Source organism: Helicoverpa armigera, chromosome 4 (assembly GCF_030705265.1).
Source record: "Helicoverpa armigera isolate CAAS_96S chromosome 4, ASM3070526v1, whole genome shotgun sequence".
NCBI lineage: Eukaryota > Metazoa > Arthropoda > Insecta > Lepidoptera > Noctuidae > Helicoverpa > Helicoverpa armigera.
In genome coordinates, this window is record NC_087123.1 from 339222 (window position 1) to 400471 (window position 61250).

General features: G+C 38.1%; 1 long non-coding RNA gene and 1 other non-coding gene across 3 annotated transcripts; one reads left to right on the plus strand and one right to left on the minus strand.

Moving 5' to 3' along the window:
* Positions 1 to 13341: 13341 nt before the first annotated feature.
* On the plus strand, positions 13342 to 58715 carry LOC135116873 (uncharacterized). 2 transcript variants are annotated; one of them, XR_010276438.1, is made up of 4 exons: positions 13342 to 13731; positions 30112 to 30237; positions 57664 to 57869; positions 58611 to 58715. It is a non-coding gene; the product is annotated as an uncharacterized LOC135116873 (long non-coding RNA). The 2 variants fall into 2 exon arrangements; XR_010276437.1 differs by lacking the exon at positions 58611 to 58715 and having other exon boundaries at positions 57664 to 58201.
* Trnam-cau (transfer RNA methionine (anticodon CAU)) lies at positions 16514 to 16585 on the minus strand. Its single transcript has one exon. It is a non-coding gene; the product is annotated as a tRNA-Met (tRNA).
* Positions 58716 to 61250: the final 2535 nt, after the last annotated feature.

Here is a 61250-nt window from a genome sequence, read left to right on the forward strand (position 1 = left end):
CAAAAAAAAAAAAAACAAAGCAAACCATGTAAATCCAGAATGATCCCTAACCTGCGCAAAACCAAAAACGTTATAGCTGAGAATGGAGTCTGTTTCCCGATCGAGCGTAGTAATAAAACGGGAATATATGGTATCGTAGAACACGGTGGACACATAAACGGTACAGTCGCGAACACTGCATATTGTGCACTACATCATCGTGACGCGCAAATACTGCTGACAGCTAGGGACGGAACAAAGCATATCGATAACATATGAGAAGTTATTGACGCTAAAGTTTACAATGGTAAAAGTGTTACTAATCCTAAAAAAATCCACTACTTTTTTATGGTCTAGATAATACAATGTAGGTGCTTAATCGGTTATATAATGTACAAACCGGTGCCAAAATTATGATAAAAAAATCGCATGTGTTGCTGTAAAAAGTACTGGCATTAATACATATTTTTAAATGCAAATTGTAGTGACATACGTAAAATAAATTGTAACTGCAGAATATAAAATAAATCAATATAAATATTCTCATAAAAAATATCTGAAACATTTTAGTCATTTTCAATTTAACACTCCATTTTGCGGCCAATGATTTATCAATATCAAACAATTAAAACAGGCTGGATTCTATTTATAAGTCCATCCCTAACACGCGAGGTCCGCGATCCGGATTTATCGAGTGTCGACACAACGGCGCAGCACTAGGGGGCCTCACGCGTCGTGATACGTCGCTTGTACCTCGTAATTTAAAATCTCTGATTTATAGTCCAACAGTAGCATTAAATTTGTAATCATATATTGATTTACAGCGGCGATAAGGCGCGCCTGCTGTCTTCGCAGAACACTCCACTTCTATCGTTGGGCCCTTTGTACGCAATTCGTTTTGTGCAGAAATTGCTTTTCAAACGTGGGCAGGACATATTGCACTGTGACGTGCTATCATCTTCTGATGATGTTGTATAATCGAATTTGTTTACGACTAGATAAATGTTATTGAGAGGTGTCGATATTTGAATTTCATTGCGTTATTGGATGACTGAATTTACTGTCAACGATGGGACGATTATTTTTTATGGCTTCAATTTGTGTGAAACTTGTTATTACTTGTTTGTTTCTGAAGCATAATTTCTTAATTTTATTGTGCCCACAAAAACTGTATGTTCAAACAATACAAGTGCCTACGGCTGGAACAATAGACGAGGTATAAATATAAAATTAGTGGCATGTCCGCGTGTGATTCGGTTTGGTCGACACTTCCTGTGCATTGTCGACGTCTCCCACAGCACGCTGACTTGCTCCGACAACCACTGATTAATATGCGCAGAAATGACAAGTCATACTCATACAGGCAGGGACTAAAATGATGTGGCTTCGAGAGGAATCCTTTCTGGACTCATTGTCATTGCCACTCTACAACTTTGCCTGATCCAGCTGAAATAGAGTTTTTTTAATTCAGTTAATAGAAACATATTGGAATGTATTTTTCCAAGTATTTACTTAAAGCATTACTTGTTTTGTAAACAACCCTTTCACCCAGTATTACCGATTTCTTAACTGCTCTGGTCTCATTGCGGCCATACGGTCTCACTCGGCTCATAGAAGCAGTAATAGTAATCTGCCTACAGTCCCTTCTGCGAGTGTCAGTGCGAGGGTCGGTCAGCTCCGGGATGTGGGTGTCAGTGTGACGCGCCAACACTATGATTTGCTCCTCGCTCCGCTTGCGCCCAACAAACGATCGACGCCGGCTGATTGATGCTAATCTTCTCCATCGAAAACCGCGTGTAATGCCCAAATTAAACGTTTTAAACTTTAATTTAACAACTTTTGTCATTTCGTTAGGGCTATTGTTGGAAGTCATTTGCTTTTGATTGATTTTTGGGTACATTATTTACTGGCACTACGTGACAAATTGTCTCGTATGTATGAATGTAAACAGAAGACTAAGATCGACCTTATTGAGTTATGGCTTTACTGTAAGGAGGCACTGGCCATAAAGCCTAACCTATATAGGTACTAGATTTTCGTAGTCAAATACTAGGCAAGCTTGCACTAGGGCTTGCACTAGTAATATAAGCGAGCAATTAGCAGACACGTATGTAGGCAGTAAAGAGGCTTGCGACAGCGACGTGTACGCGACTATTTCAATGCTGCGTTTATCGTCCGTAAAGTTGCGGACAAACGAAACTGCGCACACGGGGCCAACGCAGATAACTGCTTCTCGGAACAAATGAAAGTATTATCAGTCGGAGTGCGCCGCTAAAGGCGTGAAGTCGTAACCTCTAATAATAAAACATTATATATTCGCGACCACGTGCCACGAATAATGACAAAATGTGCCGCGTAAAGGGAAAACAAAAGTAGGTCTTTTTAGTTGGTCTCTCGTGTATGGTTTTATAAGTTATCGGCACCTCTGTGAGTGTGGCGCGATTGTTCGCGCGTTTAATGTGGTCGCGCAGAGTCGTGCGCGCCCACTAGTATCGATGCATACGCAACAACTTGCCTGCGATTTATTGCATCTTAATACGGACGTGCTGTGCAATGCCTAAATTATCGTAGACGTCGTCAAACGCTTTTGTTTGTGTTTACTCTTGCTCTGTCTGTGTCTGCATGTCTACTTTCAGATGATTCACATCATAATACCAACATGATAGAAAATGCTTTGATGACCGCTGAGTCAATACTTACCAAAGCATTAACTGATTCATTAAAAAAACTTTTTTTACAAAAAAATTAAACCGACTTCCAAAAACACTAAAAAGCAAAAAAAAAAAAAACCTAATTTGAGGTGCATCGGCCTAGAAGTCGGTGACACGAATAGTTGTCACTATCCATATTAGTGGAAAGTTCTCATCAATACAAAGAATATAAGTAATAATATTTCACACTAGCTGGTGCCCGCGACTTCGTCTGCGCAGGTTTAGTATTTCGAACAATATGTTTACAAATTGTAGCCTATGTGTTATTCTGATGTATAAGCTATATTATTGTAAAGTTTCATTAAAATCCATTCAGTAGTTTTTGCGTGAAAGAGTAACAAACATCCATACATCCATACATACAAACTTTCGCGTTTATAATATTAGTAGGATATTCAGTTGTCGAGTTCCCTCGACTTTCTCTGGTCTCCATCATCAGGTCAAATCCAAACCTTCACTTTTGCAAAGGTCTCGTCAATACAAATAATATGAGCCCAAACACGAGGGGCTTTACACATTCTGTTGTCGAGTTCCCTCGACCCTCTCTGGTCTCCAGCATCAGATCAACTCCAAACTTTCACTGTTGAATAGTGTTTTCAGGCATACACCTGAGTGTTAAGTTTTTACACTATGTATGCCTACAACTTTCGAAGGTTGCCCTCATTTTCTCAGGGTTTCCATCATCAGATCCTGACCTGATGACTATGGGACCAACTGGCACCAATTCCGCGTCGAACAAAAAAAGAATCACGTAAATCGATCTATAAACCTCGGAGTAATCGATGTACATAGAAAAAAAAAAACATACCGGCCGAATTGAGAACCTCCTCCTTTTTGGGAAGTCGGTTAAAAATAGACACCTGCAGTTTTACCATTTCCCATTAATCCTTATGATAAAACAACGTCGTAAGATGCACTTGGATTGCCTATCTTTCTTATTAAACTTAGCTGTTTTACTAGTAAGATTAGTAAAATAAAGTTCACACCAAATCTAAAGTACTACAGGTTCCAGAAGCAGTTTTGGGTACGCTCCTACTAAACGCTAGAACTATATTTCCCACCAACAAAAAATATCCAAAAATTGGAAATTAAATAAACCTTTAAATTATCACCTATTACAATTGAATTAAGCTTTACCCATACTTACCTACCTTTTATTTTGATCACCACCATGACGATGACCAAAGAGGTGACAATTATACATCAAAAGCTATTTCCTCAATCATACGACTGTACCCGTGTAACGTAATTACTCGGACTAATTTGTGCGCGCGCTGCGTAACGTGCGCACACGCAGCCAGTGCGTTAGCTGTGTCGCTCTAGTGTGAAGTATTTTTTTACACGCTTTTTTTTAATAAGTATTCATCATATTGAAAAGGTTTGGTTGATTGCTAATTGATTTTTAATGACATAAATTTAACCAAATCATTGCTATCATATTTGTATTCAATTTCTGAAAGATAAGTTAATTTCCATACCTATTTTTCATTATTACATATACATTTTACTAACAAGCTTCCGTGCACGAACTTACCGGACAAAGACTTAGTTCGTGTGATAAGCGATTTTAAACAAACCTCGGCTTTAAATATTGCCACGGAATACATAGATTAGACACATCAAACTTTCCGCCGGCACTTTCCCCAGTTTCCTTGAAAGCTGATTCAGCAGCATCACGTAATTGCGTGGCTCCAAATAAAAGGCTCGTCAAGTGCCGTCTGCCGATGGTTCATAAAGCGCCCATTGCGTCGTGTGAGCTTCGAGAGTTCTTACTAGTAAGTTTTCTAGTGGACACTGGAATCCCTCATTGGGATACGGACGAAGATTTAGGTTTTACTGGATGTGGCCTGAGCTCATTTGCGGATTTTATTTGCAAGTCATGATTGCTCATCCAAAAAGGGGAATTTCGGGGACTTTCGGGTGTCATACAATCAAATGATTTTGTTTATTGCACTGGGCAGGGGCGCGTACCTTTATGATCACATCACAACAAACAGCTAATATAAATAAATAAATAATATAAGTTTACGTAACAATCTTAGCATATACCAGTTCAGTTAGCCCAGCTATTTTTCATATCATCTAATGACAGAAGTAATATACTTTATAGCAATCATTTATTTAAGAATCTATACCGTAGAATTTGCGTGATTTTCTTTCTATTCCAGTCATCAGAGAATCTTCGTTACCAAATGAAACTCACCCGTTGGGAAAATCTAAGGGACGTAAGTGGAGGCACTTAAACGGCAGTAAACGGCTTCAGCCGGTGATGTGTCGGCCGATACGGCTGATACGGCTGTTGGTACAACACTAGCTGATCCCCGCCCTAGCGTTAATGGGGGACACTGGGTTCAAACAGTTTTTATTTGGCTGACCTTCGATATTCTTTTGTTCGCTGTGATGATAAGGTGGATTAACGTAGGATTACCCTGTTCTTATGGAAACTTTGTGATCTTTGTTTGGTCCTGTCTTATCTGTTGAATGTTCATGCATACGTATGTCGTAGGTTCTATCGTGGGAAATGTAACATTGCACACAAATTTATACCATGTCATTTGGTGAAATAAAAAATGAATACCCAATGAAACCCCACCATCATCAGGTTATCACTATATCTACCTAAGTATATTTCTTTTTTTCTATACAGACACCAACCTACACTTGACCACAACCAAAATCATCTTCAAAATCATCTTAATAAGCAATCTTTCCATCCACATACAAGCCATGTCACCTCCCCCACATTTCAACAAAACTCAAACACATCATAGTCATCTAACGTTTAATAAACAGCTACTTTATATCGATAAGACGCAATGTTAGTTGATGTCAATAGTTCGAGTTGATCAATCTAAACGGTGTGACTGTTTGACCAGCACTCCTGTTTGCTGAGGGGAGCAAATCTTTATGAGCCGATGAGATGAACTTAATACGATCGGGAAACTGACTGTGAGATTGCGGGAAGGTTGTGTATAATGAGGAGTGCTGAATCAAATAATCTTAAAATCACAAAAAGCTCTTCTAAATCTAAACTGCATTCTAAAAAACACTTAACCCCTTCAAGAAGACACCATAAAAGCCAGGAAAGTGCAAATAAAAGGAGAGTCCTGACGTAAGAGGAGGAGATAAGGAAGCCAGTAAGTCCGGGGCGTGTTATCAATCTATATTGTCGTAACACTTGACCGTGCCCCTGTGAGGGGCGGCGATGGGGTATGTATGAACTTTCTTATTGAGGTACCTATGTATGGTGGCCCGTGCGAAGAAAATAATTGTATGTGGGAAAGGAAAATTCTTTAGGAACACTTAAACTATTGCTGCTGATGCCTTCTGAAGTGTGCTCTGATTACAACATTTGCATCACCCGTACTTAATGCTATATTATAGACAGTAAGTTTGTTTGGTATGACCTAATAATTGCATAACCTTACATAAGAACAGTATATCTGTATTTTTTACGAGATTTAAAAATACTATTGTTTTGCGTTATTTATTGACAATTAACTTTTTGTTGCTCTTAATTATATTTGATTTTTCAATCGTAAAATTCTTATTTGAGAAGATTTCTATCAGCATATTTACGATGCAAATCCTAATTATTTTTATCAGTAGGTACAAGTACAGACAAACAAGACCCTTTGAGGGCCACCGCGGCACGAGACCATGACGACCAAAGGTTTAATTTATGACCAACACATCTAAACAATATGTTATTGTTTTTTTACAATAACTAAAAAAGTTATCTTCCTATCAGATTCCTTCAAGATTCACATAATTGAGGGTATAAATAAAACAGTTTCAGCGCACATTAAAATTCATGGACCGAAACCCGTCAGAGGGACAAAAAATAATTTATACCTATTTATGAAATATTATTTTTGTAAGGTCATATGTAATGCAAAAAACTGTTAATAGACATAATTGTTGTAATGACAAGTTTTGTGTAAACTGTGGGATTAGTGCCAAACAATGAATACTGATAACTTTTTATCCCGTGGCTAACAAAGAACAAATAAAATTCGCAAAAAATCTTTTACGTCACCTGGGATATTTAGTTATTTTCTGAAATTATTTTTTTACTATATAAATTATTATTTTTTAAATATTATAATTTAACCTCACATGCATTAATTCGACGTTTTCGCGAGCTAGATCCTTGGAGGTAGTCATTTATAAACTACGAAACTGAACTTTTTGTTTGAATTAAAATGAAATAGTCAAACTGCTAAAATATACGAGTAACAGTCAAGGTGAGACTTACACGTGGAAGCCTAACTGCTTATAAATGCTCAGTTTTTATACAAAACTAGAACTTTCAATGTCGCTGCATTCAAACTATTACGCAAACTGTATACTTAACTAACATTGATTATGAAATGATAATCAAAAATCTTGATATTTTTTTATTTACTTTAATTGTCCCATGTTATCTCACTACTGGGCAAAGGCTTCTATAGTCTATATGACCCATGCCCGCTCTACCACCATTCCCTGTAAAATAAAATAAATTATGAAACTATATGCGTCAGAAAATATAAAGTACCCAAAAATGATTCTGTTTTCTATAATACGTATTTCGATTTGTTTCAAATAATGGCAGTAATTAGCACCTATTTTCCAACTTACCCGCGCAATTTTCCCGTAACGCAACAAAAACGTTAATTCAGAAATCAAAGCAGGACGATCCGACTTCCTACCGTAGTACATAAATTAAAGACGGCTAACAAGGGAAGGAAGGGGCCGCCAGCCGCCGGGTTCCGCCGGACACGGGCCGGACGCGGGCCGGGCCGGCCGTCCGGCGAACACTGACCGCCCCCCATATGGCCTTCCGTCCGTACATCAGATAATGTGTCTTTTGATGTAAGACTTCACTCTAAAAGAGTTGTCAACCTTGCAATGGATGGGGGTGGCCGCTATTCTATTTAGGTAAGTTGGGGGTTTTTCAGTAGTTTCGATTTTCCCTGTGTATTTTGGACTATTATGTACATTGGCATTTATATTGCTGTTGTAAGCACGAGAAGTATTGCGAAATAGTTCATGGTCTGGAATCTGAGACTACTTCAAATTACTCGTAAAATGCGGTAGAATGATAAGCGAAAAACTGTTTACCTTTTCGGTACACAAGCGTGAAGTTTTATGAGCTATGTCTTACTTTACTTACAGTTATATTTTTCATTCAGTCTCTTAATAGTCAATTTTAGTATTAGCTCTTAAATTATCCACTCGAAAATCGCACAATAAATATGCTTTATCCGACACAATAAAAATACTGAAAAATTTTGTTATTAATACCATCGATGTCATGAAATTAATAATTGTAAACCAAATTACCAACTAATTCTATAGAACCACCTTGATCAGGTAAGTATATAAGACGGTATATGTCCAATATGTACCGGTACATACACGCATCGAGTCGCTGAAACTAATCGAGTTTTCAGTTCTAAGTTATTCTGTTTGAAACCCGCGAACAAGTTCCGAGCTATTTACAGCTCACGACACGATTTCTTTCAGTCGTGTTGATATCGGTTGCCATGGAGACTCAATGTGTGGCTCTGAGATTTTCCCGTGTAATGATTATCTTTAATTTTGATTGCGATGCGATAGTTAACTGACACATCTTGCTGCATTACAATATATCGAAATAATCTTCCATACGCTGGCATTTGTTTATCTTTATCAAATGTCAATTGCTGAATTTTGGATTTCTGTTGTTCACGTTATGAACTGCGTACCTAGTTAGGTTAGTCAAGAATAACTGAGGAGCACACTGTCCAGATTTAGATTCTAACATTCAAACATACATAAGACATTGTGTAAGAATATAAATACAGTTATTACGCCTCTCCATGCGAATGTTTTCAGAAGCAGGTCCGATTGTGTCCAATTCTTCAATCCATATTATGAACCATCCCTCTACGTAAAACAGACTGCATGTTTAAATTGCTTATTTAATTGAAAATCGTGCAGTCTAATACCCCCTCTACCAACATTCACGGAATGTAAACGTCTTTAACTAAATTCCTGTCTATATCATAACAGTGGTTATGTGTTATATCTGTAGGTACGTATAACTAGGTAGGTAGGTAGGTACGAGCGGATCCGGGCCAAGGATTTGTATCGCCCACCCGGTAAGTTCGGTAATTCTGATCGAGGCTCCGAGGTGACAACGTCGTATCGTGTTGGAATTACTAGTACCTAATGGGTGAAAATCAAATAAGGATAGCTACTAGGGTGAACACTGGAACATCTCTAATCAATTTGGCAGTAGGTACCTGCAACAGCTACTATAATAACGCAGGTATGCTGATCGAGTTTTCAGGGATAAAGCAAAGACGAATATCATTTTGCAAAAGAAATTGATGCAGTGGTATCAGATTAACATTTATCCGTAGTAATTATGATTAACGCTTTTCATTTTATTTAAGAAAATAACAGTTTTACGAAAACAGTACCTAAATTTAAATGTTTTGACAGATTTATGCTCCAGCTTCTTACTCTCTTGTGTAACGATGGACCGACTTCGACAAAATTGGCGTCATGGAAAAATCATTTTATCCGATCAACATCATATTAATGACTGCAGTTTCATGTGAATTTATAACTAAAAGCAAGTCGATAAAACAGAGTGTAGTGATGCGCGTAGCTCAGTATCGAGCATCGATAGTCATTGTCCGCTCACGGCCGCGTCTGCCCGCCGCGTCGATAAAAAGATTACACATTTGCGTATATGATTCGTGCGTGATGTGAATAATAATGTGCCCTCCCCTCGCACACTAATAGATTTTAATCGGCCGGCCAACGACTTGTGTATGCGATTTCATTAATTTTTTGGTTTCGATTCGGTGTGACCATTTTAGTGATGGTTTGTGTTCCCAGAGAAAGGATGTGGGAATAAGAATTATTGTGTCGGAGGGGTAGTCTGAACTTACATCTAGATACAGAGAGTCTCCATTTATTAATTCACATTATGCTATTTGTGATACGTAGTTAAATACCATTACGTACCTAAACTTCGTCTTGAATTCATCATCATACTATCACGTCTTAAAAATTATTTAGACAGACACGAAAAAAGGAGAAAAAACATTCGATAAATCCATTAACTATGCACTACATGTACTCTAGCATTCTGCTCCATTTGAATACAAGACATTCTCCTGGTCTTGCCTATCGCGTTAGAATACCAACATTTGCACAGCGGCCGTAATCCTCAAGTTCTCCCACTGATTACTCTACAGCTTTTCTTTTTTATCTAGTTTATTTTGAAATATTAATGGCGTCCGCGTTAAGAGCATTACTACCCTTTGTTATTGCACTGTGAGAATCTGCATGGCTCGTGTTTTGCATACGGGGGATTGTGCCAATGTATTCGTCAACACGTAAATAAATAATGATAAACAGACAGATTTAGTTGTGGAAATCCGATTGGTTATGGGCGTTATGGCACTTGATAGGGTAATTGACCTGCTCAATGTGGCACTGAGTTAAAATATCGTAGGTGATAAACACATTAGTATTCACACAGTGCGACGGTGCGCTGGAACATTTCGGCTGGTGCTTCGAAGAACTTGTTGATCGGAATGGGAAATTATTCAATAAGCAGTTACAATCCTCATGCTATCATTCTATTTTCATGAATCTTCCTCAGGCATGGACGACGACAGACATACGATACTTTCAATGACCATGAAATTGGACACACAATCAATTAAAGCAGAATTTGTGCATTGAATTGAATATGTAGGTGTTTACTAACTTAGTTCAAAGTTGACCTGGCAATTCAAGAGCAAAGTTTTCCAAACCAGTGGCATCAGCAGCAATCAACAAATATTAGCCGCCGCTGAATGAGCAAACACAACATTTTAATAAACCGGAGGTACAGCCGTACGCGGAACGGTTAAAAGATCAATAAAGAGACGATATGAGCCCGCCGAGATATCTACGCTCACAACAATATATCTAGCGATAGTGGAGCGATGTCTGCCCATAATATTCTTTGGGGTGCATCTCATTTGGCTTAAGAACCAGCCTTTGTCAACAAAGTTGGGGGCGGACGGAAAAATCGATAGTGGCCACGAACGCAGGCCTCCGATCATCGCCGGTTGTCTCCCGTAATTCGTGTCTCAATTTTAAATTTTGTATGTTTTGAATTTCGCAGACGATGTAATCGCTAGGACACAAGCCATCTGCCTGAGACATCGTGAATTGGATGCGCCACAAACTTGTTCAAGGTTACCACACATAAAAATTCAAACTTAGAACCTGGTGGTATTTAAGAACGAAGGTATCCACACGTCCTGACCTCTCTTACGCTATCTAAATTGCAAAGCAAACACCTAAAAGTTGCAGTTGCACCATAAAAGGTAAAAGTTCGTGAGAGCGATGTTTTGCACAGTTTAATGTTAACAGTAAACAATATCCAGATACTTTATAACGACATAGGAATTCTATTGTACGCCACAAGATGTGGGCTAATATGCAAATAAGTGAAACTACGAACACATGCAACTACTAAAACAAAATGCATGTAATTTACGGCATTTTCTGTGGCAACACCTGATTTAAGTGTCTATCCTTCACATATTTTTTACGATGCATTAAGTTGTTGTATAGAAACAAGACAAGTCTATACCTGTAGATTTAAGTTTCGATAACCGTTTAAAGTTCTGTAGTTTTCTCTTCAGAAACTAAAACTTATGCCTTCCCTAATCTAGTTTTAATCTTTTAGTAGTATTTAAACTACTCGACTGCCATAAACTAATTTAAAAGGTTTCGCTTAAGTTAAAATAGGTATTGTACCTACAGAACTTTTAGTGGGTTCATACTGTTTAGAGTAGAACGAAAGTAGTCCACCAGGCCATGTTCCATAGAAAATTTCAACCAAATTGACAATCCACAAAATATTGTGAGAACAGTCACGTGACCTAGACAAAATCGATAAAACAAATGAAACAGCCACTTAACAAAACAATAAAACAAACAAGCTATCACTTTCAATATAAACGATGAATTATGAATAAATAATTAAAATAATAATAAGGTATTGTCAGTAATGGCTGCTAATCACACAGAACTGACTGATGCATAGTGATACGTAAATTATCAATCATTATTCATTAAGCCATCAGACATGCTAATGTTGTATGCGTAATGCTCACTGTTCTACGTTGTTGGACAACACTAGTTTGTTGTTGGCTGTTGATGAGTGTTGATGACTTCATTCGTCTCAGAAACGGAGAAAATAAAGCAAATGAAAATATTGGAAGTAATATAATTAAAAAAAAAAGTGCTACTTAGGTAGGTATGTAGGTCAAGGTACGGTTAGTTTCCAAAAGATGTACTCAAACTCCATATTTTTATAATTAAGGGACTGCATATCAAACTCATATCATCAGCAGAGGTATGTAGTAGCATATCAAATGAATGTCTTATTAATATTTTAATAGAATTTACTACAACTAATCAGTTGATTTACATAACTTATTTAATTAGTGTGCCGATAGCATAAAATATAACTTGCACGTATCAAATTAAATGTAATTATAGTTACGGTTTTATTAATTATAATATATGCAAAGTTTTCACTAAACGGCGCGGATCATTTTTCATAGTCACACGTGTGAAACGGTGATTAAGATCGAGCTGCGTACGCGCATGCCAACTGTAAGTGGCTAAGACCCAAGCTATACTGCAAGCGGAAAATATTTTCTTTGAATTAATGCCACCATACCATAAGATGCAACATACGCACAGTTATGCTTGCCTCGAAATACTCAAACATTACTCAAGTTCCACTTAAAAGTATTTCTTTTGTAGATATTCACAGAAGTATGTCAGAGATAAAATGATATTTGAACAGTCTATTAGGCGTTTCAGTATTCGATCTTTAATTAAGTAGTATGGTGCCTACTCATAATGCATATTTTCAGGATTTAACATTGTCTGACAAGACTTGATTACTACGCTACTAAGTGAACAACAATCACTTTTATTTCATATTAACATTGCAGGTCATAAAAAATGGTCAACAGTAACTAATTCATTAATCAAACTGAATACTGCAACCTGCGACTCGCTGTTTGAGTGACCGCGTCTCAAGGCGCGTAATAAGCAGCGAAATGCTAATCCCCAGCATACACGTTTGTGTAATGAGGCTACTTGTGCGCTTAAATAAATATTGAGTGACCGCTCAACGCTGCTTAATCAATCTCTCACAAGTCACTTAAAAAATAATGTAAATAATTACACGTAATGGATTCTTACGTGTACACAAATAGAAAAAGCCTTTTCAATTACCATTCGAATAAGTATCTTCTCTAGTGTGAAGTTTTAGATGTTATCTTACGTATCAATTCAAGAATGTCTTAGTAAATTACTGCAACAATGTTAAAATGTTAAACATTGCCTTTTTACCGTATAATTAAACAGTAATAGGAAGCACGCGGTACAAATAGCGTGTAATATTTTTTCGCTACACAAACAACATCACAATTAAAGATTTTCCGACACAACAAAAAGCTCCATTTATACCACGTCCCGAATTTAAATCAGACACCCGCTTGGTTTATTACGTCGATATGTAAATTTTGTACAGCGTCACTACCCTTATAAAGACCCTGTTTGAATTGAAAATTTAGTTGAACGAGCGAGAGTAAGCCGACATTCAGCCAGTGCGGCCACGTCTTTCAGCGAACTCGCTGCTTCTCTAACGTTTCACGCAAATAAAACGGTTAAAAATACATAATCGCAACGTAAAACCTCCTTCTTAACACGTGTATTTGTTATTATGATAATCTGTGACCTGAACTGTCAAAAAAGGCGTGAACGTGTTTTAGTTTTTAATCTGTGACATTTGATCTGTCAAAAAGCGCGCGTAGATGCAGGACAACGATTGGTTCGCTTCTGCCCGGTCGTTATGACAGCAAACGATAAGTAACAAGTGACGTGTCACTTGATATTTCGATCTGTCAAAATGTGAAAGAGACAGAAGATGAAGTTGGAGGGGGACGGAGCGATCGCGTGCATGTTCCATTTCCATATCGTAAGTAAATAATTGTTGTTGTTAACTTTGATATCGAACTGTGCCTTACTGCGCGATTGACATGGAATGAGAAAACTTCTGGTTTTCATATCATAAATCTGTCTCGAAGTAATTTTATTATAATGACAAATGACATACAGTTTGTAGGTTATTTATTCACAAAATATTTACATTAATTGAAAATAAAATGACAAATTAGTTATTCAAAGTAAATGAGTTTTAATCTGCCTCCGACACACTTTCTCTGCTGAGATGGTGTCTATGCACCATGAAATGGTAGTATTTAGATTTGATGCGGTATTTTAATAAAGCGGAGGTATGTGTGTTTAGCGGGAGGCGATAACTCATAGAGAATGACCTCATCACGTCGCGGGAATGGCATTCGGTATGCGTCATGGAGTACGTGATACGACGTCGTCCCAGTTCGCGTTCCGATATCAATATTATATCCTAATATCGTACGTTTCTTTGGATTTTTAAACGATTTTGCTAGAAGAAGTACCTAAGTACACAGTGGGTGATATGATGGGTAAATAGTCCAAAACTGTTACGTATAACAATATCATCAACCTTTTCAATCTTAGTTCTCTATTGGTCTGTCTAATCTGAGCCTATGTCGCTTGACAGCTTGACGCTTTGAACTGGATTTATGTTCTTTACTTTTTTTAAATTAAGTAAAACTTACATTTAATAGCGCATACAAAACTATGAACGCCCCATTTCATCATCAAAGTTGGAAAAAGAATCGAGTTATTTGAGGAAGCAGCACCAAAATATCTTAATCTTCAAGATTTCATATAGTTCGGATCAAGATAGTTTGCAATCTTATGCGTTCCAGAGACGAGATTTAGACTCGACTGACAAATAAACAGTCCTTTTATTATTTAGATGTCTAGAGCCAATTAATACCAGTACTTCAGTATATTCAAAATTGTAAAGACATTAATAACCATCAAACAACAATAATTGAGCAATTATTCAACTGACTTTCTTTAATTTTGGTTTGAGTGAAATTTATTGGCAATCATTTAGCAGTGACCTACCTGTTCGAGCATATGAATGCAATAAATTGCAGCGTGTCTGTTAATTAAACAGCAATGTGAGAGACGTGGTGAAATGCTCTGTGTAAGAGAATTAAACAAGAGATTTATAAATTATTAATTGTCGGGAATTATGTTTGGGATCATTGAAAAACTTTGTGGTGTGGCAGACCACCCGGTGTATGAAATATCTCGCGCTAAGAAGCTAAGTAGTTTCTGTGATAGCGGTATAATAAGTTGAATTAATGCCAAATGTAATGGCTGTCAGGCGCAATGGCAGAGTCATCAGCTTGAATAACTTCTTTAAACTAAGAATGTTAGATGCTCAATACTAATAGCTAAACTAAAAATGTCCATTGAATTGGACGCCATTTCAAAATTGAAAACAATGCAGACAATACAAGTACAGCATTTGCAGAATTTAACTGACAATCGAATTGCCTATTGTGACGAATTGGGACGTGACACTCGACAGCCATGACGCGAGACTCAAGAACATTCCCAACTGATGTTCGTTAGGTCTCCAATCGATGACCACTCCAATATTGAATCCTGCAGAACCCTCACAGCTTCTCAGCCTCGGGGCACGATTACCATAACAAGACCCCTATTACGCACCTACGGCTATACGTTTACCACTATAACTTTACCGCTCACACCCCAAAAATTACGAACATTCTATTCCCAAACCTCATTTTCGCAGCTGCAGAATTAACTTTGCAAAGTCTTTTGTTACTGTCAAAACTAGAATTTGACAGTCGAACGGTTCGTTTGTCAATTGGTATTGATTAGTTACGTGAGAGTAGGCTGCCGGCGGCTAATTTGGGGGCTATAGTTAGGTATTTTTCGTAGCTAACTAGATAACAAGTGGTTTTAAATTGGAATCTACATAATAATGCGACGGAGGGTAGTGTAATGACGTTGCGAGGGTGCCGCGTCAGTCATCGGCTTGTCTTGTTCGCTCACGTTATGTGCAACTTATTTAGTAGATTGTTAGGTACATATTGCAGTTATAGCTGTGGTTATAAGTGCGATATAGGTACACCTTTCAGTCGTTTTCATTCAATTATTATTTAAGGAGAGTTTAGAATTTAAATTGCACATACTTAACTAAATACATTATGGTTTCTGATATATCAAAACCCTTAATGTGCATAAATATCAGAACATTAACAGTGCTTTAATCATAAGAAACGCTGTGTCTATTTTTATTTGGGTTCAAAATTAATAAGTGTCGGTCATTACCGCACTTAACGCGAAAAATAACAATCCATCATTCACTGTTTAAAATAGGTCTAAACATAACTCAAGGTTAATCTAAAATTAAATAACTTGTTATTCACGCCAACAGATGGCGCTGTACACAAATACAACTGTCCGTGTTTCAGTACAAAAACATTGTGCTCACAGTCCACTAACCGCCGGAAAAACTATGTTATTTACCTTGTTTTTAAAAATATAAAAGGGCAACAGAAAGCAGCACCGCAGGCGAACAATTAAAAAAACATTGGCGGTACGAGCGGAGGAAGAGCACGTGCTATAAATTATCAATATCCCATGATAAAACAAACGCGCTCGCAGTCCGCCGCTGTTTGTGTTTGTCCCTTTGTTTTTAAACCAAACTTTGTGATACCGCTTCACAGCGCCGTAATAGATGTAAAAACAACATAACAAGTCAACCATACTGTAGTTGAATATACAAAATAGTAAGAAAAAAATATATGGAAATACAAAAAGAATTCTAGCAGAGCGTGGTTTCGATCCACGGACCTCTGGGTTATGGGCCCAGCACGCTTCCACTGCGCCACTCTGCTTCTTGTGGAGGCGGCCGAAATAGCGGTATCGGTTCCACAAGACGTAGACGCGCGCATTATGATTGAATTTTTGTTGATGGTTGATACCAAATTCTTATCTGATTATGAATGATATTGATTTGTTTACTACTCAACAAAAGATTTTTTTATATCATAAAAATATGTTAAAAGTGGCAACTCTCACAAGTTAAAAGCCAAAAAATACAAGTGGCTCTTATAAAAACTTGAAGTGTTTTAAAACCACTTAAAAATATTTGAATTGGTAGTGATGTGTACTTCGGCATAGGGTTGGCAGAGTGGTATCATAGCCGTAGGGCCTTCTCACTTATTCCAGGGAAATGGACCTGAATGCGCATAAATTGTTACTATGGATGCTTCAATTTTGAAAAAAATTTAAGTGTACCCGTATATGTGTAGTGGTGTACAATGATTTAGTTATGTAGCATAAAATAAAAAAAATATGAAAATTATTGCTAACTGTGACAGACAGTTAGCAATAATTTTTCATATTTTTTTCATAACTATTTAACAACTCATCATCCTCCGAGCCTTTTTCCCAATCATGTTGGGGTCGGCTTCCAGTCTAACCGGATTCAGCTGAGTACCAGTGCTTTACAAGAAGCGACTGCCTATCTGACCTCCTCAACCCAGTTGCCCGGGCAACCCGATACCCTTTGGTTAGACTGGTGTCAGACTTACTGGCTTCTGACTACCCGTAACGACTGCCAAGGATGTTCAATCAATGACAGCCGGGACCTACAGTTTAACGTGCCATCCGAAACACAGCCAATGGTGTCGAAGATATACTTAGAAAGTACATACAAACTTAGAAAAGTTGCATTGGTACTTGCCTGACCTGGGATCGAACCCGCGCCCTCATACTTGAGAGGTTGGTCCTTTACCCACTAGGCCACCACGACTTCACTAACTATTTAACAACTAAATAGCTTTATACACTATTCATTGTATATTACCTATTTTTTGCGAAATTATTATTTTCTATAAAGCATATATTGCAAGCCATTCAACAATATATTTTCTCGCCCACTTTCCCAAACGATATTCTTAAGTACTTATTAGTACAAATGACTTGCCCCAGTGAGAGTATTAGCAAATATGGCATATCATTTCTCCTCGCTAGGGTAAGAGCAATAATAGTCGGCCACTATTCAGACCTCGGGGATCCTGTGGACGCCAATAAAATGCTACAAAGACGCCCCGCGGCGTCGCCTGCGCTGGTGCGTTCTTTATGGCATTAGAACAGTTAATCTGTAACGCTAGGGTGTCGACTTTATTGCTGCAATGCTGAGCTGCTAATCTTGTTGGGTGTCAGTCCTTTTTAGCGAGTGAGGTGACAGTGCTATTGGTATGGTTCGAAACAAATGCCTATTAATGATATTCTGACTTGCACCGAGATTACAGCAGCAGTTGCTGAAACTGCGCCTGAAATAATGGTATCTCTAAGATTAACTTGCCTGAATATAAAATACTAAACGTATATTTTACAGTTTAAATAAGGCATATAACAGAATTCAAAACCTGATCTTTTAAAACTTATTTTATTTTTCTATGAAATTACCTCCTAAATGGTAAGTAAGCAACATTAAAATTGACTCCTAAACTGTTCTGTTCAAATAAAGTTCTCATACTCTTTATTTCTCTATTTATTCACTCTCAACATTTTATTAAAAGTGACAAATTACCCACGGTTCTACTAAAAATGCAACCAGCCACTGCAAAGGGTTGCCACACTAAAGAGGGTGCATTCCTCTCGAGCCATAAACCAAAATTAAAACTTTTCGATACATTACTCTCGCACAATAAAACCATTCTGCTTCTGACTAAATACTCAACATTAAGGTGTCCTTAGTCAAATGACATTGCTTTTTGACACCCTAACTTAATACAAGCTTCATTAACACCGAAATCTAAACCTTATTCCGTCAAGATAAAGAATACTTTGCAAATTCTTGAGCTATCGTATAGGCTTATGTGTTGCTACTTAGAATAAAAAATCTTTATGAATGGGGTCGGCGTGTGACGATGTTGCCCTACTTTAATAAAATATTTCAGCAATTCCGCCAATTGTTTCATGTTTTTTCATATCAGTTTTGTAAGCGTTTAGTAACATTATTTTAATCGTTTTTTACGGAACTTTATTTATTTACGGAAAGCTAACTCGCTATTAATATGACCAACAGAGTTAATTCATGTTGCAAGCAAAATTTTCTATTTTTCGATTCAGATTCAGAATTCAGTTTATTTTGGAAAATAGCATAATTAAAGAAGCGAATATTCCTGAAATGTGTCCCAATGTGTCTCTTCTATAGCTGAACATAGACTGGTTACCCGAGCCGGTAGGTCTGGCTACAATCCGAAAGTAATATTCATCAAACAAAACACAGTATTTACTTCCCCATCACCCCAGCATCATTCATAAAATAATAGTGTTCGTCATCAAAAGGGACGTTTAACAAATGATACGACGAACTTCTATTGTTAAATCTTTTGTTGTTTTGTTCGTACTTCCTCGACCATCAACTTACAACGTCATAAATCCAGACCTCATCACCCAATTTTGTACTTATTTACGTAGAACTTAAGGTTGGTTGTTGATTGTGATAATCCCCATGAAGTCTATGTTTTATTTTCACATGATTTGTAATACGTACAGCTAATAAGTCACATGTGTATAATTATTATTTTATTGCTCGCGATTCGAATGCAAGTCATGATCGTTTATGTTTGGGTGCAGTGTCTCAGCTTTTTTCGTTTCGTTTTTACTTTTGATCGTCCCTCATTGTTTTATTAAGCGTAGGATGTATTATATTGTCAGTTGTGATTTGTGCTGACTGTTTTATGTCTCCGTTTAACTTTACACCTTATTGTAAAGCCATAAGTGATAGTTCTTTATGTACTGGTATAGTGCTCATTGTCATCGCGTCAACCTTTGCAATTGTAATTACTGGCGTCTCGTATATTTTGCAGAGATATGGATAATTCAAGCAGATTATTTATGCGTATGAGCTTTCCTTTCTTCTGCTGGCATATCTGATTTTGTTTATTTTTATTTAAAGTTGCAGTCGTTTTCATATAGATCTTAAAAATGTCTCGTACCAAAGATTAAGTCTATTTTTTTATTCAAGTTTTTTGCAAGGCAATACGTCCATTTACCCAAAACTAAGCACTTTTACACTTGCCATAACGCTGAAGGTATTGCAAGCACTGTGATCCCATATTAGGCATAATACCTATTATTTGATATTCTTTGATCATCAAGAATTTCAACTTTTTGGAAAACAGAACTATTCCTTTTGTTTTCTGGGAATTAGAACAGACCCACTGTAAACAAACCCAAAACAATCCCATAAACTAATTTGACGACACCAATTCTCTGACCACGCCTTCAATTAACGATGCACTTCCAATGGCAATGAGAGCGCAATGCTGCTCCCATAACTCAGCATAATGTTTTATCCAGCGTTTTGTTCTCCCAGGTCCCTGGTCTTTGATAGTGATCGACACGCGTCCATTGTGCTCTGGTCCCAGGATCCGAGGGTCTGAGGACACGTGCACTTCATTATTTTCGCGCCAAAATGTTCCAACAACGCTTTGTTAGGAGATTAGGCGGAGGGGAGGTGTGACTCGCTTTTTGTTTTGCCTCTGATTGTAACGATACGTTTTGTTAGAATGTTTAATTTTGTGTTCTCTGTGGTGGGATAGTAGTGCTATTATTAGCTCTTTATTTTCCGTAAGTTGGATTTTTTTTTTTCAAAGATATTGGCAGAGTGACCGGGTACAACCACGTAGGCACCTCTTCCGGTCTTGAGTGTAAAATGATTTCGTTTCAATGATAATGATTAAAAACGAATCTAAATCATTTCCTACTAAAAATATCTCTGCCCAAGTGAGTCCTAATTATTCATAATATCTTCCTTCTTACTGTTAACCGTAACATCAAAGTAGGCTAGTTTCCTAAAAAATAATAATTAGTCCGGCTTGTAGATTGTCCAAAATTAAGCGATACGTATTTTTTCTTTTTTAAATTGGATCAGAACTTATTAAGATATAGCGTATTAAAGTTGAGTGTGACGTCACAAATTGCTACAATTTTCAGGACTCTGTGACGTAACTGCCCCCCACTCCTAATTTTTGAAGCGTTGTGTCTTTGTCATTTTATGTTTGATTAAAATAAGAAAAAATACGTATCCGACAGACAGGAACCATAAACCATGAATAAGCCCCAAAATATAGGCAATTCATCACGTGCACAATGGCACAAATCATAAAACACTATAGACGGACGGCGCTCGGCACAATCACCCTACGCGTATCAATGGCGGGTTAGTTTATTCCGCTTTTTCGGCCCCTTCATTAATGGCCCCAATACGAAAATATTGAAACACACAACCGGTACTATTAGAGCGCCGGTGGGCGGTACCACGGCCATATTTATTATTTTTGTCACCATTGTACGCGTTGGGATTATAGCCAGTATTTAGATAAAATTGGGGATAAGGTCCGCTAATCTGGGCTTTCGCCCTATTGTGGTAATGTGCTATCGATTTATTTTTTAGCTTGTAGCAACACTGACCTGATATTAGGCAGAATTTTTAAGTTATCCAAAAACTGTGTTCCCGACCCGAGGAAATCCCCGATTTGAAAATATTCATTGTTTCTGAAGTCCGTGAAAACGAATACGGAAAGTTACGACTCCCACATCCATTAACTTAGGTATTAAAAAAAAAACTAGATTTACTTTTTGTTTATTGACCAAGAAGGCTATAGTGTCAGTCAAGATTACTTCTTTTTCTTAACCTAAGTCTCTTTATTTGTGGTTAACCCTTAAAAATATGTATAACTAGAAATACCCACGAACCCTAGCAACAACGTCAATACATAACATGTAAAGCACAGGACAAGCGTGGGCGTAATCTTATGTCTTTTACGATACATTTACTGCAGAAAGATAATCGTTCACACGGCATTATTACGTTATTGTCAATTCACGGCTTTATACGACTGTGTGAATAAATCAGACAGGCCATTTCCAGATCAAACTTACATCGATGAATTTCAAATATTCAGTGTTGTTTTTGATTTAACTGGTTGTAAAATTTGTTTTGTGTTCTTGGAGTTTTTGAGTGAGTTATATTTATAAAGGAGGATAAAAATAAGTCTAGTGTCTTGTACTAGTACTAAATTGGTATAAGGCGAACAAAAATTAACACCAAAATGTTTAAAAATGTGCCCCTAATATATCTTAAAATTTTCCTCTTCCCAGCAATTCATTTAAAACTTAATAACGTTTGACGATTCAATTGGCATCAGCAATTGGGGCCAATTTATATCCCGATATAATCTTAAAATAGTTGGTACTTTGGTACTTTGGCGAGGTCCCCAGTCACGTAGTACATTAGCACTACACTATGCAGTGTCGAATAACCCTTGAAATTCCGCCTCGGGTCAAAGCGACCCCTTCACTTCACAATATCAGATCAAGGAATGTCTTTGAGAAAATTTACAACGACGCTTTACATGGCGCAACTTTGAATAACTTATCCTCTTCCCGCTACACACTTCAGCGTGTATTGCAAGTACCAAAATGCAGTCTTCTTAAATAATGTGCAAAGTTACATGTTTACAAGCAATTTGTTTAGTGTGACATTTCGAGTTTTATTATTTCATCAGGTCACATGCCTATATGTTAATATATTTTGTTCACTCTGAAACTGGACAAAATACTTAGGTACTCTGTAAATGTGCCATTAGTGAAATCTTTGATTTCAAACAATACACATATACGACTGAATGTGAGTTGTTATAGAACAGAACATTGCATCACCGATATTTTATAGAAACCAATAACTTGCACTTGGGTTTTCCATTATATGGTTTGATATTAAAACGTATTTACTTCGACCTTCCACTTGAAAAGTAAAGAAAAGATGTTTTAAACATCTAAGATTATTATTTTCTCCAAACACAGAAAGCAAAAGCTCCAAATCGGATCAAATAATCAAATCGGCGAATCGAATCGTCCCAAAATTTCCAAACAAGTCTACAGTTATCTAAACGGTCTGCATCACGTCTTGGACATCAAAAACAAAACTGAGTACGGGAAAAAATCATTATTTGTTCGTATTGTTTTGGAAAAGGCCGCCCTACGAGTGGTGCCGGGCGGGCGGCAATCAATACGCCGGCACCCGGGCTGCATACTAAGTGAGCAGGTACTGCTGACTGCGTCTCCACGTGCACTTCCCACATCGATATTCCGGAGCCGTGTTTACACACTCATTTTTGGATTAAGGAGTGTAAAGGAATGGATATTGTAATGCTGAGGCTCATAGTTTCAAAGTGCTCGTTTCTGATATACGACTATGTAGATTCTGATTTGAGGATATTCAATTTGTTTAACAATTTGCCAATGTTTCCAGACAATCAATAGCAAAAAGAGACGGTCTATCTAAAACAGTGAGTTGAAACGAACCGATAACCCGTCCAAGACAAACAATGAGTCAAACAATGAAGCACTCATCTGGAGAGCCAATCCAATCATCGCAAACAGTAGCCGTCTGAGATAACAATACTCTTACAACCCTTGAGAATACGACCAAATCAACTTAGCGCTACATCCAGCGCCCTTGTTGACTTTTGACGTTTCACTATATTGGCTGTGTTATCTTAGTTTACTTAATCAGCGTTGTGCGCAACCGATTCGGTGTGTGGTCTCCGGGGGGCTCTAACCGGTTAACCGGTCCCTGCGCGGGGCTCGCCCGGCTCCGCCATAGAAGGGGTTTTCCTCCATAACGCTCTGAAAGGAAAATATTCCTTATCTTTTTAATTATGGCGCAGCGTCGACTGTTCCGCTAGATCATCTGTTTTAATTTTCTCTGTCCTTGGGGAGAATGATAATGTAATATGTGAATAGCCGGGTTAATGTCGTCGTTTATTATTGTTATATAGACGTATCGGAGATTATTGGCTGTTTTCTTATTAGCTAATAAGGTTACGTCAGCGTGTGTGTTGTTATATGAGATAATATAAACAAGCCTACGTGTGTTCTAGTCGTCATTATATTATGTAGTAAAGGAGTTGTTAGGCCTTGCAGCATCTCAATCATTCTCAATTTCAAAGAATCAAGATAAATCAACAAACAATAATGAAAGGACATTTCAACACGACATTAAAATGCCATAACTACTACAGTAGCGACTAGGATACCGCGTCACTTCACTGCAGACCAAGGAACCCTCAAATCTGGTGTCAAACTACATCCCATCTGTCACTGCAGCCGCCATAAAAACTTAATAAGCGATCCGTCACCATAAAATAACCATTAAAAAGCCGTCGGACGCTTTTAAAAATGCATCAAGAAATGAAATTGGTAGTTAATTACCAAGAGAATTCGCGGATCGGGTTTCAGTAGGGAGGGTGTTACTGTATCACGCAAAATCCGACGAAATATTATATTTCGCGACCCCACTATTTATGACTTTCTGTTTACGCAGAACTGTGACACATAATCGTGATACAACCAACACATTGTAGAACAGAGGAGAATATTATAATCACTAACGTCTGGAAAGTATAATGTCTATTTTGACGAAAAAGATTCCAGATACCTAAACAAATGTAAGTTTTTTGACCATAAAAATCCCTTACCACAACCCCGCCTCACTCTGACCATAAAATCCTCCAAAACTGTGAAATCAAACAAAAAGCAACACAGCACACAATGCGCACTCATCAAAACAACGTCAATACAATTCATCTTTACAACGTCAACCCTAAAACACTCCACGTTGATATGTATGCAAATATTTACTATCAGTGCACATAGCAGGTACGCATATACCCGACCCTGTTCACGAGTGAACGCTTCAGTGACTCCTAACGAATCATTCGCCCTCGTAGGCTCCGTAGGTATTAGGTACGTAGGATATGAACGAATCTCAATTTGAAATTTGCACGGGGTCTGCGAGGCCCGGCGTCCAATGCGGCGGCGGCGGGAGGGTTGCCAGCTAGTGTTAATTGCGTTTCTGACGGTTTATGATTTACGTTTGTACTTTTGTGATTGTTAATTGATTTTGAGGGGTAATTAATAGGGGTTTGTTTTAGGTGTTCATTATGTTTTGGTGAAGTTTGTGAAGTTCATTATGAGAAATCATGAAGTTTGTACTTGCATTGCTATTGCTTAAATTAAAAGACGCGTTGAAAACGTGACGTCCGAATATATTTTTTTAATTAACAATTATGTAAAAATGAAATTGTAGCCATGAAGCTTCATTATGAATGAACTTTATTAAGTTTTTCATGGAAAAAAAATGAGAACCACAAGAATCTCGTTTTACCATATCTTTGAAATAGGTACCTAGTTTACTCGTAATACAGGAGTCAAAAAAGTTCACGAATACATCAAAACCACAACAGAAACCAATTTCAAAAACCAACTTAATAAACTATCAACCATATAACAAAGTAAAGAGGGAAAAATAATAGAATACGCATCTCATTATCGGTCGCTTTAAACTAAGGGCCCAAATTATCCCTTTGCATTGACAAATAACAGGCTGGCAACTTCCTTGTTAACTCTCTATGTGTGGACCGTGGGGAAACTACACACTCACACATTACAACCACAAGGAAAACACAACCTTAACTTAAATGCTGTAGAGTTGAGTTTTCATCAGCTGTGAAATTGTCACATAGGTTCACTGGGATTTCAATAGTGAACTTTATCATAACAAGTTTAAAGTAGAATTTTGGTTGCACAATAAAGTTTGAAGGTCTTCCCAGTACAAATGTTTTGCGGTAGACCGTCATGACGCTTGCAAAGGCGTCAGCTTGTATGATAGGATTTGTGTATGGAAGTATGAACTAATCTCCCTCCGTGGCGTTTGATAACTCAATAACGTCGCATAATGAGGACGGCCTTTGATGGTCCCTCGTCCTCGTCCCCTCTAGGGGAGGTGACAAAATCCTAATTGTAGATAAAAAGATAAATTCGCCGTACTTTGTGTTGCAACGTGCATCGGCTGCTATTTGCATAAGCTTGTTTACCTATGTGTGTAGTTAATGGCTTTTGCCTCGTTTTCGTTAATACGATCTTGGTAAAAGGAAATTGGAATTGGTGTTAAAAGAGCAACATTTTTCGAGCCCCTGAATAATCTATACTTAATTAAACCTTCCATATTAAGGTTGAAATAATGCCAAAGAACGCATGTTACATAAAAGACATGAGAGACATTCAGAAAAATATGCACTTAGAAAATATTATGACATCAAATAATTAAGAGTGCAATTCAAAGTATAAAAAAAAATATCCGTTATCTTTAATCGTCTAATTCCAAATTAAAATCCAACTAAATATCCCCTGAACCGTGAACATCCAACACCTCAATCTGGCACCCCAGCACAATAGACAACTCTATAGAACGTTATCTTAATACAAAATCTCCATACGTCACAGCATCCATCTGTCCGTCTGTCTGTCCGCCACAGGGGTGTCAGAGCAACAAATTGCAAAATTAAAAGTCCCTTGACAATAAATGGTGAAATGTGGGGTAACTTAAAACTCTTCTGTTGAACATACATACGTAATTTCATACGAGAGTCTCGAGGGAAAACGCTGAAACGCCGCGGTGCTTGAATACCTTTGACATCGGTTTTTACTGTTCAGTTAACGATCTCGTATCAGAAGCTTTGGAAAATAGAATGGAAATATGCAAGTTTTTCCAATGGCCATAGTCGTTACAAATATAAAGACACAGAGACACACAAACTAATGTGAGCATGTCTATTCAGAACCCAGACAAACACGTGAGTTCATATTGAAAAGTGACTCAGAGGCAAGACCAGTTGCATCTAAATCCCTTTCACAGTCAATACAAAAACATTGAATGAAGCCACGACACTCAAGACAAGAAGAACAGTGTTTTATCAAGATAACATAATCCTAGTACATATTCAAACAGCACACGTTTCCTCACTCAGCCTCATCCCCATCAACTGATCGTTAATCACAAAATTCTTCGACAAAAAACCGCGACCGCTAAAGAACATCTAGAAGAGCCCTCGAAACAAGGGTCGATAGCTTACAGGCGTACTTGAGATCCGTTCCGGTAATAAAACACACGCTCGCATGTAAAAAAGTGTCGCGTCTAGCACGGAGCTGCGAGGTCTGTGTAGATAATTGAAGTGTAGTCTGTGGTAAATAGAGGAGTTCATTATGTATTCATATGTAAGAGGTTTGTGTTTTGATACTACTGTCGAAGAATAGGAAGTACTGTCTTCATAAAATGGCAATTTTAACCATGTTTATAAGAGTTTCATGTTTCAACGAAAAAATAGAAAACTGTCAATTTCTCATTTTCAAAACGGATAAGACAATAAATAACAAGGCAACGTAAATAGTAATTTACGTAAACAAATAAAAATAATTTACTACAGCATACTTAGCGAGTTATTTTTAAAACAATTTAATCTATTTACCGTGTATCCAAATTGTCAGTAATGCCTTTCATAAATTATTTAGTAAATGTAAATAAAGTAGAACAATTAGTAGGTACCCGCTAAAATGGTTAATGAAGTCACGGCATCCGAATGTGTTGAAATCTGATTGTATCGCTAAACACAATTAATTCAGAATTTTGTTATTTGTCGAAATTGTTAATGATATAGGCACAGCAAAAAATAACTTTTCATACAAAATTCTTGTAGAAAAATAAGTGTAGGTACATAGCGTTGGGTACGGTTTTCAACATTTTCGCAATTTGTAGAATGTAAACGACGTATTGCTATCAATATTTTGAAATCATCTTATATTAGCTATGCCTAATACAGATGGCAGTTAAGTGCCGAAAAATAAGTTGGAGCTTACTTTGAAACAAGAAAATTTAAATTTAAAAAACCAAACAAATCATCACATTACATTTCCACCAAAAACATGTAAGTACAATCCCGCATGATGATACACGTAAACGTTGGCTTAGCAATTCGTCCCCCGTGCACCATCGCGGACTCGAACCTAATGCCTTATTCATAGGGCGCGCGAATCGGCACTGCTTATCCTGACCTACTGCAATAAATAACATATTCTCCGACGAGGCATAAGGCTTAACAATTACCTGTGACATAATGGTAACACGAATTTGAAGAAAAGGGAAAACTTTTCTTGGGAAATTGAAGGCATTTTTTGCAGGTACTGTTTCAAGTAAACTGACAAATAAATCAAAAGATGCCTTACATTAGGTTATAGACCTAAGCAGATCTATTCTAAAAGAAGAAACCATCAACATGAAGAAAACTAGTCTTCAAAACCCAAGTCGAGACAACTGCAATTAGGTTTTCCATCAGGAATGATACCCCTAAAAATCTAGAGGATCCTGATACTCATAGATTAACAGCTAGACTATCGTCATTTGTTCACGGTCATATTCATAAGCTTGAAGGCTGTGGTTTGATTATACTAGACTTTAGGGTTTGAATTGTTTAAATGCTGACTGATCGGCGAGGTTTAAACGCCTCTTAAAAATGATCATCATATAATGAACACCTATATCAATTAAGGTTTCCCTCAGGTGACTGTCTGACGAGCCTTCCTCGCACCGAAGACTTTGCTACTACAGTACATTGTTCGCCCCACGCTCGGTGAAGTTCAAATCTAATGCGTTATTCATACGAGCTCGCAGTATCAACCGCTGTGCTGTACTCCTGACCTACTCCTGCACTCGAGCCCTTGAAAGGATTAAGAAGGGAAATGTAAGAAAATGCAGAATAGAAATAAATACATAATTCGCTCTTTGTGGGATATTAAATTCACAGAAAATTCAAATAAACTCAAGAGGTAATGGTAACTGTCGTATACTAAGCCAAATATAAACTGTTTGGGATGTCCTTAACTCATAACGAATTCCTGAAAATGTGTGATACTAATCACAGCGTACATACGCGACGCCAGCGACGTCAACTCATTACAAAATCCCGCCCCAACGAATCAGGCGTACAATAATTCAAAAAACGAATCTCCGCTAAAAACGTTGGTTTTATTGCGGGCGTGTTATCATACGTGTCCCGTCCGGGCCGGCCGCGCAAAAACACGCGGAACAACACGAATCGGGCTCATGTTAATATTTGAGGTATTTTTATTTGAAATTTCCATTTACACGCGGACGTCCCCCTCCCCCGGCGGCTCCCGGCCTCCGCCCCTCCCTCATACATATTCATCGGATGCACCCACCCTCCGTTACACTTTCTCCGTGCACAGTCGTTTACGTAGTAGCGATATTTGTGCGATCTGTGTACTGAAACCTCAGCAACTAGCGCCCGCTTCATAACCAAATGATTTATGTATTAATATTTTAGAGTTTCTTTGAGGTTGCGGTGAGGGAAATATTGGTAGCACAACCTTAAGTTATTGGATATTGATGTGCTATTAATTTTCATGGACGTTTGAGGGATGCATAGTGGGTTGTAATTCGATGTTTTATCAGATGTCATGGCGGAATGATGGCGTATCGTCGCGTCTTGTGTTATCTCCCCCGCGGGTGAGATAAACTCGGAGTCACTCGTGCGTGAACGCTAGTCTAAGGCATTTTTATGAAGAAAAACGCGACGTACTTTGTTGGATTTAAATCAGTCGAGAGAAAAGGGATTGATGGCTTAATTTTAGGAAAATCTGTTTTCTTAAATAACCAACGTTCTTGAAAATAAGAATCGATTTTAATTGTTAACTATTTGAAACATCATAGATTATTCTTGATGCTTCTTACTAACTAACTTCAAAATTAGTCCAAAAATTCGTACACTTAACCAAAAGGCTACAAGCCTTCAAAAAGCGTCAAAAACATATCCCTAAAAACTTCTCAAAACAAACGAACAGACACTTCGGGTACCTACACTGGCGTGCAAAACCAAGGGATCAATCTCAAAGCGGCGGCTGGCCCAATTCCGGCAGTTTTTCCACCAGGTGTATTACGTTAGTTGCCAACTCCGGATCGTAATAAATGTTCGTTCGCTCAAGTTTCGCTCAAAGGGAGATTGTAGTTTACTGAACTGAATGATTTTGATGTCTATAAGGGATGTTTGAGTTTTGTAAAATGTACTTTTCTGTGGTTTCACTGTTCATTTCCTCTGGTTCCATGTGAGACCAAATTTTACCTAAATCCATACAAAATAATTGCGATTAGTGCAACTTTTTTTATAATTATATCATTTCCTGAATATATTTTCAGAGTTTTCAGAAATATTTAAAGCGCGTTTTTCCAAAATCAATCAGCAGCAATCCCAGAGTGCAGGGTGTGTGATTCTCTTGAGAGAGATATAATTGAAGATCTATTGTTTACATTTCTTTATTCGTACCAACTTCTACATAATGCTTCATATAAATGAAGGTGTACCGTGAAGTTTGAGCCCATATACCAATATACGCCATAATAAAGACCACCAAGTTACGTCCGTATCACTGACATTCTTAGAAAGCCAATCCTTCAGCAAATTCCTGAAACCGAGCCTGTTATTTACAGCTACTTGCGGCGGAAGTGCGTAACACGCGCACCGGCACTGACGTCACGCTGCCCGAGGACACCGGAAGTGGACCGTGGCGCCGCACGCCGGAACCGGATGTCGGCGCACGATATCGCCTTACCGGGGTAATGACCGATGATATTATAGGCTATTTTGTTTAGGTTTAATAAATATCTAGACCATAAGAACTCGCCTTCACTAATAATCCCATAAATGCATTTGTATGAGCCGTAGATAATACTATAGCAAACCATCATCCTTCAGTTTATTCTTCAGGAAAACCATCCAACTAATTCTACTTCATGTTATCCTCTTTTTTATGAAATGACCTTTCTCAACACATTCGTCTTATTTCAGACTACAAATTATAGCCCAAAAGATAATCGAAAAAGTCAAGCAGTTAATTTGCGAAGCATAGGTCATAACTATGTCGAAGAAGATTCATGTAACACACGCCATGAGCGGCGCTCACAATTACTTAATCTCCTAAATATAAATAAACAGCCTCCTTATGTATTGGAGCCGACAAAACAGCAATATATTGTAACATATCGAGCTCAAGTCGATCACGTCGCGACGATAACCTAGCTTAATGTCTAACTCAACAAGCATCCAGCATCCTACAGATATTTCATACACAAAAAATAACAAAAATAAAGAAAAATAAAGCGCTGCAAACTTGTCATAAATATCCACCTCCGAAATCCCCTTTGTCGAGGATGTAATAAAAACCGCCGATATCTCGACAAGACAAGGAAAATCCCCCGGACTCGCCCAAGTAACGCACAAAATGAAAGCAAAACTTAGTGTAATTAATTGTGAGTACGTACTCAACGCTTTTGTAATAAATCGTTTCATCCGCGAATAAATTCTGTCCAGAGACGCGTCTGTTCGGCTGAACTTCAGCAGTGCTTGCGTCTCGCTCGCACGCGCTCCCCATTTGCATAATATCACGTCACCTGTCCCTTTCGGAAATTTACAAATGATTTCCCAGTTTCCCGCTTTTCGTTAATCACGTGTCTCGAAGCCGCGTGATGTACAATGTAAATTAAGCTCTATAATCGTATTGGTAAAGATGAGTTTGGTGCGGTATGTAATGGAGTTGTGGCGGGGTGTTCAACCGTTAGGTAAAGTTTGTCGAAATAATTTCTCAGAGATATCGGGTGCGAGGCAGTGCGCGCGAATAGCCGACGAGTTGTCGACTCAGGCTCAGATAAGAGGTAATAATTCTTAATCTCAGTGTAGAGGAAAGTTTGGGTCGCGGTCGGAACCGAGACATTGTTTTAGAACAACGATAATTTTCATAGTCTACGAGTTGAAAGAAGTTACGAATCGCAGACATAAATAATATTAGGAGAGAAACTGCTACAGTTCGTGAACTAAGTCGATGGACCTATAGATTATCATTGTTTGTTATTACAAAACAACAACTTGTCAGGTTTATTACAAGGTACTGGGAAGTTTTAAAATATAACTCACAGAACTTAGAACTTTGCAACAGTTGCCAATGTTATTTTGTTACACCTTTTCGTTTAGTTTTCGATCAATGCTTTTTAAGACAATAGATTTTCTTAAAGGTATTGGTACAACCATACTTAAGAGCTTTACAAAGACAACTTCAATCCGTCCATTACGCCGTAAAGCGTCACCCTTCAAGCAGTACCTCCTGTGGTACTCAGCAGCAACCCCTGTCTGCCAACCAGTGGTGACTGTCGAGAGTCTCTCTCCTCAGTCTGCATAGGATTGAGCGTGAGTGTTGAGCGTTGACTCATACTGTTTACTTTTCACGACAGATTACCGGGCTGTTTTTACTTATTTTGTATTTATTTATTTATTATGTACTTTTTATGGTAATCAGTCTCTGAAACTTTTGATAAATACTAAAAAGGTGTTTGATAATAGAAAAAGAGTCAATTTTCCTGGAACCCCGTCAATTAACCCGAAATTTTGAAATCAAATACACATATAAAAACAGTCTCATTGGCAGAAAGGGATACTGCTCGCGTGAGGATTTGGGTTCGACTTCCAGATCGATAGTAGGTTTTCAGTATAAGAGTTACATAGGTGTAGTACATACATTATTCATTATCTAGAATATGCTTAGGTGTAACTGATGTACAAAATTATTTTTTAGTGCAAATAATAATGATGCTTTAGCCTAAACAGCCTACGTGGATGATTTAAAGCAAAAATAACAATAATTTGAACTGAAAACTTGTCCCACATAGATCAAAAACAGCGTTATATTTCAACACAAACGCTCCGTCTAAAAACAACAGTGCACACAAACAAACTAAACGTTAGTAACGGTGGCAAAACAATTCATGTTTACTCACATAACATCACTATTTCTACGACTATCATAACTATGTTCTGTATTAAATACCAGCTATTTCATTTTCCCACAGTTTAACGTAATTCTTAAAAGAACTACTTTGAAGGAAAACTCTCAAGTATAATGCTGTAATCTAAATGTTTCAATACATATCTTCATGACAATAAAAATTCTACGAATTACGATTCCGACAAATTGAGAACCTCCTCCTTCTTGGAAGACGGTTAAAATATCTCTCATCATCATCATCATCCTCCGAGCCTTTTCCCAATCATGTTGGGGTCGGCTTCCAGTCTAACCGGATTCAGCTGAGTACCAGTGCTTTACAAGAAGCGACTGCCTATCTGACCTCCTCAACCCAGTAACCCGGGCATCCCGATACCCCTTAGTTAGACTGGTGTTAGACTTTCTGGCTTCTGACTACCCGTAACGACTGCCAAGGATGTTCACTGACAGCCGGGACCTACAGTTTAACGTGCCATCCGAAACACAGTCAATGGTCAATGTCTAAGATATACTTAGAAAGTACATACAAACTTAGAAAAGTTGCATTGGTACTTGCCTGGGATCGAACCCGTGCCCTCATACTTGAGGTTGGTCCTTTACCCACTAGGCCATCACGACTTTTTTTTGGTTAAAATATCTCTCAATCAGTTCATTAGATTCAACCTAAACTGTAAAGTAACTTTGGACGTAGCACTTTGAAAAAATCAAGCAAGCCAGTTCTCATACACACAAAATTGCAAGGCCACAAATACCAGTGACATATAACATTAAAACATACTGTTCCCCATCTCCTAAACTCTGCAACAAACAGTTGACTAACCAGCTCGCCACAACATACGCAACTCACACACTTACCCGCCAGACTTAATTACTGTATTTATGGTTACAAGTGGGAACAATTAGCGCTACCAGCAACGTTCTGTTACATACGTAATGCTGAATGAAGACTGTGATATGTGGAGGTTTACTTCTTGAATTACTTCAAGTCTACTTGTACTTGCTTATTCAAGTTGAATACTTAAAAAAGTAAGTGAGTCATAATGTCAAATCATGTCATGTGGGTGTAGTCCTTTTAAGTATAGGTTTTCTTAAATTCTGCAAATCGTTAATTGATCTTGCTGCGAATGCAAATCAATTATACACATCTTCAAATACAAACGTACCAATTCAACAAACCGACTTCAAAATCCCAAACCCCACGAAGTCACCATTAACTGCCACAGTGTGAACATTAACCATGTACTTACATGTATAGTACCGTCACTTGTATAGTAAAGTCACCTGTATAGTACACCTATCTGTATAGTTGTGTATAGGCACGTTGAAATCTGTCGAGGACGTTGATCAGATAGAGATGGATAAGTAAGCGAGAGGACGCTCTCCTGGGACCGTGTCTACACAACCGGGAGAATTGTGGAGTCTATAGAGTCGCTGTTGGAACTAAGTTCTTTTTTGTTATTTTTGTGCTCAGAAATAAAGTAGTAAGTGTTATTGCTGTTCTTGTTTACTAAACAACTTTGGTTAGACGATATTTAGATATTTAGAACCGTTGCAGGTATTTTGAACTCCTTATTTGGTGCGAGCATTTCCTTTCCAACTCAAAATACTTGCGCTATTTTCCCTAACTTTAGCGAAACCTAACTTTATCTTAAGAAATACTATTTCTAACTCTCTTAGGCTGATTGTGTACAACAGTGGTCACCTGTGGCAATACAACTCAAAACCTTTTACATAAATACTTTAATGTGGAAATCTGTGTCTCATTTGATTTACAGAAAGACAGCTTTTATCAACCCTGCCCTGAGATGTTTTTTTCTAAACAATTTTTCCGCAATGCCACTCCACGCTACCTGAAATCCAAGAGACAACATCAAAGCCTCGCTACTAAATTAGACGTTTTGCAGATACTAAAAGATATTTAGCTGGGCCGTCCCTCTTACCTCCCCCTCTTACCCCGTGCCGCACCCCGGCCCCCTCCTCACAGTAAACTATTTAAAAGGGTTGTTTACACCCTGAGATATCTGGCCTTATGTACCAACATCTGAAGTACGACCTAAGGTTGATTCAATATACCTACTGTTTATAAATGTTCCAAGATTTTGAGTATTCCTTCGGTATAAATTTTAAGCATTGAAAGGTAAGGTTTGAAAAACAATATGTTGGTTATTTACGTTGTAGATTTAGTTAATTCAGAGGCTAAAAATAACCGGACCTAAGTCTAACAGTACTAAGTATAGTTGAATGAGTTAATGTGTTTATTTATACTACTAAATTCATGTTAGTAACTGCTTTACAGTGATGTTGCTATGTTATTTTGAATGCATACATAAATATAAATTCAAACCTGAATAATTCTGTATTCAATTACTTGCTGTCACAAACAACAATAGATTTAATAATTTGAATAAAATCTGAAATTCCTATTTAAAGCAGAAGTTTTTTGGCGTAGAACGACAAGATAAAATCTCGACATTAAAATGTATCGGGAAACATTCTAAAACAGAACACATTAACACTCCGTCCCTTTGACACGACATACATAATGTATGACTGACGAAAAAATCGTTACAAAATTAAAAATACATCCGAGATCGAGCCGAACATCAAACGTCGATCCCTAAAATATTCCATTTGACAAGTGACACCAACATCGCCTTTGATCTGGCGAGGCAGACGAAATTGCAACCAATCACAGGCCGTTCACATTCTGATTGCTTGAGGGACTCTTAATTACCCGATGACCTTTCGTCCTGCCTCGCAAAGGCGTGTCACAAGCCCTTAACACTTGGATGAGTGCCAATTTGCTTTGGACCCGCTTCGCCGAAATAGGGTGCAAAGACGCTGGGACCAATGTTCGGGACTATTTGTGAGGTTCACGCCGTTAATTGGACTGTGTTTAGTTATTTATGCTGATGAACGTGTAGGTTTGGTAGCCTTTCATATTTCAGTTATATATTTCAGTCAGGGTATTAAAATATAAGATTTAAATCCCGATTGTGACGCAAGTAATAGGTAACGAAATTCAAGACATTATCCCAGATGTGTTACGAAAAAATCAAACACACCATATTCATATTTTATGAAAATATACAATGCATAGAAGCATCCTATAAAAAGCTCCTCAATCACCATTAACAGGCACTCCAAAAGTCTGCACGTGGTTATATAAATAAGTTGTTCCAATCAGCTCGTCTGATTGCTCTTGTCCCTGCACGCTGACCTTAAGCGATGCCCTGTGGCCGCCGGGGACCTCCTCGAATAGCCGATACATTATGCTGCTATAAATACTCCGAAGAGAGCTGCTATTATGGGGCTATGCGGAGGAAGCGGGTTCCAATTGCTGCGACTATTAAGAAAGGATAAATACATAAATGAAGGCAGTTTTGAGTAGGGGTGAGTGTGTGCCTAATCTCTTACTTAAATAAAACTTATTTTATCGTACTAAAGAGTTTGTTGAATTGTAAAACTTCCTCAAAAATTACGTACTTTAAGTAAGGTGTTTTTACTACAGACAAACATCGACATTTCCTGTTGGAGGCAATGCTCCTGTAATTGCTTTTTAACGTATTATGCAACCAACCTAGTGTTTGTGAAGTGCCTAAGATACTATCACAATGTCTAATATAATTTAGAAGATTTTTTTAGTCCAGTCTTAACAGAAGTTCCCCTTCACATAGCAACAATGTTGACCTCTTATGACAGTAAATGGTCGCTAGTCTAGCCGGCCGGTAGCTCAAGTAGTGGGTACTGTGGGTTTGTGCAGTGCCGTGGTATCAAACCGCGCAGTCACATCAGCCGCGGCGCAACGACAGGATGTGTTAGTTATGTTCCTCTGATACCATTAAGCTGACTGGCTCGCGTGATCCCGCGCTCCTATACAGGGGGTGATAGACTCTTCATTCTTTGATTTGAAAAATAATGATCTCTGAAGGTTTTCAAAGTTGTCTGTGATGCTAAGTTCACCAGAAACAACTGTAATAGCTGGAAGTATATGTACTACCATCAGGTACATATACCTTTGTACATATACTTACAGCTACTATGCTTGAACTATTTCGTAGTGCAATTACTGTCGCGATACCTTGACTATCACCAAGAGAATGAGTTCATGACAGTAATGAGACATACTTAAACAGTTGAAAACTAAAAGTGTGTTGTGTAACGTTACATGGTGTTTTGTAATCATGTAACGTTATTTCGGTAATTTCCAAAAACATGATATCAGCATCATAATCATTGATTACACTGCTTTTCCCTTAAACCAGATTTTTGATCAGCAACATCCCGGTAATAAAATAAATAAATCCCTTTATTCGTAACGGAGCCTCCTGTACATAGTCCGAGACGCAACGACAGACAGCTGATGTCTTAGATCAATCCTCTCGGCTCGACGGGTCCACGGTCCAACTCCTACATATACCACGATACACTCCCTTTTATTTATTTGCTCAGGACTCAATAAATTCCTAACTCCCAACCGATTGTTCGATGCACTGAAAAAACAACGAGCAAAGCTACTAACAGTCTCGTGGCACAAACCAATATTTTTTTCTTCTCATACTAAATTAGATTGAAGTTTTTCGTGACGAACCTGCCTGAATATAAATTGCAACTAATAGCAATTTTGCGGATTTCGTATTGACGTTTTTCGGTATCTTATCCGGTGATCCGATGGTTCGGAGTGACGTGCATGTTGATTTATAACATGTTTTGACAATAAATCATGAAGGTTTCAGTCTAGGATAGATTGTAAAGTGCATAGACATGAAAAAATCCAAACAAAATTGTGATATTGAAAAAGTTTTAAGTCTGTGTTTGATATAAGATACAGATACTCTTTTAGATGAGTACAATTAATTAGTAGAGTAGTAGTAGAGTATATGGAAACTTAGTTAAAACTACCTTACCGGAAAAGGAGTCGGCTTGTCTGCTTCAACCGTTAGATAATTATCTCTAAAACTTGAATCATTAAGATAAAAGATTCTGTAAAGAATCGCCCTCCAAACCCGTGTGTCTTTTTAAACAGCACTAAATTACCAATAAACCATTAAAGCTCTTTCATTACCAAAACATTTCAAAACAAAAGCCTTTATAAAATAAAGTTATCCGCTCCCGTACAATACTAAATCTCCGGCTAACATTTCCAAAACTCATTAACGAAATAATATAATTAATTGAAATTCCTTAGATTACGCCAACATCTCACACTAAAAGCAACTCGGTGTAGTTGCGCGGGCGCAGGCGCGGAGGGGGGCGCCACTGCGCTGTGATTAACGCGCCGGCGCGCGCGCATGTTTCAGTTAATTAGCCCACAGACATGCGGTGTTCACACCCCCCCTCCCTAAAAAGGAGATCTCAGTTAGCCTTAAGTAGACGACAGTGTTCCGACCGTTCGTTTTGTTGCTACCATGTTGGCATTTTGTGTAGCTCACACCGCCCGTATTGTTTACAAGCGCGCTAAATGTGTAATTAAACTTTATTTGGTGCTACTCCTTATTTATGTTGAGCCTAAAAGAAATAACTTCTTAAGAAAATAGGGTTGGTGCCATGTCCTACACTTCGACTAAGAATCTTAGTTCTTCGATCTGATTTCAGCAGGATTAGCAAATAGCAAACATTCATTGAGATACGGGAAGATATGTACTTCAAGTTATCTCCTGAAAGCCGAAACAAAGACTGTTGGATACCAACCACCTGACATCTTAATCGTCCACAGGTTGCTTTCTACCAAATCTGAAGCCAAAGGTTCCCAAAGCTGAACAAGAACACAAACGAAAATGACAAATTATCTCACATCCGCCGTTTCAATCATACCAACTCAAATTGGAACGCAGAAATAATTACATACACATTCAAGATCATATCACATGGCTCACGTTACATAACACACATAGAATAAAACCTGCTGCTGAGCAAAAACTTGACGTGGCATTGAGGAAAAATGAAAAAAACCGAGACACAAATACACAATACCGAGGAGTCTTGGGTAGTATTACTCCATTCCGTTGGAAGCTTCTGTACGGCTCCGAGCATGCGAACAAAAACTATAAGAACGTTGCAATGCGGCCAACGGTAGCGAAATAATAAGATCGCACAACAAAATAAAGAAATGCCCTCGAAACAAAAGGAACGCTAGTGAAATAAGGCGAAGAGCTTTACGGAGTGACGCGGTGTGGGCCCGCGCTCATTGTCTTCCAAATACATACACCCACTAGCGCTGGATGTGGCACTCGACCACGAACCAGTACCAATCCTGTAAGGTCAACTTTATTCCATACTACATCATTATTCATAAAATGTTTTACCTTCAACAACAAAAGCAGACTATATTACTTATGAAATTAAAACATCCCAGACGATCATATCATCCTTGTTATCTCAAATTGATGTAAAAGTGTCACCAATAAAAATACCTTTCGGCTCGTGAAAAACCAGATTTATTTAGGAAGTATTCACAAACCTGACATTTGAATTCCAATGAGATTGCTAAATTGTTCAAGGTTGCTAATAATTATCACGTCCATAACGCACTCTATAAATATTTAATTAATGGCCGTAATGGCCTAATTAATATTAAAACAGTAATATAAAATCGAATATTATTTGTTTGCTACATTCGTATGGGATATATAAATTTTCCACACATAAGTGGCTGTCTAAATCAATTAGTTGGTTAGTTTAATAAATTATAGTTTTGGCATATTAATGCGACTCGTGTCAGTGTATTTAGTAGGCCTAATAAGAGAGTTAATTATATGATTTATGATTGAAAGTGGAACTTAATTTATGGCAGCTAATTATTACGAGTAGGTGGAGATTACTGGAGATACTATACTTGATAAGGTGGGATACATTTTTTATTATCTTGTACATAAGCTTACTCTTTCTCTATAATCTGTTAACATCGTAAAAATTGGACACATATAAAAATTTTAATTATTCCTTAATTTGGACTTTTAAGGAAAAAAATATTTTGTCAATAATAATTGTTTAACCAATAATAAATTTTTATGTTCCTAATATTGCCGCGTCCATTAAACTGCTTACATCTCCGTAACCCTCAGAGGATACTGGTAAAAAAACCCTTCGCAATCGGACTGGTTGAGGAACATCATTGTTGGCCGCGATACCTGTCTGCGGCTGCGTTGTAACGACACGACACTTCACCACCACGCCAATACCACCCTTAAGTTTACCCTCATAGTGATCATTTTCCTATAACGCTAGCAGTCGTGATTGTGGCTAGTCACAAAAATTGGTTCGTTATTTTTCGCTGATTGATCGACTTGACGATTAATTAGAATAGTCTTTGGTAATGTTTTGTTTTAGTTGCAGTTTTTTGTGTAGTGCAACTTTGGGTTGCTCGTTTAAATAATTTACCGTTACTTTATACGTGCCAACATTAATCCAGATTAGTAGTGTTGAATATTGAATTTTGATTTGATAGAAGGCGGCTTAAGTTAAAATAGATGAAGTAAAAGTTACTTTGTGCTAAGTTTGACAAACTGGTATCAGTAGATCTTATTTTAGAAAAAAACACACCTTCTAAAAGTTGCCTTTGATGGTTTCTAGTTATAAACAAGGAAAAACAGAATATATTTCTTATATTTAAATGAAAAACTAGCCATATTGGATTAAGAGCTGAAGAAGTAACCTAACACAAAGTTAACTTTCAATTCCACATTAAACAAAAACCCAAACAAATTACAACAAAATCTCATTAACTACCCTAAACCTCTGTTATCTTCACCGCATACATCACCCGTAACGCAAAACGCAGACGCGCGCGTAACGCAAACGTTCGCGTCAGGCACGTGACGTCACAACGGAGTTACGGATCTACGGAGCTGCGGAGTTAGTTCGGAATCCGGGCCCGGTTTTACATTACAATTGTCGCTCCAACCTGCGCTGCAATATGATAAATCAGTCGATGTACGTACTGGTGGGCGCACAAGTGCTTTAGGTCTGTGGGATTTTAATGATTATTAGAGAAAATAGTACCTACGTAGGTTATGGGATTCGAAAATTATGTTTCATCATCAGATATGTGAACCAGAGTGGATATTTTTAAAATTATAAGGTATCATCGAAAATATTGTTTTTATTCATCGTTAAGTTACCAAAACATCTACTTAATGTATTTCATTTCAGTTTGTAATCATAGCCTTTTGATAGATACTTTATTCACATAATGTCATTTCGTTACTAATCAAGCATCAATATTATTCAAACTGAAAAAACTGAATACTTATTATAACTTTACAACTCTCAAAAGTTCTCAAATTCTATTTACAAAATGGCCGAAACACCGCTATCGGCGACAGTACCAGGTGGAGATTTACACAGGCGGCAGGTACAGAGCTCATATCTGTAGGAATCCAGTAAGTTTAACACACGCCCTGTAGCTACTGTCTGCTATATACAGGACGTTCTCGTTCTATAGCCAAGTGAAATAAACTTTCAGCGATGTGCCAGTCAAATATTCGATTGAAATATAGTTTTTGGTGTTGGTAAGAATATTATCTGACTTTCTTACTTGAAGTTGTAGCCAGTTTGTAACGTCAGTCTCAATAAATGATTATGTTCAGAGAGCTGTCAAACAAAGAATTTTAGCAAGACTCGTGAACTTTCAAAGTTGAAACGAAACAAAAAGTTCTTGGCTTAGTTTCACACGAACCAACGAAAAATATTAAAATTTTTACTTTTGTCACAATTCAGCGACCAAAAAATAGAACACACGCTACATTTCCTTAGAGACATCAGTCATAAGAAATCACGTTGGTTCAAACGCTAAGGTTCGCTAATCTATTTATTTTATTGTGGCAACAAAACCGCGTGCTACACCGCTCCGGCGCGGGCGCAGCTTCGGGGAAGGCGCCTAATGAAGATCTTAATTGGGTGCGCGCGTGTGTCCCGCCCTTATCACCACGCTCCGCACTCAGGGATTTATATGATTGGAAATACCTTGTCATTTGAACATGGTGGCTTTACCATTGTGTTCTGTAAGTCGCTGAAACAATGGTCCTTTGATTCGGAACAAGTTGGGTTCGTAGCTTTGGTTACGATTAAAAAAAAGACTGGATTTGTTAACAAAAAGAAGTAATACAACCCACACGATGACAATTACGGCAAGATTTAAGATAGAACCTCTGAATCTAACCTCCGCACCGCTGAAAAAATCAACAAAACAAAATGTAGCAAACAAAAACGTCAAAAAAGCTCACGCGATACCACCATTACAAAATAACTCGGTCGTGTAGCCAGTGATTCGATTTAACTGAACGCAAATGTGAGATGCGACCGACATAAAATCAATCGGCGGGCACGCGAAGCTTAACACCGAAATAATGTAAATTATTGCTCGTAAAAGTGTCATTTTCGACGTACACGTGACGTCACCGGCACGACGTAATGCCGCACGTACCCGCGGCACGCACACTGAAACAAACTCTAAACACTCGCACGTAAAACATAAACTGCCGTAAACACCAAATGACCTGTCAGGCTGAACGTATTTGAAAATTGTTTATGCTCAAACTGCCCCCGCTTTGTTATCTTTGTCATCAGTTAGTGAACATTTGCATGTCTGCTCCTCCGGCAGGACTGTGCAAGCGTGCACCGGTACTGCTGTTTACAACATCAACATCAGCGTTAGGTATCAAAGAAAGGCTCAGCAGATCTATGAAGGACGTCGGGACGCATCCAATCTGAAATTCGTATTTAAAATAGGACAAAAGCTGTCAGGGCAGTAAACCTCAAACATCGAGTTATCGGTGTGTTGCTGGTGGCGTGTTGTTATAGGCTTCGCACACATAACCGATGAGACGTTCATTTACATACGGCGGGGGTGGGGGCGCGCGGGGGACGGACGCCGCCCCGGCCCTGGGGACCGCCGCGACGCCCTGGATACCCGCGCGCTAGACAGAGACCACTATATTATTATCCTGAGCTAAAAAAACGAAAAGTGGGCGGGGGATTACATTATAGTAGCGAAAGTAATCGATATTCTGTTTTAGTACGAGGTTGTTAGAGCTGCACCGCTGCAGCCTAAATACGTAAGGCAGTTAGGTCACGGAGGCCGGCAGGTGGAGTGCGCTTTATTTTTATGCGGGACCCGCTAAGAGGATTGCGCCCATGAAAAGGGTGGAAGCCGTAACGCAGCGCTCCTCAAGCCTTCAAATATATCATAAACACGGATGGCTTTTATCACTTACGGACCGTAGGACGCGTCGACACTTTAATGACTTGAGTGCTCAGATTGAAGCTCTAGTTTGATTTTGAGGGAGCATCTTAGTCGGGCATTTCAGGCTTATCCTTCAGAATTATGGTTTCTGAGGCCGAGATATTCCACTTTAATATTTGACTACGAGAGCTATTCTATATATAGCTGAACTAATATTTTAGGGCTCGCTATGTTATGCCTGCTTTGCATGTAGGCATCGTTCTTGTCATTTGTCCGTTACGTGACAAACTGGGTTTTATTTTTTCGTTCGGGCCTTTTCTCTTCACATTGGCATGCTAGCGACGTCTTATGCACATTTCTACTTCCTGAAAATATGTCTTATAATTAGAGACGGCATAAAAGACTAGGATACGCAGGTGCATGGCCCATAAATAGCTTATTCATAATATTAACCAATTTCTTAGCTTTATAAGTGGCATCACCAAATCTGCTGTCCGTATCTCAATTTGGTCATTCGAGACGAATTTTCGAAAAAATCTTCGGCAAAAATATTTCGACATGCTGGTGGGGTATTATTAACACAATTTGGCAGGGAGACCCTTACATCAAAGATGCAGCGTTTAGACCAAATGAGCCGTGGGCCATTTTCGCATAATTCAGGCTCGGAGCTCGTCGTAAAGTGACCGGACCTGGCAATATGAACGGTTTTGCCTTTATAGATCCGGTGTAGGTTTTCTATTGACCGCTGGGGGTAATGGAATATAATGTTCGATGGTTGCCTGGTGGCGGGATTCGGTTGAATAAACTTCGGTAGTCTCTTGTTTATGTTTTGGCAGCGGCTGGAGTTCGCACACATGTAAAAAGGTCTTGTGAATAGTTTGAACTTCCGATATTTTGTTGTCTGTGTAAGTAGAGACGTGAATAGCTGTTTAGCTAAAGCATAGTTACCTAGGTTCAGTAGAATTAACTTTTTAATGCTTTGGAGAAAGAACTATACATAAAATGTAAGTAGGTAAACATTGGAGAGCAACACACATAGGAGAAAACAACGAGTACAAGTAAACACATAAGTACATTAAATACTCATACACGTCACCCTTTTTCCACACATTACCCGAGCAAACGCGACATAAAAACAAAGTTATAGTAAAAATCACGTAGTATCAACATACTTATAGGAAAATCCACGGTGACGGGACATAGCTTAGCGTCGTAACGTAAAGATAGGGGATATTTATATAGTGATAAAATCCATTTACGACGAACCCGGTACAATGCGGAGCGAACAAACTTTATTTCCATTGCTTTCATATCTCTTGAGTAGGGCGGGGAAAATATCGATGGTGGTATGGAGTTTGCAATCGATGTCGACTAATGAAAACTCAAGCACATACCTTCTTAATTGATAAGGGATTTTTATGTGGCTACGTTGTGAATAAATTATTTTTCCTTATGTTCGTATTCTGAAAGTTTCAACTTTCAGATGTAGTAACTTACAACTTAGACGAAACAAAATGTGAGTAGACTTAACTTTTTCACTGAAGTCAACCTCACGTTCAAATATTACATTCGAATCACGGATCACTTAGACTAAACTTCACAGATTAAAACTCAAGCAAGTAAGTCTATCGACATAAATCGATGACATCGCAGCACTACTAAAGCCACCCTCAGTTTTTCCTTCAATTTTCCTTTTGCTACGATCTCCACTTAATTGACGAAGAATTTTGATTGGTCCGTACCTACGCCATATTCTATGCATTCGTCGTGGCGGGAATTTTCTTCTTTTTTTTTTAATTTGAGTACAGCTTCATTTATTATTCCGCCTCTTATTTTAATGGCTAGCTTCGTTATTGTCCGTCGAGTTCTCGATATTATTTTCAATTTTAATTGCTGGCTGGTTCTGTGTTTTTGCGGGCCTTGTTGATTGAAGTGTTTCCAGTGTTTTTGTTCAACTTGTATATTTAAGCGTTTGTTTTCAACGGTAGGTATCCTCTTTACGTATTTTCATTTAACTTTCTTTGATGCGATGGACGTGAGTAAATTGTTCGATATTTTTTGTACCGGTTATTTTTTTAAGCACCCCATAAGACAGCTGTAACGTAATTAAAAGTTTCATTCAAAGTTTACTTTCGTTTAACACATTAAAACACATAAAAATCTCGGCAATACTCAGGAATAACATTTCAATCGGTGGAAGCAATTACTCGTCAAAGGCGGTACAGTTGAATGCAGAACTGATTAAACGGTACAATCGCGGACAGTATTGACAAAACTGCGCGCGCGTCGATGCACCGGCGTCGAGTATTGAACAAATTTCCAGTATGGCCGCCCATTGAAACGTCACCGAGCCAGCATTGTATGCTCATCTTAACCGATAGTTGGGAGAATAGAATAATCGGTATTATTGGGATTTTTAAGCGTTTTTAAGAGGAGACAACTAGCCTCGTTTGTTAATCGGTGACTCGGCCTGCTTGCTTGTCACGCGGGAAATAGGGCTTGAAAGTGTTTTGATTTCTGAACTTTAAAGCTCATTGCAGAACAAAATGTTGAAATTGGTAAATGCTATGCAAAAGTTGCAACTCTTATCAAGACTATTCATTCCTGCTGATTAACAACAGGTAAACCAACTTCTGCCACGAATTTCTTGTAGCCTACAAATCTGGTAACCAAAAAGTTCCCAGACACACTTCACCCAGCTACTAATTGATGTTGCAAAGAGTGGTGCAAAACCTAACAAGTGTTCGTTACCTCACCCGGGAATCAAACCCGGTGTACCGATTAGCGCACATTGGGACTGACGGGGTTGCTACACACAATGTCTGATTAATGGGCATTAAGATTCAGACCGCGCTCCGTGGCGCCCGCCGGTTGCTGGGCTCGCGAATTGGGCACCCCTACGATGTAACGTTGCCCAGCGAAAACGCTGATTATAATTTTCAGCAAAAAACATGATGAGGACATACAAATATTTTGTTGAAAAATAAATAATTTAAAAATGGTAAAGAACCATTTGTTTTGACTCATAGCTTTTCAAGTAAATCCTGCGGTTTTATAATGTTCAAAATAACTTAGTCACTGTTATTAAAATCTTTTAAAGATGTACGGACGAACGTACATTTATTTTATATACATAATTTAATCTTGATGACATCGCATAGCATTGTTCATGCGCGACCTACATTTTATATTACTTTATTTTATGTTAATTTTGTATGATCAGTGAATTAAAGACACTCGCTAATAAAGGTCGTTTCCTCTTGACAACACCCACCTCTGATTAGCTGACATCATCTCATCGCGAGATTGACATCTTATGTATCGTGGTCACACAACCCGTACATTTTGGTCCTTCGAGACATCGCGAACCGCGTTTTTGACGAACATTGACAAGTGACATCGTGGCTCCTGGCAAATGACATTTAAATCAGGAGAGTGACAGTAAAAGTGCAGTGCCGTGACATTCATATTGAGTCAACAGCAGACTCTTATTGACTGACGCAGCTCACATCTGTGAACGGTGATTTCTGACAGCAACTTCAGGCCTGGCACCAGCTGGTGTGAAGAGTGATCGAGCATCTCAGCCATAAGTATCTCCTTCTCATCTGGACAATCTCAAGTAAGATCGTTCCATTTATTTTTGTACTTCGGTATTTGACAAGTTTTTCTTACTTCGGTATTTGACAAGTTTTCCTGACAATCGAGATGGAAGCGCAAACTCTTTATACTCGTCAAAAGGATATTATTTCCACAATCCAGACTATAAAAATCAACTTTAAAAAAGATGGTGCGGGCAGGAAGTCTCCAGAGTATATAACCTCGAGAGTGAATACCCTACACAATCTTTGGGGTGAATTTGAAATGAATCATCAGAAACTTGTCGAATATGATGATATTACGAGTGAATATTTCGTCAAGAACATCTATGATGACACTAAGCGTACGTATGAAGAAGTACTTCACTTGTTGACTTCGTACCGCGGACAGGAAAACAAAGGTACGCAACCAGATGAAAAGCTCAATGCTTTAATCATTGAACAGAAAACGAATTTTAAGGCGTTCAAGCGGTATCCAAAACCTTGAGATGGAGCAGTTGAGTAACAAATGGGAAATAGAAGATGAATTACGTAACCTGCAATTGAGATGGAATAACATTGACACTCTGCATTGGAAAATTGACAACATAGTTGAAGGGTCAGATATGTTCTATGAAAAGGAATATACTGAGTACGAAACCAAATTTAAAAAGAGTAAACGGGAATTAAGCAACAAGCTGTCGTCCGCTATACATCTGCAACATTCTACCCCACAGTTGGAGGTACCTGTCTTCACGGGAAATTACAATCAATGGCCTACCTTTCTCGACCTGTTTAAAGGTGGTATACATGACAATAAGCTACTAACAAAGGCTCAGAAGATGCAACATCTTAAGGGTAAACTAAAGGGAGAAGCTGAACGTTTAGTGCAACATCTACATGTATCAGCCGAAAATTATGACACCGCTTGGGAAATTCTCAACCACAGATATAACAATCAGCAAATTTTATTCACCAAACAAATTGAAATATTTCTTAATCAACCTAATATACAGAAACAAAATTCTTACGAGTTGAGAAGATTACATGATACTACTATGGAATGCATTCACGCCATCCATAATTTAGGAATTGACACCACGACGTGGGATCCTATCCTGGTTCATCTGCTGATAAAAAAGTTTGACACGCACACATACAGCGATTACATGGAAAGTAGGAAAGAACCTCGTAAATTACCAGTATTTGAGGAAGCTATTGCATTCTTAGAGGCTAAATTTACAGCCTTGGAACCTGTAAAGAAACATGACAAGAACACATCAACAATGAATAACCCAGGTTATTCTAAATCATTTGCTTACAAGGAAAAATCATCATATGTGCCTGGGAAGAAAACAGCATTTACTAGAACATCTAGCGTATTTCATTGTGTATTGTGCAATACCAACCATGCGTTATACCAATGCAGCAAATTTGAATCTATGTCACCAGAAGTTAAATTGGCAACAGTTTCGAAATATAATGTGTGCAAAATTGTTTATTTGTGCACGAAAAAATATCTGCAATTCCACAAAACGCTGTAAAGAATGCAACGCAGCACACAATACATTATTGCATGAAGCATGCGTCAACCCCGATGTGACCTCAAATTCTACCAAGCTATTCACACCAAGAAAACAGCAACAGATGCGTCAGCAAACTGTTCATCACTTAGCGGACATCAGTAACGAGATATTACTCCCATCGGTTCAAATGCATGTGTTATGCAAAGACGGACAATATATTAAATTGACAGCGCTTCTCGACCAGGGTTCACAAATATCCTTGATTACAGAGAATGCGGCACAAAGACTAGGATTACCCAGACGTCACTTTGACGGTACGATCTCTGGCGTCGGTACTTTATCAAACAAATGTAAAGGAAAATTAACCTTCAGTGCAAATCGATTCATGACGATTATACATTTAATACTGATGTTCTGATTATGCCAAAATGATTAATCATTTGCCGAACAATTCATTTGATACTGCTCATTACAAGCATATCAATAACCTTCCACTTGCAGATCCGGAATTTAACATATCGAAGCCGATTGACGTTTTATTAGATGCAAAAATATATTCAGAAATAATAATGAATGGACTCGTAAAAGGTTCTCCACAAGAACCCATTGCACAGCAGACAAAAATGGGGTGGATTCTATCGGGAACTATTACACCATCATTTAATTGTCATGTCGTCATTAATAACATAGAAGACATTGCCAATTATTGGGAGATAGAAGACATTCCATCTGACACTGAAGTGAAAAATCTTACGCAGCAAGATCGATTCTGCGAAAATTTATTCATGACAACAACACGACGTTTACCTAGTGGAAGATATGAAGTGAGGTTGCCAATGAAGGAAGGGTTTGAAAGTAAGCTGGGAGATAGCAAACCACAAGCAGTGGCTCAGTTCAAACAGCAGGAAAAGAGGTTCCAAAACGATGACACTTTATATGACAATTATAAACGATTTATCGACGAGTATATTAATATGGGTCACATGAAGAAGTGTGTTACTAAGACAAAAGTAAGCTGCATACTTCCACATCATGGAGTGATTAAAAATGACTCTACTACAACGAAGCTTAGAGTTGTATTTAATGGGTCGAGCAAAACTACATCAGGGTTCAGTCTGAATGATCTGATGGAATGTGGTCCGAAGCTCCAACAAGATATCCTGTCTCTTCTTCTGAGATGGCGAATATATAAAATTGCATTCACGGCAGACTGCGAAAAATGTATCGTATGGTGATGCTTCAAGAAGACCAGCAGCATCTGCAAAAAATTGTCTGGCGGGACCAATTAATGAAACCGCTGGAAGAATATCAACTGTGTACAGTAACCTATGGTACAAAAGCAGCGCCATATTTAGCAATGAGGACGATAAAACAGTTAGCAAGTGATGACGCACAGAAATATCCCCTTGCAGGCAAAATTTTGGAAAATGACCTATTTGTTGATGACCTAGTTAGTGGCGCTCATACCATAGAGCAGGCTAAAAATATACAAGCGGAAGTAATTGACATGTTGAAAGGAGCAGGATTTAACTTAAGAAAATGGTCGAGTAACACGCCGGAGTTACTAATGCATTTGACAGAACACCAATTAAATCCATCGGTATTGGACTTCAAGAACGCTGACTCTACTAAAACACTTGGACTTAGATGGAATCCGGTTACCGACACATTTACATATCAAAACAAAATAGGTCGCGCAACCGAGACATACACTAAACGTACTATGTTATCTGATATATCGAAGATTTTGACCCACTTGGTTGGTTATCGCCTGTCACATTGAAAGCAAAGCTCATATTTCAACGCGTGTGGTCCACCGAAATAGGCTGGAATGATACAGTTCCTCAAGAAATCCAGGAAGAGTGGAAGTTACTGAGGGATGACTTGGACAATATCAACTACCTTGAGATACCGAGATGGATTGGTACAACAGAAACTGACATCGAAATACATGGATTTTGTGATGCTTCAGAAAAGGCATACGCATGTGTTATTTATGCCAAAACCCGACATGAGTTTCAACAGACAACAATACAACTTATAGCAGCTAAAACAAAATTAGCGCCTGCCAAGAAGAAACTGACATTACCACGGCTAGAACTTTGTGGAGCCCTACTATTGACAAAACTTGTTGCAAAGGTCTTACAAACTTTTGCAATCAATAAAATTCATGCACAGACTTATGCTTGGACAGATTCCATGGTGGTGATTGGATGGTTGCATGGGAATCCGTCACGTTGGAATGTGTTCGTGGCAAATCGTACACAACAAATTACAGCCGTTATTCCCGCAGTACAATGGAGACATACAAAATCATCTGACAATGCAGCAGACTGTGCAACTAGAGGCCTTACCCCTTCCCAGCTGAGAGAGCACTCATTGTGGTGGAAGGGACCTACGTGGCTAAAGGATGACGTTAAAGAAAATACTCTAAATATAGAAGACCCGGAGATTGAAATCAAAAGAAATCCCCAAGTAATGACTACACAATTAAAATATGAAGTTATTGAAAACATATTAGAAAAATACAGTTCTATTACTCATGCGGCACGTGTCTTGTCTTGGGTATCGCGTTTCATAACAAATACTCGGTATCGTATAACTAAAAAGGCAAGGTATGAGTCACCAACAATTAACGACAATAATTACCTGACATCGTCTGAAATAGAAAATGCATATAACATACTTATTCGGATGACACAAGTTAAAGAGTACCATGATGACATTGCACAAATACAACGAACAGGATCGGTAAAAAGCAGTAGTAGTCTACTTAAACTGAGTCCGTTTTTGGATAAGAAAGGTATTTTGAGAGTTGGTGGGAGACTGGAATATTCAAACTTGACAAACGACACCAAACATCCCATCATACTTCCGAAAACATCAAGACTGACAGAATTACTTATTAACCAGGCACATAAAACGACACTTCATGGAGGTCCTAGACTTACCTTGATGTATTTACGACAGAAGTTTTGGATTATAAGCGGATATGTAACAGTCAAAAAACATATTCGTCGTTGTATAACGTGTTGTAGATTTAGTAACGTACAAAAAAATCAATTGATGGCGAATCTACCAGAACCTCGAGTGACACCTTCACGTCCGTTTACTCACACGGGTGTTGACTTCACTGGACACGTGGATGTGAAAGCGAATAAAGGCAGAGGGATAAAAATGACAAAAGGATACATCGCAGTGTTTGTGTGCTTTGCAACCAAAGCTGTACATTTGGAGCTCGTATCTGACTTGAGCACTCCAACATTCCTCGCCGCCTTTAAGAGGATGTGTTCTAGAAGAGGCGTTCCTAAACATGTTTATAGTGACAATGGGACGAATTTTGTTGGAGCTTCCCGTGTCATCAAGAAAGAATATCAAGAAGCCTTACAGATGATCAATGAACACTTTTTAAATGACATAGCTGACATGAACATAACTTGGCACTTCAACTCACCTGCGTGGCCTAGTGCAGGTGGGTTGTGGGAAGCTGCCGTAAAAAGTATGAAGCATCACCTTAAAAGAGTTCTAGGAGAACAAAATTGACGTATGAGGAATTTTCGACACTTTTGACTCAGATCGAAGCTTGTTTAAATTCGAGACCTCTCTACGCTATGACAGAAAATCCAGAAGATGAATATCTTACACCAGGACATTTTTAACTGGTGGAAACATTTTGTCTTCACCCTGACAGTTTATGATGCATGCGGAATAAAAACAAGATGGCAATTAACAGAACATATGCATCAACAATTCTGGAAAAAATGGTCTTCAGACTATTTACAACAATTGCAATCAAGATACAAATGGAATATTCCTAAGAAGGCCCCTTGCATCAATGATATAGTGCTCATAAAAGAAGACAACTTGCCACCTTCAAAATGGGTTCTCGGGCGAATAATGGAATTGCATCCCGGAAAAGATGGTTATGTGCGAGTGGTGACTGTAAAAACAAAATCAGGCACAGTGAAAAGGCCAATTATTAAATTATCATCTCTTCCCGTACAGGAAGACGAGACGATATGTAAATCTGACAACACTCAAGAATCTGACAACACTCAAGAATCTGACAAAATAAAACCAAGAGCTGCGAGAAGAATCAAGCGGAACTTTCTCGCAACCACTCTTCTATTACTGCTCACATTCGTAACTCCCTCTCTCCAACAAACAGTACACGTGACGTCATTGCACAATTCGAACTCTCTGTATTTTGACAAAATTGCTGACATAAATATTGTACAAGACCAATGGAAAATGGTGGTTTTCTATAATATGACCTCCTATTGGCAGAGCATTGTCGACATAGAGTCTTTCCTTCGGCAAATAAACAAATCGTGTAGAGAGGAACCTATGCTCACATCTATTGCAGCACAGTTGTACCATCAGTTGGAAGAAATAACACATCGTAACAATTTATTGACGAACATACAAACGTCGAGGAAGAAAAGAGGTCTGATTAATGGAGTTGGGTATGTTGCAAATAGTTTATTTGGAGTCTTGGATGAAAGATTTGCCAAAAGGTATGAAAAGACATCAAACTTATACAAATTAGAGAAGATCATTTATTTTCGTTATTCAAAAATCAGACGTCAATAATGGAAGCAGAAAACAACATCATAAAAAGAAATGAAGCTGTAATGAATAAAAACTTTATCGCTATCACTGAACATATGCAACGTATCACATCTGACATGCACCAGTTTCGAAACGAGATTCAAACCACGGTACAAAAGTTTCCTTGTTGACAGCACTCATGTCGGCTAATATTATAATTTCCCACATACAACGTTTACAGGATGACTTAATAGATACCGTAACTGACATTTACCATGGCAGAATAAATTCACATTTACTGTCTCCGGATCAGATTCAGCAACAACTCACCATAATCGCCAGTCAAATACACGGCGAACTCAAAATACCAGGGACTAACAGCAAAGAGTTATATGGACTAATGCAAATCAAAGCGAGGGTGACAAGCAAACTTTTGCTAATGGAAATCAGAATTCCTCTCTTGAACCATGATAAATTTGAACTTGACAGAATCATCACTATTCCACTGCAAAAAGGAACCAGTACTGTGTATACTCAAACTGAATCAAAATACATCGCAGTCAATGTTAATAAGGATACAGTTATACCCATGACAGAACAAGACGTACAATCGTGCGCCATGCGTGCTGAAAATGAATTTATCTGTTCATTAAATCATCCCATTTACACATTAAAATGGGAGAATCCATTTGTAAAATCAAATATACACAAAATAGTGACAATAAGTACTGTCATACTGAAATCAAGGAATGCACATACAACTGGATCAAATTACACACCCGAGACTCGTGGCTATTCTCGTGTTGCGAGGAATGCTCAGTCCGCATTTTATGCCCAGACGGCCTAGTGACTAAACAATTAATTGGTAGTGGGGTCATTACCATCGGGCAAGGTTGTGTTTTGAAAGGTGATATGTTTACAATACATAGTCATCATAACTATATGAATCAGATGTTCATTCAACCCACTGTGGAAAGACTTCCGAACATATCTCAATTAAACAACATTTTGAATACATCTGTAACTCCACAAGACATCATTCAGATTACCAACCACACGGCAGAATTCCATGAAATAAAGCGACAGATTTCCAATTTGAAGAAACAAAAATTGGAAGAAAGCCCACTAGATGATACTCCGCATTACTATATAATTTACGGCATCTTGGGTACTGTACTTCTGATCGTTCTTATTGTCATGGGGTACAAAGTGAACCAATGGCGAATCAATACACAGACACGGAAACCTTCAGGTGACACCATATCAGTTCCTGAGCCTGGGGTCGGAGTAGCAGCATCGATGACAAGACAGGAGAGTGATGTGAATATCAGGGTGACCAGAGATCAGCCGATCTCATCTCCGGGGCAAAAGAACAACTCAAACAATAGTGAGACGTTCTCACCAGTGATGCGCAAAGCATATAGTGTGACAAGTGTGAATAAGGCTACATCGCCAACTATGAACAGAACAGTTAGCTTCAGTGTAGTTAATGATAACTAATAATAGTAACAATAGCACCAATATTCATCAATGCACTTTACTTACATAAATACATGTGTTGTTGCTTTTATACTTAATTCTTATGTAGTGTTAGACATAGTTGTACTTTTAAATTAAGTTGGTTCTCTTTTGTGTTGGCAGTATGTACGGACGAACGTACATTTATTTTATATACATAATTTAATCTTGATGACATCGCATAGCATTGTTCATGCGCGACCTACATTTTATATTACTTTATTTTATGTTAATTTTGTATGATCAGTGAATTAAAGACACTCGCTAATAAAGGTCGTTTCCTCTTGACAACACCCACCTCTGATTAGCTGACATCATCTCATCGCGAGATTGACATCTTATGTATCGTGGTCACACAACCCGTACAAAAGACAAGTATTGAAACGATTGGTAAAAAATATTTACATTCTTCATTGCTTACTATTTAGAACAAGTACAAATAGCCACAGCAATAAAAAATATGTTATTAATTCCAAGGGTTGTTGAAATTAAATGTATCTAAACTATTTTACAACTGTATTTCAGACTCCACAATTCGTGTTCCCCGTTACGCTTGTGCTGCAATTTTTCCTATTCGACTTAAACTTCCCTGAATTTAGGCAGCATTTGCTATTTTAGATTTGGACTGTGTTTTAAATAAATTGCTAGGTAGTCGGAAAACTTTAACCGAATCACGATTCGTACATAAAATTCATCTGGTACCTTTAGATTTCTTTACCCATGTAGTTGGCTATGTTAGGCTGTGTTAACTTATACTTTTTTGACATTACAAGAAATTTAGTAAACTCGTAGATGCATTACCTACGGGATCTAGTGGAAACCAAATCATATAAAAGTAACATAAAGTCATCACTTCCACGGTATGACGTTACCACTAAAGAGCCCAACTTTAATTACAACTGCATCAGCGCATTCAAAATCTTTGGGCATACAAACACCGCGAGGCTTTCATTTCAGCGCTGAACTAATATTATTGCGAAATGTCCGCCGAGTTGCATCCCTGCGGGTTCATTAACCGAACCTCCTACCCCCACTCCGACCCCCCCTCCCTCCCCGCCGGCAGACAGCCGCACACCCCACCCCCTCGCACATCCAGCTACCCCGAGGAACTAGTATGACTAGATTATTAAATGGGAGATTCATGTATGAAATAAATAGGGGTTGTCTGTTTTGTGGCGGTCAAAGCTGCAGTTGTATGCAAAAATAGGAAAATAGCTAGTGTGGTTAAAAATAAAAGTCTATTATGATCATTCAAATTAAGTTTGTATAGACATAATTGACCTGACATGATTAGCGATCAAAATGTTGTTTCCGTGTTTTTAAAGAACTTTACAAAAAAATACTAGCTAGACTGTCTGTCGACCAACTTCAATTTCAATTGGTTCAATATTTTTAACTTTGGTAAGGATCATGACGACTGTACGCGAGAAAACTCAAAGGCAACCATCCAAATTGGAGAAAACTCAAAGTCAAAGACACCCATCCAAATTGCGAAAACCCTCAAAAAAAATCCGAACCCTTCTGAATCAATTATACCTTCAAAAACCATACTCATCTTCACGAATCGTGTCGAAATATATCCGCGACTCGCACCCAAACAAAAATATTTAAAATATGCAAACGGTCCTTGACGCCGTGCCCACTTCAAGACTTCATGACGGACTTAAAACAATACCAGTTAGGGGAGTTAATGTATGCGGAACATAAGCGGGCTGTTTTGACGAAAATCATCCCAGATATGTTTGTGGTAAAGTTACCTTTTAATTATGTGGTACCTAATTACTGAAAGATTTGAGAATAGTTTTCTAATCAAACTAGGGTAAAGGTAATACATACCAATGAGATGGATCACAACTAGTGTAACTGGTAGAGATATTTGTTTCAGTTAATCAGCTATTTTTGGATGGTTAGGTAACATGTAAGGAAAGTTAAGTAATGTATTTGTATATAAATATTTTTGAGCATTTTGCTACTCAATTTCGTTAATAAAACAGAAGAAATAGCATTGAATAAAATGGTTCCTGAAATTGGTGCAATATGTTTCTGAAAAGAGAAGTATTAAAATACTGCCTTCTTGCCAATTTTCAGCCACATCGGTTCTTGAGTTATAAATACAGTAACTGTAAGTATCTATGGATAGTTTTGTCACTCGTTTATCATCTAATCATTGATAGCTCCTGATACCATCAAAGCACTTCAACGTCTAATTCCACAAACAGATACATTTATCCAAACGTAATACATTGAAATATCTCTGTTCGGAGACACCAATCTTAATTTCCCGTCGCTGGCACTCCTCCAGATCGTTTGTCTCTGCTAAGTGACGCTCGGACAATGCTAGCACATACATATGTACTCCTTATGTACCCCTAGAAGGTACTGCTTACTTTACTCAGTCACAAAAGACAAATGATCAAAATCTAAGGTCAAAAAAGCTGAGTCATAACCAAAATTCTAACTTCTAAAATCTTTGGTAGCTATTTTCAGTTATAAAAGTCAATTCTTTCCAAGTTTTTCGAATCCTAGTGTCACCTTTTCACCGACAACAAAGTTGCATTACATAATTCATGGACGATGCCTCGCACGCATCTACACCCACACACGCGCAGTGCTGGTGACATGTGTTTACAAACAACTAATTAGAACGAGTCCTGGCTGGTGTGCGTGTTTTTGTGTCGCTGACAATGGCCGCGGCTGCGCGTGTGTGCGTGACTCGCCTCTGTGTTAAGGCGAAGGTAAGGGGCCCGATGGCTGGCCCAGCTCATGTAAAATGCATAAGATACGCTTTCATACAGGCTCGGGTCGCGTCTCGCGTTTGTCTCACTACGCACAGATGTTTGGTGAAAGCTGCTTTTTACATGGCCGTGAAACTTCGCTGAAAGAAAAGATTTTTTTTCGTGAAAATTGCTTTTGGCTTTCAGGGTTCATTTTATTGGATGTTCGAGGGGTTAACGTAAGCCAAATGAGATGTGGGTTTGGTTTTAAAGTTTCATGACTTCTCTAGTTGCCACCATAAAGCAGAAATCATTTCAATCTCCAACTTCATGTTCACAAATCAACATTTCAAATGCGCTACCTATATCAATAAAATTATACAAGAATCGCAGAGAATTATTTGCTGACACCTACACACTAAATACTGCAATTAAAGATAAAAGATTTATCACTTCCAATTGACAGCCGAATATCTATTAACCCACAAAATATCTTTCGAGATCTTGTCGATACTGAGTTTACAAAATACTGGATTAAACCTGACAATAAATACGTAGGCAGGTTATTTATTATTTTTGTGATACAAATCTTGGTAAATAAATTATGAAATTCCTCGACTGATCTGCTTGATTTTGCAATAGAGGTAAAGCCTTAGCATTAATCCCTTTAACTACTTCTCAAAGATAATTGGTGGGGTATCCTTGAACAGCAGTCATATGTTCCACCTAACCTATATATCCTGGAGACGGCATACCGTGACCTTATTCAGGCAGCGACAAAAGTACTGCGCGTGTTGCGCATTGCAATAGCAAGGTCGACGTCCCGGCTCCGAGGGACAGGGGAGGGGGAGGAGGGGGGTGATACCACTCCCCCCCCCTCGTATTGTTCTCACCTCAGACACAACACGGCTCCTGAAATATAAGAATTAAAGTTCGGATGGTGAAAATTGTTTTGGCTGGAGGTCGGAGGTGCCCCGCGTGAAATAGCTGTGTATCTAAGGAGTAAGGAGACATCTTTGTAGCGTATTTTCGAAACACAAGCTGTTGGCTTCCATTGTTAGGAAAGCTATATGAAAACGTAAAACATAAAAACTTAAAAAGAGTCACTGACCTTTTTTATACAACTCGACTTTTTCTTTTCAGGATTTCCACGGAAAATCGAAACGTACGAAAAATCTAGATCTAAGATCGCTCTCAAATTATCTCCTATCTGTGAGGAGGTGGTGAAAATTGTCCCAAGCTTGCATTAGTGATGGCAACCGGTTAATGGTGGGAGGCTAACGGTGGCTAAAAAGGCAATATCAGGAGATAACATCGATAGCCGTCGGAACAGTTCGGCAGTTCGGCACGTAAGTAGGCTGTGAAAATGGCCGCCCGTAACGCTGTGCGTACATACTATGGTGAGTAGAATGATGCATGTAGTAAAAGAAGATAATAATTTGATGGTTTTGTTTAATTTTACAAAATAATTAAAAATTGCTAGGACCTTCTGTGTTGATATAAAAATAAATAGTCAAATTTTGAATTTCCTTGGTAATGTCCGATTTTAGCCAAGTAATTTACCAATCAAAAAAATATAACATCATCAGCGACTGTGTTCCAAACTATATCGGTTGGTTTCTTGTCCAACCAGGGGCTGCTGTATACCACTGCTTTACATGGAGCGCCAGCCTTTCAGACCTCTTAAAATTAGTCATGTATCATACTTTCTCCAAGTCAACCTTAAAATCTTTGCCTAGTTCGTCATTCACAGTTGGTGTCTTTAAAACTATTAAATTACAATTTTAAGAAGTAAGCAAGTAAAAAATGTTCACAAATACATAGCTATAATTATTATAAAAGTTCACTATCTCCTAATTTTTTTTCTCTAGTGTATCTAAGAATGTACGCTCACTAATGTGAGACGGGTGTGTACAGGACATCTGGAAGTGTCGACAGGCCCGGCATAGTAATAGGCCTCTTGTGACAATCGCTCGACTTTCCATCGGCATTTCGTATGCGAGTGACGCCGCGGGACTAACAATAACCGCGCTGGACACGCTCAGCTGAACGCTGCTTTTATTAAAACGATATCTTTTTTTGATTTCCAGGTTGCTGTAAGGAGATAAAAGAAGATAGGCTTAATAAGGACAATTTTTAAATTAAGTTTAAATATGCAGTTTAATGAAGGTATTGGATTAGCAAAGGTAAAGTAAAGCATATTCTCTTAAAATAAATGTCAAGCTAAACTACCAAAGTTATCGAATCACTCGATTTTTGTATTATATTTAAGACTTGTCAAAATAACTTGGTAACATTTATAAAAAGCTATGATAAGAATCTTGTATAATAAAACAAAATTGTTAACACATGAAATTATTTTTATTGCTTGTTACCCCATACAACATTTTCATGTGTCATGAAAACTAATTAGGCACATAACAGTTTTTAGTTTATAAAACACAGTCAATATTAAAACATGATACGAATAAACGAAAATATACGAATATTCTAACTGAAGAGTATGAAAGGAGAAAACATCCCAAATAAAATTGGGATATGGGCAGGAAGATGACGATGAAACAAACAGTCTAACTGTATGAATAATCCTATAGAATGAATCTGAGTCAAAAGGAATCAAACAATCATAATTGTTTATGATACAAACAACACACACAAGAAAATCCAAGAAAAGCAAGTTCATTGAACTCCCGAAAGATCACAAAACGGGCCTAATATTTTAGCCAAGCGAACTAATTGTGAAGTCCAAGCTAATTCAAAACTATAACATAGTGGGACGGCTGTCAGCAGTATAACTAATACAGTTAGTGTTACTAAACTAATTGGCGAGGTTTAACGTGACTAAACTGTAACCTTGAGACCACTTTTGTTTTTTTCTAAACCTATTGACACGAGCAATAGTTTGAAAAGTTTCTTAAGAATTTGAATATGTGGTCAGCATACTAAATTTTATTCAATATCTTGCATTGTTCTTAGTGCATAAGTTTCAGTTTCTGGGAAAAGCAAAATTAGCTGTAAAGTAACTTATCGAAATTCAAACTGTAATTCCTACCTACTATATGTATATGTACGCATTTATGTGATTTTCGCAAACAAGCTAGTGCATCAAAGGACTTCTCAGGAAAAATTACTTTAAGTTTCTCAATTCTCGTAACAGTTACTAAAGATATTACTAAAGAAGAGGTAATAATGACAGTTGAGATTAAGATGTAAAGCAAAGGAGAATCGCACTAAAATATACCTTCTCATATACTAGTAATACATACAAACAATATGCTGTTAGCAGATGTATAATGGTTTAATTAATGTTGTAAAAGTTTATGTTTTCATGAATCCTAATATCATTTCAGTGGAATAAATAGCACATAGACATCTTTAATGGTAGATTAATGCTAAACATTGATATGTAGTACATTTTTCTGCAATAGTCCTATCTTAGAATCTTCCTATGAAACGCCGTGGGCACCCTCGCTGCTTATTCCGAAAAGGTAAGGTCAGGATTTAAATATTCAAAGACTGCTCGAAATACTTTACATAACAGCTGTGAAACGTCATATTATTTCTAAGTATGTTGGATAATGCATTGAAGAAGAAGTAATGCAAGTGCATAATATTATAAACTATAAAATCCTGTACATATAATGTAGTTGACTTACTACGTACTCTGACGTGGGTGAGAAGATGAAATTAAATTTTCAGGAAAAGGATAGTTTTAAGCTTAATTCATATCCATGCCATCGTTATGGTACATAGCTTACCTTTACAAAATCACAATTTTTCCATTACGAGATGCACCGCAGAGCAACCACAGCAACCAACCTCAGCTCCCAATCCTCGTCCCAACTTAGCAGCCCCAAAGCTGATGGAGCAGTCAACAGCTGAACTCCACTTACCCACACCAGCACAAGTAGAGTGCCGAAACAAAATCGCTAAAACTTAAGGGGCCGACGACACCGCGCCCGAACTGCGCCGCTCCAAATGTATTCAAATATATGCGCGATTAATTCAGCCTGCATAGCCAACGGGACGGTGTTAGTAGTGGCAGCCAGTCTCACTTTCTACGCCGGATCGATGGGGCCGTGACCTTCAGTGCCTCTTATTTGGTTCCTGAATCGATTTTTTGCAGGAATCTTCGGAAACGAAATCGATTTTTTTGAGCGCAACGCGTCTGCAACGCTGGGCCGTCTGAAACGGCTTAATGTACAGCTTGGAGTCATGAAGGGCGATGGCCATGAACTTTGAAGGCTTCTAATGGATTCCTGAATCGATTATTTTGCTGAATAGTAAGTATCGGAAGTAAGATCGATTGTTATGTTTAAGCTGCCGTGCCTTCAAGAGGTTACCAACCTTACAGTGAGCATTGGCCTTCTTTACATAATTGTTTGTTCTGTTGACAGCTAAAGCTGTAACGTTATAATCATTCAACTCATATGGATTCTTTTATGTGCAATTTAGGTGTTCTTAAACATGAATAATTGAATATATTACGCTTTATTGGGCTTGAATCACTAATCACAGCTATTACTGGTTAATGAAACGGTTTGCGTATCATATTACAATGTAAATAAAAATACTGTTTCTTCCCACATTTGATGAGAAGACTGTCCTTATCATCAAATTAATCAAAGCTATGTTTATGTAACTGTAAGGTAATCTAAATGTTAAATGTCTGCCATGAATTTTAACTAATAATCATGCTAAAGACATTTAACATAGCCATTCGATCAGTT